This window comes from Bos taurus, chromosome 5 (genome assembly GCF_002263795.3).
Source record: "Bos taurus isolate L1 Dominette 01449 registration number 42190680 breed Hereford chromosome 5, ARS-UCD2.0, whole genome shotgun sequence".
NCBI lineage: Eukaryota > Metazoa > Chordata > Mammalia > Artiodactyla > Bovidae > Bos > Bos taurus.
The window spans coordinates 101,609,118-101,681,206 of NC_037332.1; the positions used below are offsets into that span (position 1 = coordinate 101,609,118).

General features: G+C 38.1%; 2 protein-coding genes and 2 pseudogenes across 6 annotated transcripts; 2 read left to right on the plus strand and 2 right to left on the minus strand.

The window, feature by feature from the left end:
• The first annotated feature begins 7,691 nt into the window (after positions 1-7,691).
• CLEC4A (C-type lectin domain family 4 member A) lies at positions 7,692-20,799 on the plus strand. 3 transcript variants are annotated; one of them, XM_024992216.2, is made up of 7 exons: positions 7,692-7,820; positions 8,040-8,244; positions 12,171-12,284; positions 14,835-14,936; positions 17,403-17,554; positions 18,670-18,794; positions 19,855-20,434. In XM_024992216.2, the coding sequence occupies exons 2-7, from the start codon at positions 8,166-8,168 to the stop codon at positions 19,994-19,996; spliced, it is 714 nt and encodes a 237-aa protein (XP_024847984.1). In that variant the 5' UTR covers positions 7,692-7,820; positions 8,040-8,165; the 3' UTR covers positions 19,997-20,434. The 3 variants fall into 3 exon arrangements, with proteins under 3 accessions (XP_024847984.1, NP_001178439.1, XP_005207140.1); NM_001191510.1 differs by lacking the exon at positions 7,692-7,820 and adding an exon at positions 7,922-7,944 and having other exon boundaries at positions 19,855-20,799; XM_005207083.5 differs by lacking the exons at positions 7,692-7,820; positions 12,171-12,284 and having other exon boundaries at positions 7,951-8,244.
• Positions 20,800-31,700: 10,901 nt separating this feature from the next.
• Positions 31,701-32,955, minus strand: LOC786295 (serine/arginine-rich splicing factor 3 pseudogene; annotated as a pseudogene).
• A 106-nt stretch (positions 32,956-33,061) lies between these two features.
• On the plus strand, positions 33,062-50,284 carry CLEC6A (C-type lectin domain containing 6A). 3 transcript variants are annotated; one of them, XM_005207057.5, is made up of 6 exons: positions 33,062-33,792; positions 34,714-34,806; positions 37,846-37,947; positions 44,432-44,583; positions 47,009-47,124; positions 49,829-50,277. In XM_005207057.5, the coding sequence occupies exons 1-6, from the start codon at positions 33,780-33,782 to the stop codon at positions 49,971-49,973; spliced, it is 621 nt and encodes a 206-aa protein (XP_005207114.1). In that variant the 5' UTR covers positions 33,062-33,779; the 3' UTR covers positions 49,974-50,277.
• Positions 51,983-52,577, minus strand: LOC111082995 (selenoprotein K pseudogene; annotated as a pseudogene).

The window sequence follows — 72,089 nt, forward strand, 5'->3', positions numbered from 1 at the left end:
GCATCCCACTCCAGTGTTCTTGCCTGGAGAATCCCAGGGATGGGGGACCCTGATGGGCTGCCGTCTATGGGGTCACACAGAGTCGGACATGACTGAAGCGACTTAGCAGTGTACAGGCTTACCTCCTTTTATCACACTTGCAGATACTACGTTTTTTATGAATTGAAGATTTGTAGCATCCATTCATCTAGGAAGTCTATCAGTGCCATTTTTCAACAGCACTGTGATGATTTGCTCACTTGGTGTCTCTCTGTCATGTTTTGGTAATATTCACAATATTTTAAACTTTTTTCATCATTACTGTATTTGTTATAGCATCTGTGTGATATTACTACTGTGACTCACTGTAGGCTCAGATGATAGTTAATATATTTTTTAGCAATGAAGTATTCTAAAATTAAGGTGTGTATATTTTTCAAGGTGTTTTTCACTAGAGTACAGTATAGTGTAGACATTGGGCTTCTCTGGTGGCTCATTGGTAAAGAACCTGCCAACCAATGCAGGAAACATAAGAGACACAGTTCGATCCCTGGGTTGGGAAGACCCCTTGGAAGAGGGCATGGTAACCCACTCCAGTATTCTTGCCTGGAGAATCCCATGGACAGAGGAGCCTGGAGGGCTACAATCCATGGAGTTGCAATGAGTCAGACACGACTGAAGTGACTTAGTACACATGAATAATGTACATATAACTTCTATATGTATTGGGAAACCAAAAATTCTTGTAACTTTGTTGCAATATTCGTTTATTCTGGTTATCTGGAACTGAAACTGGTTTCTGAAACTAGAACTGATTTCTCCAAGATATGCCTTTAATGATTGTGTGGGGCATTAGATTTCCAGAACTTAATTTATCTACTGATTGAAAGTTTACACCTTTAAACTGCATCTCCCCAGTTCCTCCACCTGCTAGCTTCTGGTAACCACCAGTCTATTCTCTTTTTCTACAAGTTTGGCTTTTTTAGATTACATGTATAAGTGGTATCATGAAATACAGTATTACTCTTTCTCAAACTTTTCTCACCTAGCATAACAATTTCAAGGTCTGTCCATGTTGTTACAAATGGCAGAATTTCCTTCTTTCTCATGGCCAAATAGTATTCTTTTGCATATGTATACCACATCTTCTTTATCTATTCACCGCAAATGGACTCTATGGTTGTTCCATATCTTGCTATTGTGACTAATGCTGCAATAAACAAGGGAGTGCAAATATCTGTTCAGTATCCTGTTTTCATTTCCTTTGGGTATATACCCAGAAGAGGAATTCCTGACTCATATGGTAGTTCTATTTTTAATCTTTTAAGAAACTTCCATACTGTTTTCCATAGGACTGCACCAATTTGCATTTCCACCAAGAGTGTGCAAGGGATTCCCCTTGATCCACACCTCCCCAACATTTGTTATCTTTTTTCTTTTGAATTTTGGTTATTCTAACAGATGTGCAGTGATATCTCCTTGTGGCTTTAATTTGCATTTCCCTGGTGATTAGTCATGTTGAGCATCATTTCATATATGTCCTAAGCATCACACTTGCAGTCTGGGCCCCAACCCTAGGTATCAGAACAGCATGAAATGGAAGTGGTTTCTTTGTGGTCTTGAGTCATACTGAGTTAGTCAGTTGCTTGTGACTCAAAAAAAAAAAAAAAAATCTGTTGGCCATCTGTATGTCTTCTTTAGAAAAATGTCTATTTAGTGCTTCTGCCCATTAAAAAAATCAAATTGTTTTTAGTTTTTTTGTGTGTTGTTTTGTTATTGAGTTGTATAAATTCTTTAAATATTTTGGATATTAACTTCTTATCAGATATATGGTTTGCAAATATTTTCTCCTCATCTGTAGGTTGTCTTTTCTTTTGTAGATTGTGTCTTTTGCTGTGCAGAAGCTTTTAAATTTGATGTAGTCCCACTTGTTGATTTTTACTTCTGTTGCTTGTGCTTTTGGTGTGATATCTGAAAAACTGTGGTCAAAACCAATGTTAAGAATCTTCCTCCCTGTGGTTTCTTCTAGGAGTTTCATGATATTACGTCTTATGTTTAAGTCTTTAATCTATTTCAAGTTAATTTTGGGAGTGGTGTCAGTGGTCCAATTTAATTTTCTGCATGTGATTATCAGTTTTCCTACTGAAGAGTTTTGTTGAAAAGACTGTCCTTTCCTATTTAGTATTCTTGGCTCCCTTGTTAAATATAGGTTGACTGTAAATGCAGAAGCTTATTTCTGGGATCTCTACTTAGTTCCATTATTCTATGTGTCTCTTTTTATGCCAGTACTATCCTCTTTTAATTATGATAGCTTTGTAATATAATTTGAAACTAGGAAGTGTTACACCACTGGCTTTGTTTTTTTCCTCATGGTTGCTTTGGGTATTACTTTTTTGTGGTATTTTGTGATTTTACACAAATCTTAGGATTCCTTTTTTTCTATTTCTGTGAAGAATGCCATTGGGATTTTGATAGAGGTTGTGTTGAATCTATAATTGGCTTGGGTAGTATGGATGTCTTAACAATATTAATTCTTCAATTAATTAACAATATTAATCCATGAACACTAGATAGCTTTCAATTTTTGTGTGTCTTCAGTTTCTTTAATCAAAGTTGTAGTTTTTGGTATGTAGAAATTTCACCCCCTTAGTTGAATTTATTCCTAAGTATTTTATTGTTTTTGGTGTTATTGTGAATGGGATTTTTAAATTTCTTTTTTGGTTGTTTTATTGTTATATGGAAAGGAAACTGATTTTTATATGTTTATTTTATAACTTGCAACTTTACTGAAATGATTTATTAGTTCTAACAGTTTTTTTGTGTGGAGTTCTTAGGATTTTCTATATATAAGATCATATCATCTGCAGAGAAAATTTTGCTTCTTCTTTTCTGATTTGAATGACCTTTATTTTCTTTTCTTGCCCAATTGCTCTGTCTAGGACTTCTAGTACTCTGTTGAGCAGGAATGGTGAGAGTGGGCCCCCTTGTCTTGTTCCTGATCTTAGAGGAAAAGCTTTCAGCCTTTAATCACTGAGTATGATGTTAGCCTGGTCCTGTCATACATGACCTTCATCATGTTTAGGTGTGTTCCTTCATATCCAATTTGTTGAGAGTTTTTATCCTGAAAGGATGTTGTAATTAGTCAAATGCTTTTCCTGTATCCATTGAGATAATCCTGTGATTTTCACCTTTTATTTGATTAATGCAGTGTGTCACAGATAATAATTTGTATACGTTGAACCATCTTTTACCTTAGGGATGAATCACACTTGATCATGGTGTACAGTCCTTTAAATGTGTTATTAAATTTGGCTTGCTAGTATTTTATTGAGAATTTTGTATCCATATACATCAGTGATCCTGGCATTTTCTTGTAGCATCTTCATCTTCGGTATCAAAGTAATGCTGGCCTTATAAAATGGGTTCTAGAGTGTTGCCTCCTCTTGAAATTTTGAGAAGAGTTTGAGAAGGATTGCTGCTAATTTTTAAAAAAAATGTTGGATGGATATTTGGGAAACCATCTGGTTCGAGCCTTTTCTTTTTGGTAAGTTTATGATTACTGATTCAGTCTACTTATTTGCTATTGGTCTCTTCAGATTTTCTGTTACTTCCTGTTTCAGTCATGGTAGGCTACATGTTTCTAGGAATTTTTCTATTTTTCCAGGTTATCCAGTTTGTTGGTGTGCAGTTGTTTATAGTAGTCTCTTATGATCCTTTGCATTTCTGTATGATCAGTTGTAATGTCCCAAATTTCATTACTGATTTTATTTATTTGAGTCTTCCCTCTTCTTTTCTTAGTTAATTTTGTTTATTTTTTTTTTAATACCAGCTCTTAGTTTTGTTGATCTTTCCTATGGTTTCTCTTTTTCACTCTGACTTTAGATATTTCATTCATTCTACTAACTTTGGGCTTAATTTGTTTTTATTTTTCCAGTTCCTTGAGGTATAAAGTGAGGTTGTTTATTTGAGATATGTCTTTTTCCTTAATGTAGGCTTTTATCTATCACTATAAGCTTCCGTTTTAGAACTGCTTTTGCAGCCTTGCATAGGTTTTGGTATGTTGTATTCCATTTTTTTGCTTGTTTCAAGATATTTTTAAACTTTCCTCTTAATTTCCTTGAGCTATTGGCTGTTCAGGATTGTGTTGTTTAAATTCCATATATTTGTAAACTTTCTAGCGTTCTTTCTGGTCTTAATTTCTAGTTTCACGCTACCGTGGTTGGAGAAGATATTGATACAAGTTTAGTGTTCTTAAGTTTGCTAAGAACACTGAGTTTTGATCTAACATTTGGCCTATTCTGAAGAATATTCTGTGCTTGAGAAGAATGTGTATTCTGCTTTTTTGGAAGAATGTTCTGTAGATGTCTGTTTTAGGTCCATTTGGTCTATAGTATGGTTGAAGTCCAACATATCCTTGTTGATTTTCATCTGGATAATTGATCCATTGTTGAAAATAAGGTATTGAAGTATCCTGCTATTATTTATTGTCTATTTCTTCCTTCTGATCTGTCAGTATTTGCTTAATATATTTAGGTGCTCTGATGTTGAATGCGTATATATTTATGATTGTTATCTTTTTGATCATTATATAATGACCTTCTTTGCTTTTCACTACCATATTTGGCTTAACATCTTATTTTGCTGACATATGTATAGTTATCCCTACTATCTTTTGGCTTCCACTTGTATGGAGTATCTTTTTCCATCCCTTCACTTTTAACCTATGTGTGTTCTTGAAGCTGAGCTGAGTTTCTTGTAGAATATATATAGTTGAGTCTTGCTTTTTTTCCAGCCACTCTGTCTTTTCATTGGAGAATTCAATCCATTTACATTTAAGGTAATTATTGATAGATAAGGACTTACTATGTCATCTTTCTAATTGTTTTTTGTGTTCTGTTGTTCCATTGTTCCTTTCTTGCTGTCTTCCTTTGTGAATTGATGATTTTCTGTAGTGGTATATTTTGATTCCCTTCTCTTAATCTTTTGTGACTGTACTGTAGGTTTATGCTTCAGGATTTTTACCCTGAAGCTTCCATAAAACATCATATCTTTCTTTTTCCTTCCTTCCTTCCTTCCTTCCATCATGGTTCTGTGGGCTGATAACAATTTAACTTTGATTGGATGCAAAAACTTTGCCCTTTTACTCCCCCTGTGTGTTCTTTCATGTCACTATTTACCTCTTTTTTGTGTGCACTGAGCTGCAGGTACCTGTGAAGTGGCTGGGGTCAGTTGCAGACACACATGTAGTGATGGGGACAGTGAACCTTGTGGTCTGAGGCCAGAAGGGCAGCTGGTGAACTGTCCCTGAATCCAGAATCCAGCTTAGATGGTTAAGGTCCAGTACTGCTTATTACGTCTGGAAGTTATTTGCTGGAGAAATTTATAAAAATTAGCTCTTTTTCTTCCCTTACTGTTTTTTGTACCACCTTTCCTGTCTTTACTAAACGATTCAGTCCTAAATGAAGCATTAGGTGGGTAGAGCAAGGAGGGTGTTTGTTGAATAGTGGGATGGGGGAGGAGCAAGTAGTCTGGTGCAGGCAGTCAGAGCTCACGCAGGGTGAGCAGGGTGACTGTGCAGGGGGCTGGCTTGGCAGTGGTGTTGGAGCCCAAGTTGAGTGAAGAGACCATCTCTGTAGGGGTGGGGAAACTGTTCTGGCATCAGGGCCTGTGCAGGCTGAGGAGCATGTCCACCCGTGGCTGTGGCCTGGTATGGGGTGTCATAAGCAGCCTGGTCTGGGTACCAATGCCTGAGAGGTGAACAGGGCCTCTGTGTGGCGGAGTGGGGGTTGGTGCAGGGGGCTCACGCAGTGACCAGGGCATCCTTGCGGGGAGGTGTCTGAGCCCAAGCAGAGGGAGGAAGGCGTCCACGCAGGTGTGGGTTTCAGAGGCTGTCCACATGATGCGGGAGCACAGTGTGGAGACTCAGAGCCCAGGCAGGGTGAGGAGGGATTTCACACAGGAGGGTGACCTTGGACAGGGTGTCAGAGCCTGAGTGGGGTGAGAACAGATTCCACATTAGTCAGGGCACTGGTTTCAGGAATCAGAGTCCAGGCAGAGTAAGGAGGGCTGTGCTGTGGAAGGTGGCAGACCTGGGCAGGGTGAGGAGAAATGGCTGTGGGGATTGGCTGCCTCAGTGCAGGACTCCCATGCAGAACGGAGGTGGTGTCAACAGCAGTAGGGCCTGGATGGAGAAAGGAGCCCAATGGAGGAGAGAAGGGCATCTTAGTTAAGGAGGGAGGGGCAGCCAAGGTAGAAAATGGGTTAAATCTAGGAAATTAATGCCTTTGAACTGTGGTGTTGGAGAAAACTCTAGAGACTCCCTTGGATGGCAAGGAGGTCAAACCAGTCAATCCTAATGGAAATCAACCCTGAATATTCATTGGAAGGACTGATGCTGAAGCTGAAGCTCCAATACTTTGGCCACCTTATACATAGAGCTGACTCATTGGAGAAGACCCCGATGCTGGGAAAAGATTGAAGGCAGGAGGAGAAGGAGGAGACAGAAAATGAAATGGTTGGATGGCATCACCGAATTAATGGACATGAATTTGAGCACACTCCAGGAGATGGTGAAGGACGGGGAAGCCTGGCATGTTGCAGTCCATGGGGTCGCAAAGAGTTGGACACGACTTAGTGACTGAACAACAACATTGATCAAATAAGTAAGGAGAATGGAAGCAGTTTTCTTACTGTCACAGAGGGAGTTAGAGATGCAGAAAGAGAAAAAGATAGAATGAACTCTTTTTGTAGGATTGGGATTAGAGACGTTAGTGTGAACTCATAGTTTTCAATATATTTAGACATAGAAATAAATACAGAGGTAAATGCTTGTGGTGTGTGTGTGTATGTGTGTATGTGTTATGCAGGGGAGAGAGGAATTAGGTGGGGAGACTAAAAGAAGGTGAATCAGTGGAATTCCCTGGCGGTCCAGTGGGTAAGAGTCTGTACCTCACTGCTGGGCTCTGGTGGGGGAACTAAGATCCTGTAAGCTGGGTGGTTCACCAAAAACTGGAAAAAGAAAAAAAATAAAGTGGAGACTCATTTGGGGAGAGCTGAATCTTGGGTGTGAGCTGGGAGCATGTCTGCAAAAAGATTCTGCATGAAGGATTTAATTTTGGGGGTGTTTTCCTCTTGGCTTATATGTAGTGCTTAGTTCCTCCTCTAAACTGTGAATCCATTAGATTATCCTAATTTGTTAAAGGCTCCTGTATACCCATAAGCCTTTTGTTGTGGTGTCCTGGGGATGAAAGAAAGAAGGACACCCTTCTCCTCTAGCATCCAGTAGGGAGCTGCTCTCAGGAGCTGCTGGCGGCACTTAAGCAGAATGCGTGTGGAGGCATGATGGACTTAATCAAGAACAGGGATGAGCAGAAAACACAGGAGAGCAACTTCTGAAGGTACATAATCTACACTTTGACTTCCCACTGCATTAGAGGACTCTGACTTTTGGAAGTGGGGAGTTTGGCAAGAAAGTTGTTCTGTCAGTTGGAATGTAGTCCCCAAAGTTGCCTGATCAACCCCAGAAGATGAGGAGAATGCAAACATGAATGAGTATATACTCAGGTTGGTGGATCTACAAATGATTTTGTGTGCAGGTGAAAGTGAAAGTGAAGTCGCTCAGTCGTGTCTGACTTTGCGACCCCATGGACTATAGCCTATCAGGCTCCTCCGTCCATGGGATTTTCCAGGCAAGAGTGCTGGAGTAGATTGCCATTTCCTTCTCCAGGGGATCTTCCTGACCCAGGAATCGAACCCGGGTCTCCCGCATTGCAGTCAGACACTTTACCATCTGAGCCATTTGCAGGTAGATGCTCACAAATGCTTTAATTTCATCCTTTCTGGTAAGTTCACTGTTAATCAGGGAGAATGTCTCTGCTTTGTTCCCCTTTTCCTTTCCTTCCTATTTCTCTCCCCTACCCTTTGACTTCCTACTTCTATTGCTATTTGCTGGCGTAACGTTTAAAGGTATAATTCACATTGCGCCTGTCTTGGGGTTTGGGCCCCTGAGGTTTTTAATTTTCATGAAATTCCTCTCAAGTTTTTTGTGGTTGTTTGTCTAGGGTCCCTGTTCTCAGCTAGTTGTGTGATAGGAAGTATGAGAAGTTACCACCGTGCTTGCGTTTCATTTTAAGTGGTTTTAAGGAAGAGACGGATAGGATTCTTCGACAAGAACAGAAGATCGCAGCATGACTTCAGAGGTCACTTATGTTGAAGTGAAGTTTAATAAACCCAAGTCCTCAGGCACCGAATCAGAGCTTCCTGCAGGTAAGACTCGCTTTCCAGTGGTCAAAGTGAATGATGGGATGAAGGGTGAAGAGAGAATACTATAAATAAAGCCTAGGGAATGTTGGTTGCTGGTTCTCTGGCCACGGTTGGGAAACACAGGATTCTCAGATCGAATTGCCTGAAAAGCATTAAAGGATGATACAGGTATGCCACGACAAAACTGAGGTGTGAGAAATCCACTATGGACCTGAGTTAAGGAGAATGGTAATGAAGCTAAGTTCTTGTGTGCTTTCTGAGGTGAACTAAGACTGCAGTGTAGAGAGTGGGTTCAGGTCTTGAAACCATCAGTCCAGATACAGGGGCTAATGATGAATTGGTAGGTTTTGTTTCTCAATCAGTCACGGGAGAAGAGTTTGAGTGCAGAGTGTTTGAGTGTATTGGTTAGTATCAGACTAACATGGAACAAACCATTGCAGATGAAAGCCTAGAAAGTCTTATGCAGAAAGTCTCTTATGTTTTGAGAACGGTTGCTCTGCAATCAGAAAATCCATTGCACACTGTATCTGAGATGGATTCAGTGAGGTTTGGAAGTAAATAAAAGGTAATTTGGGTAGCATGTATGATATCTTAGATACAGAACAAAAGAGGAAAAAAACCGTGGAGACTATGAGAAGCTGTGAGAGGGAAGTTATGATTGCTTATGTTTTCCAAAATTCTGTGGAAACATGGAAAATGCTCAGGAAACTGTTTTTTTCCCCTTAGAAAATTCATAGGGACTTCCCTGGTGGTCCAGTAGTTAAGACTCTGTACTCCCAATGCACAAGTTCAATCCCTGGTCAGGGAATTAAGATTCCTCATGCTGCCAGGCACAGCCAAAATAAATAAATAAATAAATACTTGATAACCTTTAAAAAAATACAAATTAAAAAAATTATATAACTTTGTTATTATATGCTGCAATGTTCATAGAAAAAAATAAAAAACCAGAGATACACACAAATTTATTTATTTTTAAAATTTTTATTAGTTCAGTTGTTTTACAGTGTTGTGTTTCTGCTGTACAGCAAAGTGAATCAGTTACACATGTACATATATCCACTCTTTTAGATTCTTTTCCCATAGAGGTCATTACAGAGTATTGAGGAGAGTTCCCTGTGCTGCATAATATGTTCTAATAGTAGAGTGTATATGTCAATTCCAATCTCCGAATTCATCCCACCTCCCTTTTTCCCTGCCTTGGTGTCTGTACATTTGTTCTCTACATCAGTGTCTCTATTTCTGCTTTGCAAATAGATTCATCTGTACCATTTTTCTAGATTTCACATATATGCATTAATATATGATACTCGTTTTTCTCTTTCTGACTTATTTTACTCTCTTTGACAGTCTCTCGGTCCACACACAAATTTAAATTGCTGTATTTATTCTTACTATCTAGAAATAACTAATTTACATTTTGTGTACATCCTTCAAAATATAAAATACATCAATGTGTGTATGTGTTTTTCTAAAAATGAGATCATAGTATACATTATTGCAGGTTTTACCCCCACTTAGCAATATATTATAACTTTGAGAAAATAATTTTTTTTTCAATTGAGATATGACTGACAAAATTATATTAGTTTCAGATGTATAAGCATAATGGTTTGATTTTTACGTATATTGCAAAATGATCATCACAATGTCTAATTAACATCTGTCACCATACATAGTTTCACAGTTTTTTTTCTTGTGATGAAGGCTTTTAAGATGTACTCTTCAGTTCAGTTCAGTTCAGTCGCTCAGTTGTGTCTGACTCTTAGCGACCCCATGAATCGCAGCACGTCAGGCCTCCCTGTCCATCACCAACTCCCGGAGTTTACTCAAACTCATGTCCATCGAGTCGGTGATGCCATCCAGCCATCTCATCCTCTGTCGTCCCCTTCTCCTCTGCCCCCAGTCCCTCCCAGCATCAGAGTCTTTTCCAATGAGTCAACTCTTCGCATGAGGTGGCCAAAGTCCTGGAGTTTCAGCTTTAGCATCAGTCCTTCCAATGAACACCCAGGACTGATCTCCTTTAGGATGGACTAGTTGGATCTCCTTGCAGTCCAAGGGACTCTCAAGAGTCTTCTCCAACACCACAGCTCAAAGGCATCAATTATTCGGCGCTCAGCTTTCTTCACAGTCCAACTCTCACATCCATACATGACCACTGGAAAAACCATAACCTTGACTAGACAGACCTTTGTTGGCAAAGTAATGTCTCTGCTTTTGAATACGCTATCTAGGTTGGTCATAACTTTCCTTCCAAGGAGTAAGCATCTTTTAATTTCACGGCTGCAATCACCATCTGCAGTGATTTTGGAGCCCCCCAAAATAAAGTCTGACACTGTTTCCACTGTTTCCCCATCTATTTGCCATGAAGTGATGGGACTGGATGCCATGATATTTGTTTTCTGAATGTTGAGCTTTAAGCCAATTTTTTCACTTAGCTATCTTCAAATAAGCAGTATTTTATATATGTATATTATAGCCTATAGTATTATTAATTGTAGTCATTATACTGTACCTTATATCCCAGGACTTACTTATTTTGTAACTGGACGTTTGTACCTCTTGACCCCCTTCACCCATTTTGCTGACCTCATCACCCCTCACCTCTGGCAACCACCATTCTGTTCTCTGTGTCTATGAGTTATTATTATCTTTTAAAGATTACACAGATAAGTGAGATCATATGGTATTTGTCTTTCTCTTTCTTGCTTATTTCACTTAGCATAATGCCCTCAAGGTCCATCCTGAAGGCAAGATTTCCTTATTTTTTATAAGTGAATAATATCCATTCCATACAGTTGTCACATTTTCTTTATCCATTCACCCATCAATGGACACTTGATAAAATAATTCTCAACCATGAAATGGTGACTGAAAATGTCTGATTTTTTAACACTACATTGTAACTCAACTATACCTCCATAAAAAATAAACTTAAAAAGCAGTCTGGCTGAGTAATATTCCACTGTATATATGTACCACAACTTCTTCATCCATTCATCTCTCAATAGACATCTGGATTGCTTCCATGTCCTAGCTATTGTAAATAGTGCTGTGATGAACAATGTGGTGTTTATATGGCAGAAGCCAACACAGTGTTGTAAAGCAATCATTCTACAATTAAAAATAAATTAATAAATTTAAAAAAACAGTCTGATTTTATTTTAAGGATGTGATGAGAGACAATTATAAAGAGTTATCTGCTATGGCATTATGTAAAGTAGTTAAAGTTAGAAATAATCTGGAAGATTATTTAAATATATAATGAAATACTATGCAACCACAATACAGTGGGTAAAAGAAGAAAATATGGTGATATAGAATACAATAAAATAGTGGGTCCGATCCCAATATATATGGTATATCAGTCATGTGGCAAAATGTGCATGCATGTATATACACTTAAAAATTGCTGGAAGAATGTATACCAAAATATTAACAGTTATCCCCAATGGGAAGAATGTATACCAAAATATTAACAGTTATCCCCAATGGGTTTCTCTACTGCCCCAGGCAGTAAAGAATCTGCCTGCAGTGCAGGAGACCCAGGTTTTTTCCTGGGTCAGGAAGATCCCTTGGAGAAGGGAATGGCTACCCACTCCAGTATTTTTGCCTGGAGAATTCCATGGACAGAGAAGCCTGGCAGGATACAGCCCATGGGGTTGCAAAGAGTTGGACATGAATGAGCGACTAACACTTTTACTTTCATCTTCAATGGTAGGAATTTGTGCATTTATGTATTTTCTAGCATTTCTACAATGAACATTACTATTTCCTTTGTAGCTTCATATTTGAAATAATGTCATGTAATAGTAATAGTGTATTATACAAGAAAAGGGAGAGGAGGAAGAGAAGGAGCAAGAGGAAGTCAAGGTCAGAATTTATTATTCATGATAATAATAATTTGATTAATTTGATTCTTTCTTCAGCTCCCAAAGAGACCAAACTTCACCAAAGTGGCCATAGTTTTTCCAAGCTACTTCTTACCTCATTGCTGATACTTCTGCTACTATTAGCAATCTCATTTTTGATCGCTTTTATCTGTAAGTATCCAGATGGATCTATAAGAAATGTCTGCCTGACTTGAAGAGATGGCATCAAATAAACAGATAAACTATGAGTTTATTCAGAAATCTGGGAAAGAAGTCTTCTCTGGGGGAAGACATAGATAGTGGGAATTCATTGTGAGCTTGGTTCTTTATTTGCATTTAGTCACTCTTATAGAAATAATGGCATTCCTTCTCTTCAGAGAAATTGAGAGTATATGTGTGTACATGTTTCTGTTTTGCAGAATGAAATCTATAGGGCACCACTTCTACACTAGACAATTGTTTATGTGAGACCAAATCTGTGTTTTCTTAGTAGTGTTTATAAGGCTATGCCTGTTGAGGACATAGACATATTTTGGGACTAGCAGATGGACAAGAAGTAAATGGGAAGAAATCTCCCAGGAGAATAGTCTACTGAATTTTCATCTTAATTATTTTTGTCTTTCTCAAGACTGCATGAGCTCTTAAAATCCATTTGGCAAATAGGTAGATTTCTGCCTATCAAGAACTCATCAAGTTTTTTAAAATCATAAAACTAGTATAAGTTTGGGTAGATACTTTATTCATTCATTTGGTCATTCAATAAGCAACAGTGGCCATCTAGTCTATGTCAGACACTGTGCCAGATAGAGACAGCAGAGTTGTGGCCCTTGGTTTTGAGAAGTCCGCAGGATGATGGCAACTGGTTGAATGAAGCAGTGTTTATAACAACGTCTGGTAAATGTTCTGTGAGTAAGAAGCACAGGAAGCTGAGATAGGCTTCCTGGAGGAGGTGACATCTATACCTGTGTGGACCAAGCATGACAGATGTGGGAGAGCTTGAAAAAATTTGGAAAAATACGTTAAGTGACTGTGACATATGGTTCTAAGTGAACTGTGAGGTTGCAGATGGGAGAAACAAGCAGGGTTCAGATCATGAAAAGTGTCCTGTACAATTCTAAAGAGCGGATTTCCTCCTGCCCCCCTGCAGATTATTTTATCAATTATCTTCTGTTATTTAATAAACCAGTCTAAAACTTGGTGGATTAAAACAAACTGTTTTTAGCTCATGATTCTGTGGTTTGTCGATTTGAACTGGGCTCAGCTAAGCCATTTCATTGGTCCTGGCTAAAGTCATTCATGCATACATAGTCAAGTACCAGCTGCAGGTAACCCAGTTTCTGAGGAAGAGGATGTAAACTGGGATGATGTGGACAAATTGGTTCCACTTCTTTAGAATTCATCAGGTGAGCTTGAGCTTGTTGATATGGCAACATGTAGGCTTGCAGAGTGAGAGCAGCTGTGAACAAAGCCTCTTGAAGCCTTAGCTTGAAACAATCCTAAAGGAAATCAACCCTGAATATTCACTGGAAGGACTCATGCTGAAGGTGAAGCTCCAATACTTTGGCCATGATGCGAAGAACCGACTCATTGAAAAAGACTCTGATGCTGGGAAAGATTGAAGGCAAAAGGAGAAGATGGCAGAGGATGATATGGTTAGATAGAATCACTGACTCAATGGACATAAATTTGAGCAAACTCCAGGAGATAGTGAAGGACAGGGGAGTCTGGCGTGCTGCAGTCCATGGGGTCGCAAAGGGTCAGACATGACTTAGCAACTAAACAACAACAGAAAGAGTTGCTTTTGTACATTTTGTTGGCTGAAGGAAGTCTTAGAGTCAGTCCATTTTCAAGTGGTGAATAAATAGACCCCACTTGTTGACTGGAAAAACTAAGAAGTTATATTACAAAGGGGTATGGGTACAGGGAGAGTTGAAAATTGTGGCCATTTCTGCAATGTGTCACAGTCATGGAGAACCATTATGGAATTTTAAGCAAGGAAGTGATATCACTCAATTTGATTTATAGGAATACGCTTTTGGTGGAGATGTGTAAAATGGATATATGAGGAGAGAACTGAAAGCAAAGAGAATAACCAGAAAGACAGTTCATTGCCCAATTGAGAAATAGTGAGAATCTGGTTTAAGGTAGTGAAGGAGAAGGGGAATACCTTTGAATGATAATGAGGAGGTAGAATCAAGGAGGTGGGGGCTTGATGAATATTTAGATCTGTGTGTTGGCCTGCTGAGGAATAAGAACCAATTGGGAAGTTATTCTGTATTTAACATGGATAACCAACAGGGACAGTACTGTAGAGGACAGGGAACTCTGCTCAATACTCTGTAATAAACTAAGTGAGAAAAGAATTTGAAAAAGAATAGATACGTGTCTGTATAACTGAGTCACTGCTGTATCTCTGAAACTAACATAACATTGTTAATCAACTCTACACCAATATAAAATAAAAATCTAAAAAAAAATATTGCATTTTATCTAGACATCTGTTTTATCTGACGTTAGTGTAGCCACTCTAGCCTTCTTTACTTTCATTCGGTGTTTAAGTTTGAAGTTAATTTCCTATAAGCATAGAATTGAGCACATATTTGAGTCTTGTTTCTCTATTCAGACAACTTCTTTCTTTTAATTAAAATGTTTATACGATTAGAAAAAAGAATGAAGTTATAATGCTACCAGGAAAACGAATGATTTTATTCTCTTTTTCAGTTTTTTTTCAAAAATGTTCTTATGTTCATAAAGAAGAAAAGGCTACAAGAGAACTCATTCACACAGAATTGGAATGTGTGAAAGAAAATTCGACCCTAGAAGGTAAAAATTAATGTGCCTATGATTCAGTTATTGATAGTACTGTGTCCTAGGTCAATATTTCCAATACTAAGAAATTGAGTCTTATGAACATTTTAAGTTTTAAGTATACAACTATTTAGGGCCTACAATTTTTATAATATGCATATCTTTAATTCATTTGTGCAAAGAAATAGTCTTAATTATGAAAAAGATTACATTGCTTTTCGGTTTCTTCAGTCTTTGCTTCTTTCTGAACTTTCTGTGCATACTTGCTCTTTTACTCACATACCGGTTAAAACTTATTTGGTCAAGAGAGATTTAATTCATATATGTTTTAAGAAATCATATTTTATGTACATAAAACATTTTTGGGAGAATACATAAAATACTCTGCTTTAAAAATTTCCATTTTTTTTTATCCCAAACCTAAACTCTGTTAGCAGCTCTATGGTTTTGCTTCACTTCTTAATGGTCTGTTGTTAGATACGTATGGTTTAAGGATGATTATGGTTTCTTGGGGGAAACCCAAGGAATCTATTTTATACATAGTGTCAATAGTGTCGGGGCTTCCCTGCTAGCTCAGTGGTACAGAATTTGCCTGCCAATACAAGAGATTTGGGCTTGATCCCTGGTTCAGGAAGATCCCCTGGAGAGGGAAATGGCAATCCATTCCAGTATTCTCGCCCGGAGAACCCCATGGATGGGGGAGCCTGGCGTGCTACAGTCCATGCTGCTTCAAAGAGCCATGACTTCATCACTGAACAACAACAACAACAGCAATAACATGGCTTCTTGGAGAACTGAACAAGAAAAAATTCCCTTTATCCTTATTCTATGTCCACCTTAACTCTGAAATCTTTCCTTGCTCTGAAGTATATATACTGATATATACTATATATATATATATCTATTGATATATATATATATAGCTACTTCCTGCTTTGTGTGGTCTAGTGTTAGTATGGTACACTTTTATTCATTTTTTTAAAGATGAAATACTAGTATGTTTCACAGTCTTTTTTTTCCATTTGAGATATCTTTCCACTTATCAAATTATTTCTAATTGAAAAACTGGTTCTGCCTAGTGATGGGGAGGGGATGGATCTGGCTGCTCTCCTGATACAACCCAGAGATACAGCCCATCTCAAGTTTGTGTTCATAACAAGCTCCTGGCAGATGGCACTGCTCTCTGGAAATTACGAATGGAAACAACAAATCATGATAGCGTGTGTCTCACCAACAGAAATCACAGTCATTTACAGATTACATTGCAGTTGCAGGCATCTTGAAATATTTTTTTCTCTTTTAAACTAATTTTTATTGCATTATAGTTGCTTTAAAATGTTGTGTTAGCTTCTACTACTTAGCAAAATGAATCAGCCGTACATACATAAATACTCCACCCTCTTGGGTTTCTCTCTCATTTATAACACCAGAGTGCATTAAAGTAGAGTTCCCTGTGCTGTATAGTAGGTTCTTATTAGTTATCTATTTTATACATAGTGTCAATAGTGTCGGGGCTTCCCTGGTGGCTCAGTGGTAAAGCATCTGCCTGCCAGTGCAGGAGACTGTACAACAGCAGTTTAATCAATGACAACAACCTTGTGGAATTCCAGGATGTAAAACTCAAGGAAGTGTTGGTGCCTCTACATTGTCTGGGTCACCCTGGACTTTTGATCTCTTAGAGTTGTCCACGCTGTGCTTCCAGCAATTCCACAATTACAATTCTGGTTTCTCTACCCTGAGACTGGCTCCCAAAGAGGTTTCTGCTCCAATATATTGCCTTTGTGTCTCTCCAGATCTGGGAGCGATAGTTTGCTCGGTGTATGAAAAGTTGCTGGTTTTCAGTTTGTTCAGCTTTTCACTTGTTAGAATTACTTGCTCAGTTGAGTAATTTCTATTATTCTTATAATTCATTGATATTTCTGTCTACTTTATTCTGCTGTTGAACCCATCTACTGTGCTTTTAATTTGGTTATTATGTTTTCCAACTATTCCACTTGATTCTCTTTTTTATCTTTAAAGTGTTTGCTGAATTATCTATTTCTTTGCTGAGGCTTCCTATTTTTTCATATGGTTCAAACATTTGTACTTACTTGTTGAAGCATCTTTCCATGGCTTTTTAAAAATCTTTGCCAGATAACTTCAGTATTTCTCTTATCTTGGTATTGGCATATATATATATATGTATGTATTTTTTAAGCTAATTTTGTGGTTCTTGGTATGATAAGTAATTTTCCATCGAAACCTGAGTATTTCTGTGTTATGTTCTGAGGATCTTTTTTAAATTTCTGTTTTAGCTGATTTTTCTGGATACGACACAGGCAAAAGAAAGGGGGTCTGATGTAGGCAGACTTGACCTCCTTGACACCTGACAAGAGTCCTGTTTTCCATGTAGTCTCCTCTGGTCCTTAATTTTTTATAATTTATACACTTTAAAAATTACTTTTAATATATTGCACTAATATAGCCTTCTTCTCAATACAGGGAAAGACTGGAGCTGCTGCCCAAAGAATTGGGGGCCATTTAGTTCTAACTGCTACTTTATTTCTAATGGAGCTAAATCTTGGAATGATAGTGAGAAAGAATGCTTGAGAATGAATGCTCACCTGTTGGTGATCAACACCAAAGCCGAGCAGGTATTACTAGTTTCTAATTGATAATAGAGTCAGGAGTGTTGCCTAGTTTTTAACATCTCTCTTAGTTAAGAAGGAGACTTTTATTGTCTTAGAATATTGATACTGTGTCTGAAGGCTTAAGAAAATAAATAGAAAAGGCTACCTAAGATTTTACATTCCATGCCTTTTTTCTTCTTTTATAAAACTAACCTCTGCCCCAAATAAATTGTGGCATTGAAAATATACTATATAGGGGTTAAGTGGAAGGCTGAAAATATTTCAGCCTGAAATATGATTTCTTTTATTTCAAATAATAAATAGTATTAATTATCATTGTTGACATATAAAACACATAAATGTTTTATAAATTATTAACTATATAACAGGGAAGGGGAATTAAGTCCAACTGGGAAATGAAGTTCAATCATGAAGAGTCACAATCAATGATCAGAAATGACCGCTAACCATCTGATGTTGTTAAAAGGAAAATTGTTTAATTTGCAAAATTTTTCTCATGTACAACTTTGAAGAATATCCTCTCTTAGGGAAGAAATGAAGGGAAGTGAGTCTGAGATGAGAGTTCATTATGATTGTGAATAGAAATTGCCTCCATATGTATTGAACATGACTATGTTCTGAATGTTTGTGTCCTGTCGCCCCAATCCATGTGTTGAAATTCTAACCTCCAAAGATGATCGTATTAGGAAGTATGGATTTGGGGAGCTGCATAGGTCATGAGGGTGAAGCCTCTGTGGATGGGATTAATGTTTTTAAAAAAGAGATTCTACAGAGCAACTTCTCCTCCTACATGCGTGAATGCACACAATGAGAAAACAGGAATCACCATCTTTACCACGTGGTACCCTGACCTGGGATTTTTAGCCTTCAGAACTGTGAGAAACAAATTTCTGTCACTTATAAGCAATCCATCCTGAACAGACTAAGACCAACCTCAGGCTCAAAAGAGATGTCTTTGATTCTATTCTGCTCTGCCAGAAAAAAACCAAGGCTCCTCTGCAGGGCCCCCATGTGGTTCATTATGAATTTTCTTTTTCCTCTCTTCTCTGTAAAGCCTATGGAACTCAATTCAATCTGACTATTCTAAAGGCTATAACTCCTTTCTTTTATTCATTTAGGATTTCATCACCCAGAAACTGAAAACTGACTCTGCTTATTATGTGGGCCTGTCAGACAGGACGTTGACAACGGGAAAAAGACACTGGCAATGGGTTGATGAGATACCATACAACGAAAGTGCCACGTGAGTACAGAATTCAATAAAGAAACCCAGGTTCTCCATTCTACAGGGATTTTAGGGTGTTCCATTGATCAGCTATTAAAATATAAAATAGCTCATGCTGTAAACTTGAAACTAACACAACATTGTAAATCAACTATACTTCGAAAAAAGAAAATACTCACATTCTTTTAATTCTTGGGCATTAGGTTAAATAATTTTCCTTATTATCTCACTCATCAAATAATGCTATGAGGCACACATTATTATTATTCTCACTATAGAGATGAAGAAACTGAGTTTAAAGAATTTAGATAATTCAGTGGTTATCTAGCAGCTGTTACAATGGTCCTCAAACCCAGGTCAGTTTGACATCAAAACTTATGCTTTCAACCATGACTATTTACCTCTAAATATAACAGAAATGTATGTCAATTAAGATCGTGACCAATTATCAAGAATTTAATATCTCTCATACAGAAAATAAGTTAAATTCTGATAGTCTTACATTTATGCAGTTCTTTTGAAACTCTTAAGTATTTTAGTGCATTTTAGTACCTTACCACCTTTGATCCTCATATCACTGTGTGAAACATACAGAGATATTAATCTAGTCCCTATGAATCTGTGAAATTAAATTCCTTGTCCAAGGTAACAGGGATAGGAGCAGATTCAGAGATTTTAGCTAGCTCATCAGACTCCAAAAGCAGTGCATAAGAAAATGAAGCATACTACATTGATACCTGAGACCGGTATGAAGTCTTTTACATCTTTTAAGAGAGTCTGTGGACTAACAATTTCCTGGTAACAGGACGTAAAATAGACAAACTGAAGACAGCCTCTGGAATGTCTGCTGGGAGGGTGCTTAATGCAATAAGATGACACAGTGCTGGGTGATGTAAGAACAATTTTCAAGGGAAATATCAGAGATACAGAGGAGGAAAAACTCTGTGAGAAGTGGGAAAGAATGATTTGGGCATATCTGACTTTGACTTCCATGCCTAGCCATCTCCCTTACTGTCTCTTTTCAAAGCACTGCTTAAAGAAACGTTCTCATCCTTTTTCCCCCCTTTCTGGTGCTCAGATTCTGGCATGAAGGTGAACCCAACAATCCTAAAGAGCGTTGTGTTATGCTAAATGCTCCTTCAAGAAAATGGGGCTGGAATGATTGTTCTTGTAATGAGTTTCACAAGTTTATTTGCAAGATGATGAAGATCTACTTATAAAATGGAACATTCTCCATGACCATGAGGTTGAATCGGTATCCTACATCATAGAGATAGCTAATATATTCTTGTTATTCATATGTCTTGTTTGAGGATCTTAATAGAATTTTCCAGAAGGTTGTGCACACATTCATTCATTTATTCATTCACGAAATTTAAGGGGAGCAAAATTTGCCACTCCCAAATGTTTTTTTGGCATGTGCATTATTTCAAGCTGAAAATATTAGTCAGTGCTAGAACTATTCTTTTCATCTTTTTGTAAATGTCATTCATAGCCTATTTTCTTTCATCTTCCTTTGAGTACCAGCAATTATTTGTATGTTATATATTTTATGTAAGATTTGTGTCTAAAGAGTGAGATTAAAATGAAGAAGTATCCAGCTGTGTACCAATTAACAGACAGAATTGTGAAAATAATAAAACAGCTGTTATAAACCACTAAGTTTTGGGGTGGCTTATTCTTCAGCAATATGTAACTTAAACACTTTCAAAACAGTTTTGAGCTAAGATTTGCAAAATAATGTAACATATCATAGCACACTGTTTTCTCTAAAAATAGTAGTAGTAATTGAAAAGTGAGAGTAGATTAATTTTACTATTAGTGAATAAAATGCAAAATTAAAATGTTTATTTTTTATATCATTTTAAACCCTTATTCTTATATAGTAGGCATATTGTATGATATCATAGGTATGTAATTCTTATATAAATAAATGTTCAATATGAAGTGTTTATATACTAAATTTTGTTCAGGATGTATAATAAAAATTGCTCTGAGGTCACTATTCTAGAAAATCAATCTGAAAATTCTGTTTTAAAAAAGTGATTTATTTATCTTTGGCTGCACCGAGTCTTTGTTACTGTGTGTGGGCGTTCTCTAGTTGAGACCAGCAGGGGCTACTCTGTGTTATCCTGCACAGGCTCCTCATTGTGCTGCTTCCTCTCGTTGCAGAGCATGAGTTCTAGGGTGCTTGGGCTTCATAGTTGCAGCATGTGGGCTCAGAAGTTGTGGTGCGTGGGATTATTTGCCCTGTGGCATGTGGGATCTTCCCAGACCAGGGATCAAATCTGTGTTCCCTGCATTGGCAGATGGATTCTTATCCACTGCACCACCAGGGAAGTCCTTAAAATTCTTGATTAAAATTTAGGTAAATATTCTCTGAGGTTAAAAAAAAAGATAGGTTACAAATGAACTTATTTATGAAAGAAATAAAGTCACAGATGTAGAAAACAAAAGTATGGACATTTAGAGGGAAAAGGACAGTGGGACGAATTGGGAGATTGGGATTGACATATGCATACTACTAAATATAAAATAGATAATAAGGACCTAGCATACAATACAAAGTACTCTACTCAATACACTGTAATGACCTATATGGGAAAATAATCCAAAAAAGAGTGGATATGTGTATATATATAACTGATTCACTTTGCTGTATACCAGAAATTAACACAATGTTCTAATTCAGCTACTCCAATAAAAACTAATTTAAAAAAGAGATAGACTACATCCAGAACTATTTGAACACTGTGTTTATGTGTTGGTTTATCTGGCAGATATATTTAAGTCTGTAAGTGAAATATGTCTTAGAATTTTAGTCTCTATATTCATCTTTCTAGTTACTTTAAAAACAACACATAAACAAAAAAAAGTCTACCAACACTTTAAGCTTTTTTGTCACTTATAAATGGAAGAGGATGTAGAAACTCTGAAATGTCCAGTACTGGGAAAAATACTTTTGTCCTTTGGAATTAAAATGATCAACTTGTATGTCTTCTCTGAAGGTGGAAATCTGCTGACACTTGATGACCATTTATGGTCTGTTAAGTGTTAATTTTGCTTAGATGATCTCGAGACTGCAACATCAATTAATCAATCTGTCTTTACCAATATAGAAATCATCAATGTTTAATTTATATTCAGTAAAAAGCTAACATTTTCAGAGTACAGTAGAATAATTTTGACAAAGGCCTGCAAACCTGTAGCCACCATATCAAACAATATAAAGAACCTTTCCATCAGTGTGGACTATTTCCTTGTGTCTCTACACCAGTAAAACAGTGATCTGATTTCTATCAATGGTGGATCAGACGGTAAAGAATTTGTCTGTGATGCGAGAGATTCAGGCTCCTCTGTCCATGAAATTCTCCAGGCAAGAATACTAGAGTGGGTAGTCATTCCCTTCTCCAGGGGATCTTCCTGACTCAGGGATTGAACCTGGGTCTCCGACATCGCAGACACGGGGTCACAATCAGACACAACTGAGTGACTAACACTTTCATTTTCACACATATTTGTTTTGCCAGCTCTAAAATTTCATAAAGGAGCAATAATAAAATATGCTGTTTTGTTTCTACCTCCCTTTGCTCAGTGTTAGTGATATTCATTCACGTTTTGTATTTTTTCAGTTCTACATTCAATTTTACTGTTGAGTCGTATTCCATTGTATATAATATATCATAATGTTATCCTTTCTTCTTTTAGTGACAATTGAGTCCTTTCTAGGTTTTAGACATTATGAATAAAGCTGCTATAAACATTCATTTATATGACTTTTGTGGTCATGTGTTTTTATTTGTCTTCGATATGTAACTAGGAATGTAATATATTAACCATTCAGTTCAGTTCAGTCACTCAGTCGTATCTGACTCTTTGCGACCCCATGAACTGCAGCATGCCAGGCCTCCCTGTCCATCACCAACTCTCAGAGTTCATTCAAACTCATGTCCATTGAGTCGGTGATGCCATCCAGCCATCTCATCCTCTGTCATCCTCTTCTCCTCCTGCCCCCAATCCCTCCCAGCATCAGAGTCTTTTCCAATGAGTCAACTCTTCGCATGAGGTGGCCAAAGTATTGGAGTTTCAGCTTTAGCATCAGTCCTTCCAAAGAGTACCCAGGATTGGTCTCCTTTAGAATGGACTGGTTGGATCTCCTTGCAGTCCAAGGGATTCTCAAGAGTCTTCTCCAACACCACAGCTCAAAAGCATCCATTCTTCGGCACTCAGCTTTCTTCACAGTCCAACTCTCACATCCATACCTGACCACTGGAAAAACCATAACCTTGACTAGACGGACCTTTGTTGGCAAAGTAATGTCTCTGCTTTTCAATATGCTATCTAGGTTCGTCATAACTTTCCTTCCAAGGAGTAAATGTCTTTTAATTTCATGGCTGCAATCACCATCTGCAGTGATTTTGGAGCCCCCCAAAATAAAGTCTGACACTGTTTCCACTGTCTCCCCATCTATTTCCCATGAAGTGATGGGATCAGATGCCGTGATCTTAGTTTTCTGAATGTTGAGCTTTAAGCCAACTTTTTCACTCTCCTCTTTCACTTTCATCAAGAGGCTTTTTAGTTCCTCTTCACTTTCTGCCATAAGGGTGGTGTCATTTGTATGTCTGAGGTTATTGATATTTCTCCCGGCAATCTTGATTCCAGCTTGTGCTTCTTCCAGCCCAGTGTTTCTCATGATGTACTCTACATATAAGTTAAATAAGCAGTATTAACCATTACAGTATCATAAAGAGTAGTTGAAATGCCCTAAAAATCCTGTGCCTCACCTATTCATTCCTTTTTCACTTTTGCATGACCCTTGGACACCACTGACCTTTTTATGTTTCTATAGTTTTGCCTTATTTAGATTGTCATATAGTTGGAATCATACATTATGTAGCATTTTAGACTGGCTTATTTCACTTAGCAATATGTAGTTAAGATTCTTCCACATCATTTTGTGGCTTGATAGCTCCTTTCTTTTTATCATGGAAAATTTTCATCATGTGGCTGTGCCACAGTTTATCTCAGTTCAGTTTAGTTGCTCAGTTGTGTCCAACTCTTTGCGACCCCATAGACTGCAGCACCCCAGGCTTCTCTGTCCATCACCAACTCCCAGAGTTTATTCAAACTCATGTCCATCAAGTTGGTGATACCATCCAACCAGCTCATCCTCTGTTGTCCCTTTCTCCTTTCACCTTCAATCTTTCCCAGCATCAGGGTCTTTTCCACTGAGTCAGTTCTTTGAATCGGTGGCTAAAGTATTGGAGCTTCAGCTTCAGCATCAGTCCTTCCAATGAATATTCAGGTCTGATTTCCTTTAGGATGGACTGGTTGGATCTCCTTGCAGTCCAAGGCACTCTCAAGAGTCTTCTCCAACACAACAATTCAAAACCATAAATTCTTCAGTGCTCAGTTTTCTTTATCGTCCATCTCTCTCATCCATGCATGACTACTGAAAAAACCATAGCTTTGACTAGACGGACCTTTTTTGGCAAAGTAACGTCTCTGCTTTTTAATATGCTGTCTAGGTTTGTCATAACTTTTCTTCCAAGGAGCAGGCATCTTTTATTTATTTATTTATTTTTTTATCCATTCATCTGTTTTTTTTTTTAAATTTTATTTTATTTTTAAACTTTACAATATTGTATTAGTTTTGCCAAATATCAAAATGAATCTGCCACAGGTATACATGTGTTCCCCATCCTGAGCTCTCCTCCCTCCTCCCTCCCCATACCCTCCCTCTGGGTCGTCCCAGTGCACCAGCCCCAAGCATCCAGTATCGTGCATTGAACCTGGACTGGCGACTCATTTCATACATGATATTATACATGTTTCAATGCCATTCTCCCAAATCTTCCCACCCTCTCCCTCTCCCACAGAGTCCATAAGACTGTTCTATACATCAGTGTCTCTTTTGCTGTCTTGTACACAGAGTTATTGTTACCATCTTTCTAAATTCCATATATATGCGTTAGTATACTGTATTGGCGTTTTTCTTTCTGGCTTACTTCACTCTGTATAATAGGCTTCAGTTTCATCCACCTCATTAGAACTGATTCAAATGTATTATTTTTAATGGCTGAGTAATACTCCATTGTGTATATGTACCACAGCTTTCTTATCCATTCATCTGCTGATGGACATCTAGGTTGCTTCCATGTCCTGGCTATTATAAACAGTGCTGTGATGAACATTGGGGTACGCATGTCTCTTTCCCTTCTGGTTTCCTCAGTGTGTATGCCCAGCAGTGGGATTGCTGGATCATAAGGCAGTTTTATTTCCAGTTTTTTAAGGAATCTCCACACTGTTCTCCATAGTGGCTGTACTAGTTTGCATTCCCACCAACAGGGTAAGAGGGTTCCTTTTTCTCCACACCCTCTCCAGCATTTATTGCTTGTAGACTTTTGGATTGCAGCCATTCTGACTGGCGTGAAATGGTACCTCGTCGTGGTTTTGATTTGCATTTCTCTGATAATGAGTGATGTTGAGCATATTTTCATGTGTTTGTTAGCCATCTGTATGTGTTCTTTGGAGAAATGTCTATTTAGTTCTTTGGCCCATTTTTTGATTGGGTCATTTATTTTTCTGGAGTTGAGCTGTAGGAGTTGCTTGTATATTTCTGAGATTAGTTGTTTGTCAGTTGCTTCATTTGCTATTATTTTCTCCCATTCTGAAGGCTGTCTTTTCACCTTGCTAATAGTTTCCTTTGTTGTGCAGAAGCTTTTAAGTTTGATTAAGTCCCATTTGTTTATTTTTGCTTTTATTTCCAATATTCTGGGAGGTGGGTCATAGAGGATCCTGCTGTGGTGTATGTTGGAGAGTGTTTTGCCTATGTTCTCCTCTAGGAGTTTTATAGTTTCTGGTCTTATGTTTAGATCTTTAATCCATTTTGAGTTTATTTTTGTGTATGGTGTTAGGAAGTGTTCTAGTTTCATTCTTTTACAAGTGGTTGACCAGATTTCCCAGCACCACTTGTTAAAGAGATTGTCTTTAATCCATTGTATACTCTTGCCTCCTTTGTCAAAGATAAGGTGTCCATATGTGTGTGGATTTATCTCTGGGCTTTCTATTTTGTTCCATTGATCTATATTTCTGTCTTTGTGCCAGTACCATACTGTCTTGATAACTGTGGCTTTGTAGTAGAGCCTGAAGTCAGGCAGGTTGACTCCTCCAGTTCCATTCTTCTTTCTCAAGATAGCTTTGGCTATTCAAGGTTTTTTGTATTTCCATACAAATTGTGAAATTATTTGTTCTAGCTCTGTGAAGAATACTGTTGGTAGCTTGATAGGGATTGCATTGAATCTATAGATTGCTTTGGGTAGTATACTCATTTTCACTATATTGATTCTTTCAATCCATGAACATGGTATATTTCTCCATCTATTAGTGTCCTCTTTGATTTCTTTCATCAGTGTTTTATAGATTTCTATATATAGGTCTTTAGTTTCTTTAGGTAGATATATTCCTAAGTATTTTATTCTTTCTGTTGCAGTGGTGAATGGAATTGTTTCCTTAATTTCTCTTTCTGTTTTCTCATTATTAGTGTATAGGAATGCAAGGGATTTCTGTGTGTTGATTTTATATCCTGCAACTTTACTATAATCATTGATTAGTTCTAGTAATTTTCTGGTGGAGTCTTTAGGGCTTTCTATGTAGAGGATCATGTCATCTGCAAATAGTGAGAGGTTTACTTCTTCTTTTCCAATTTGGATTCCTTTTATTTCTTTTTCTGCTCTGATTGCTGTGGCCAAAACTTCCAAAACTATGTTGAATAGTAATGGTGAAAGTGGGCACCCTTGTCTTGTTCCTGACTTTAGAGGAAATGCTTTCAATTTTTCACCATTGAGGATAATGTTTGCTGTGGGTTTGTCATATATAGCTTTTATTATGTTGAGGTATGTTCCTTCTATTCCTGCTTTCTGGAGAGTTTTTATCATAAATGGATGTTGAATTTTGTCAAAGGCTTTCTCTGCATCTATTGAGATAATCATATGGTTTTTGTTTTTCAATTTGTTAATGTGGTGTATGACATTGATTGATTTGCGGATATTGAAGAATCCTTGCATCCCTGGGACAAAGCCCACTTGGTCATGGTAGATGATCTTTTTAATGTGTTGTTGGATTCTGATTGCTAGAATTTTGTTAAAGATTTTTGCATCTATGTTCATCAGTGATATTGGCCTGTAGTTTTCTTTTTTTGTGGGATCTTTGTCAGGTTTTGGTATTAGGGTGATGGTGGCCTCATAGAATGAGTTTGGAAGTTTACCTTCCTCTGCAATTTTCTGGAAGAGTTTGAGCAGGATAGGTGTTAGCTCTTCTCTAAATTTTTCATAGAATTCAACTGTGAAGCTGTCTGGACCTGGGCTTTTGCTTGCTGGAAGATTTTTGATTACAGTTTCAATTTCCGTGCTTGTGATGGCCCTGTTAAGATTTTCTATTTCTTCCTGGTCGAGTTTTGGAAAGTTGTACTTTTCTAAGAGTTTGTCCATTTCTTCCACGTTGTCCATTTTATTGGCATATAATTGTTGATAGTAGTCTCTTATGATCCTTTGTATTTCTGTGTTGTCTATTGTGATATCTCCATTTTCATTTCCAATTTTATTGATTTGATTTTTCTCCCTTTGTTTCTTGATGAGTCTGGCTAATGGTTTGCCAATTTTATTTATCCTTTCAAAGAACCAGCTTTTGGCTTTGTTGATTTTTGCTATGGTCTCTTTTGTTTCTTTTGCATTTATTTCTGCCCTAATTTTTAAGATTTCTTTCCTTCTACTAACCCTGGTGTTCTTCATTTCTTCCTTTTCTAGTTGCTTTAGGTGTAGAGTTAGGTTATTTATTTGACTTTTTTCTTGTTTCTTGAGGTATGCCTGTATTGCTATGAACTTTCCCCTTAGGACTGCTTTTACAGTGTCCCACAGGTTTTGGGTTGTTGTGTTTTCATTTTCATTCGTTTCTATGCAAATTTTGATTTCTTTTTTGATTTCATCTGAAGCAGGCATCTTTTAGTTTTATGGCTGCAGTCACCATCTGCAGTAATTTTGAAGCCCCCCCCCCAAATAAAGTCTGTCACTCTTTCCATTATTTCCCCATCTATTTGCCATGAAGTGATGGGACCAGATGCTGTGATCTTAATTTTCTGAATGTTGAGCTTTAAGCCAACTTGTTTATTCTCCTCTTTCACTTTCATCAAGAGGATCTTTAATTCCTTTTTGCTTTCTGCCCTAGGGGTGGTGTCATCTGTGTATCTGAGGTTATTGATATTTCTCCTGGCAATCTTGCTTCCAGCTTGTGCTTCATCCAGCCTGGCATTTCGCATGATGTACTCTGCCTATAAGTTAAATAAGCAGGGTGACAATATACAGCCTTAATGTACTCCTTTCCCAATTTGCAACCAGTCTGTTCCATGTCTGCTTCTAACCATTGCTTCTTGACCTGCATACATATTTCTCAGGTGCAGGTCAGGTGATCTGGTATTCCCATCTCTTTCAGAATTTTCCACAGTTTGTTGTGATCCACACAGTCAAAGGCTTTGGCATAGTCAATAAAGCAGAAGTAGGTGTTTTTCTGGAACTCTCTTACTTTTTCGATGATCCAACAGATATTAGATCCAACAGTTTATCTACTTACCTATCAAAGGACATCATGGTTGTTTCCAGTTTTTGACAACTGTGAATAAAGCTGCTGTAAACATTCACACAGACTTGGATTTGATCCCTGGGTTGGGAAGATCCTCTGGAGAAGGAAATGGCAACCCACTCCAGTATTCTTGCCTAGGAAATTTCATGGACAGAGGAACCTGGCGGGCTACAGTCCAAGGGGTCCCAAAAGAGTCGAGTATGGCTCAGGGACTAAACAACAATAACAAAACATTCATGTGCAGATTTTTTTTTGTGAACATGCTTTTAGCTCATTTAGGTAAATATCTAAGAGCAGAGCACAGTTGCTGTATTTTATGTTAAGATTATGCATGGCTTTGTAAGAAACTGCCAGACTGTCTTCCAAAGAGACTATCTAATTTTGCAGACAGTAAAGAATCTGCCTGCATTACAGGCAGATTGACCTGGGTTTGATTCCTGGATCAGGAAGATCCCCTGTAGAAGGGAATGGCAACCTGCTCCAATATTCTTGCCCAGAGAATTTCATGGACAGAGGAGCCTGGTGGTCTACAGTCCATGGGATCTCAAAAGAGTCAGACGTGACTTAATGACTAAACAGCAACAACCAAAATGCAATTTGCAAGTTGAGTTCAGACCACTGTTATGTCAGTGAGTAGACATGACCACTATCCTGAAATGCGTGCAGGGGAGTGTTAAGGTGCATGTCTAACAAAGATGTTTATAAGAATGCTAATTGTAAGCTGCTTTGAGAACAGTGTTATAGCAATGAATAGAAGTGATCCACATTCTGTAATGCATGTAGTTATGTGGGCTTTCCCCATAATATTTCTTAGTTATTCTTTTAACGTCTGTGTGGGTCATTCATGATAACTCCTTTTATAACTTCTTTTTCACTTCTAATTTTGGTAATTTATGTCATCTCTCATTCTTTTCTTCATTAACTGGCTAGGAGATTATCAATTTTGTTGATTTTTAAAATAATTTTGTTGATATTTTTAAAGAACAAACTTTTGGTTTCCTTATCTTTATCGTTTTGCTGTTTTCAATTTCATTAATTTCTACTCTCACTTTTATTATTTATTTTTCTTCTACTTACTTTGGATTTAATTTTCTGTTTTTATAGTTGTCTGGGAAACAGATGGGGAAACAGTGGAAACAGTGTCAGACTTTATTTTTCTGGGCTCCAAAATCACTACAAATGGTGATTGCAGCCATGAAATTAAAAGACGCTTACTCCTGGGAAGGAAAGTTATGACCAACCTAGATAGCATATTGAAAAGCAGAGACATTACTTTGCCAACAAAGGTTCGTCTAGTCAAGGCTATGGTTTTTCCTGTGGTCAGGTATGGATGTGAGAGTTGGATTGTGAAGAAGGCTGAGCACCGAAGAATTGATGCTTTTGAACTGTGGTGTTGGAGAAGACTCTTGAGAGTCCCTTGGACTGCAAGGAGATCCAACCAGTCCATTATGAAGGAGATCAGCCCTGGGATTTCTTTGGAAGGACTGATGCTAAAGCTGAAACTCCAGTACTTTGGCCACCTCATGCGAAGAGTTGACTCATTGGAAAAGACTCTGATGCTAGGAGGGATTGGGGGCAGGAGGAGAAGGGGACGACAGAGGATGAGATGGCTGGATGGCATCACTGACTCGATGGACGTGAGTCTCAGTGAACTCCGGGAGTTGGTGATGGACAGGGAGGCCTGGCGTGCTGCAATTCATGGGGACACAAAGAGTTGGACACGACTGAGCAACTGATCTGATCTGATCTGATCTGAAGGTGGAAGCTTAAGTTACTGATTTTAGGTCTTTCGTCTTTTCTGATATAGGGCTTCAATGATATAAAACTTTCCTCTAGGCATTTCTTTTGCTGTAGCCCATAAATTTTGATACATTTCATTTCATTTAATTAAAATTTAAAAAACTGGGGGGAATTCCCTGGTGATTCAGTGGTTAGGACTCGACTCTTTCACTGCTGTAGGCCTGGTTTGATCCCTGGTGGGGGAATTAAAACCCTGCAAGCCCTGTGGCATGGCTAAAAAAAAAAAATTCTTCTCTGACTCTTGTGTCTTTTAAAAGTGTGTTGTTTAATCTCCAAGTATTTTGGGATTTTCCAGCTGTTCTTCTATTACTGACTTTTAGTTTAATACCACTGTGGACGGACAGCAGACATTGTATAATTCCCATTATTTTAAATTTGTTAAAGTGTATTTTATGGACCAGAATGTGGCCTATCTTGGTAGTATTCTATGTGAGTTGGGGACAAGTGTGTATTTTGGATAAAATATTCTATGAATGTCAATCAGATCCAATGCTGATTGATAGTGCGTCTTTTAAAATTAGAGTTTTTATTTTTGCTGGATATATACCCAGGAGTGGAAATACTGGATCATATGGTTCTACTCTTAGTTTTTTAGAGAATCTCCATACTGTTTTCCATAGTGGCTATACCAATTTACATTTTCACCAACTGTGTATGGAGTTCCCTTTTCTCCACGTTTGAGGAGAATATTCTTTTTCTGGACCATGAAATGGTTTCATCCTTGGGTTTATGTTTCTTCATCTCTAAGGGGAACTGAAAACAGATGATGACATTTTATAATCACTTCTTCTCCCATTATGACTTGTTGCATCCCAAACTAATTGGTGGGGGGAGACTTCTGTGGGTTTTTAATCCTAGTCTCAATGTCTATTTTCATTATTATTGATAACTATCCTATTACTTAAAAAGTCGTGCTGAGTTGGGACTTCCCTGGTGGTCCAGTGGTTAAGACTCTGAGCTCCCAATGTAGGAGGTATGGCTTTGATTCCTGGTCCGGGAGTAAAGATCCCACATGCTGCATGGCACAGCCAGAAAAACAAACAAGCAAATCCTGCTGAGTTCAATAGTCATACATCCATGGTAGTTTTGATTTTTGTTTCTTGTATTTGTGGTTGCTCAATTGAGATTGTGGAGATATATGTAATATTAACAGAAAACTCTACATTCTGGAAACTGTATGTGAGGAAGGATCCCTAAGCCCTTGAGTAATAACAAGAAATTAATAAAGCTCACCCTTGATGTTATACCACTTCAAGCTCCTTGTTACTTAATCAAGGAGATTGTAATATATTACTAAATGTTCTTCAGTCTTGGTCTTGATGTAATAAGAATTTTTTTTTTTTTTTTGTAATCAAAACTTTAATCCCAAGGATTCTCACAAAACATATTACAAATGACAGCATGAAAAAAGAATCTTGCACAGTAACTCAGTTCAGCTCTACAATGTACCCTTAAACTGGCAGGACATTTGTTATCTTGAGTAGTCTCATATTTCCAAATAAAGAACGTTACAAAGAGCTATGTATTCATATATAGCAATCACAGAATGAACTTACAACCTAAAGCAAAGGTAAACTAACTTCCTTGAAACTTCTTAGATTCTACACCAACTGGACAACCTTTTGTCCAGTGTAAAGACTAGTGGGATTTTTAAACCTCTAATCTAGTTTAAGGGTGCAGCTTTAATTTTTCCAGCTGGCTTTTGAGTTCACAGCAGCTTTTTAAAACTGCTTACTACAGCTGCATACCATATCCCAGGTATGTTGAAAAAAAAATCTTCCAATTTTTGCCAGTTTTTATTTCCATAATGTTAAACATCGTCTGGGCAGGAGTTAAGAGGTTTATTATCAGCCTATGCAAGACTAAAATTCAAAGCAAATTAAATTTTGCTTAAGGGAACATTGTAAAATAACAATTCTTGATATTACATGCCTCATATGATCCATTTCAAACCATAGAGAATTACACCTTTGTGTCACTGTTCCAACAGACAAACAAATGTGAACAGCTAAAACATTTTAAAAATGCACCAAGCTTATGAAGTCTCAAACAAAACTTGAATTTTCTGTACATACTCCTGTCAAATGAAGTTATTTCCTGTACACCACTCCTCTTGCAAACTGATCTTCTATTTCCTTTCATTTGACCTAGATCGGCTACGAGACCTAGAGAAAGATCGGGACGGCTTGTGATTTCTCTCCCGGGACAGTGATCTCTCTCTTCTCCTATCGCTAGAAAGGGACCTGCTCCGGCTGCGGGAGAAGCTTCTCCGTCTTGGAGATCTGCGTCGAGGTGGAGGACTCCTCCTCCGATAATCATCTCGAGGGCGACGACCCCAAGAAGGAGGTGGGCCACGATTACGACTTCTCTTTTCACCATTCGATAGTTCCACTCTTACTCGGCAGCCACAGAGTGTTCTCCCATCTAGCTCTCGGACAGCATCAGCTGCGTCTCGGGGATCTTCAAATTCAACAAAAGCAAAGCCGGGAGGGTTTCTAGCAACCCACACACTTCGGAGTGGTCCATAATAGCCAAAAGCTCGTTCCAATTCAGTCTTGTTACCATTGTTTCCAAGATTACCTACATAAACTTTACAGTCCAATGGACAGGAATCACGATGCATTTCGAGATCTTGGGTTAGAAATGCGGAGGTTCAAATCCACAGAACCTAGGTTAGGTCTTCCCGGTCCACCTCCCGCCCGGCGTTCCCGGATGCTCTCGCACACCCGGCGTCCACGAAATGGCCAATAAGAATGTTTTATCACTTTTACAGATAGATTCCAGTCTCTTTCACTTTGCAATTATATTCCTAAACAATGTCCATGGTTCTTTATGTAATTTATTATATTAACCCTTACTATCTAAGTCATATCTATTCAATCAGACTTTTGCTCACTTCCTAGGACACTATTAAACACATGGGTTAAGTCTTACATAAAACTCAATGTAAAAACTGGCTTGTTGTTTAGTTGCTAAATGATGTCTGACTCTTTTGTGACCCCATGAACTATAGCCTACCAGGCTCCTCTGCCCATGGGATTTCCCAGGCAAGAATACTGGAGTGGGTTGCCATTTCCTTTTCAAGGGATCTGCCTTACCCAGGGATTATACCCAAGTCTTCTACATTGGCAGGCAGATTCTTTACCACTCGGCCACAAGGAAAGCCCCCCCAAATTGGCTAAGGACCACTGAATTAATTACATCTTACAAATAATTTTTTAAAAGATTCCTCCTCTATTCTGAGTAGGAATCAGAGAGAGAGACTTTGTGTCAGAAAGTGAACAAATGAGATTCTTGTTGAAGTTCTCATGAACAGTTTAGGCTAGGTTTCTCAGTTTCTCTTTCATTTTACCCACTATTTAAAATCACTGGAATCTATAGTCCCAACCGCGACTTCTTCTTTCAAGGTCCCCTTTATATTGGATGTCTCTTAGTCACATCAGAGTGTTCAGCAGTTCATCTCTGAGCTCTGACTTCTTTGAATGAAGCCAGAGCTCTGGGTAACATCTTCAGAGAGATAGAGAAAGAGAAAGAGGCTCTTGGACCTTCTGAACACAGGGAGCCCACAGAATGGTGCGGGAAGGTAAGTATTCCTTTTCTCCATTCAAGAAAGAAAGGTATAAGTGTGTGATGAAATGATGAGTCATCTGGAGAGAAGAGGTAGACAACAGACAAATGGATGGGAAAGAGGTTGGACCACATTGTGGAGTCATGGAAGACTGAAAGAAAGAATAATTCCTCAGAGGCCAGGCTCACTTGAAAGTATAAGAAACCACATACCACAGAGATTTATGAGAAGTAAGAGGCAGAAATGATATTTTGAGAAAGATGGGGAAGTCAACAGATGATTATAATATTAAGAAGAGAGAAGAAGGAAATGGAAATTACCTTTGACTGAGGATGAGTTTTACCTGGATTGTTTAAGACCTGAGAGCTGCTGCTAAGTTGCTTCAGTCATGTCCGACTCTTTGTGACCCCATGGATGGTAGTCCACCAGACTCCTCTGTCCATGGAGTTTTCCAGGCAAGAATACTCAAGTGGGTTGCCATTTTTTTCTCCAGGGGATCTTCGTGACCCAAGGATTGGACCCGTGTCTCATATCTCCTGCATTGGCAGGCGGGTTCTTCACCACTAGGTCCACCTTTGAGAGCCACTACCTGGTTATTTAATCTTGAAGGCATTTCTAAGCTCTCTCTCTATTTTTAAAAAAGATACTTATTTACTTACTTGATTGTGTTAGGTCTTAGTTGAGGCATGTGGGTTCAGTTGCCCCACAGCATGTGGGATCTTATCTCTGTGGCCAGGGGTGGAACCTGTGTCTCCTGCATTGCAAGGCAGATTCTTAACCACTGGATTGCCAGGGGAGTCCCCTAAATTCTCTTCTTATTTAAGTCTTTTAATTACTCTGAGATTCTTCATCTGATGTCTTCATTGCTCTAAGCTTCTTAGGGTCTCTTGCTTCCTGGAACTCCTGGTAACTACATCTGTCTTGCTGACTTGACAGGGAATGCAGAATCCTGCTTCCGGATGAGGCTCTGGTGTATTGCAGTACTTGGCTTAGCCCTCCTCAGTGCATGTTTCATTGTGAGCTGTGTGGGTAAGTTCATCATTGAGGGGCTATGTCCCTTGATCCCTTCCCCATCAAGTTCTATGTAGACCCTCTAGGCAGTGATCCTCAAACTTTTTGGCACCAGACACCCACTTTGTGAAAGACAATTTTCCCACAAACTAGGGGTTAAGGTGGGCAATGGTTTTAGGATGATTCAAGCACATTACACTTATTGTGAGCTTTATTTCTGTTATTATTATTACATCAGCTCCACCTCAGATCATCAGGCATTAGATCCCAGAGATTGGGGACCCCTTCCCTAGAATATGTTCTCCTTCATGAATTAATATGTTATCTCTTACTCGGAATGTCATGCTTTTTCTTCATTTTCCTCTCCCCTGCTCCTCCCTTTTCTCTGCTTCCTCCATGTTTTGATAACTGGTTCTTCTTCCAGATTTATTTTGCCTGGTTTTACTAGCATTTACCCAATCATGACCTCACCTAGATTGTATGTTGCTTGTCACCATCCTTGAGGACGCCATCCTCGAGGACTCCATCTTCACTCCTGGGTTCACTGTGATCATGTGTCATAAAGCCCTCTAGTGAGAGGACGGCCATAACTGCCTTTATGATCATAATACTTTACATTAGGGTCTTTGGCTTTCATGTGGGAGTCTTTCCCACTAGGAAAGGAAAAAGTTTTCAAGTGGAATATTGGAACTAGAAGAGAATAAAGTATTTCTTTCCTGTTCCCTTTGCTTCCAGTTAAATAGTTCAAGTTCATTTTGTGAGAAGTCTTAGAGGCCTTTTTGCTCTCTAACCCACAATTTAGTTCTCTATTCACTGACAAGGTGGTTAAAAATAGTTATTGAATAATCTGAGGGGGTGAAACTGTCTTCCTATGTCAAACGGGCCATATTTGAAGCTCCTTCTGACATGTAAATCAATCTTATAGTCTTCATTAAAGCACAAAGAATTATCACCAGGATTAGAATTTGCTTTACTTTACAGAGTCAAGTGCAAGAGAGAAAGGGGTTTAATGGTAGTTATTTCAGTAATCAAGAGGAAGCAGGTATTCATAACTCCAAGACATAGGCTAAGAGAGAGGTAGTAACGTTTGATAGTACAGGGTTTCAATAACAGAAGGACGAGAAGAATATGAGTGAAGAATCAAGTCAGGATCTGAAAGAGAACAGGTCTTACTCAATGTGCACACCCTGAACATAAAAGTTTATGTTCATTTGAGACATTTAAAATGACTCTAAAGGTTTAAAGGCTCCCCTTGGTTGTTATTTATCCTCTGTGTTTAAGTGTAGCTACCAGCAGTCAGAAATTTTAAAAAATACTGGAATAAACTGAAAACTCACTTCAGGATTATTAACATTAAGGAGAGCTACCATAAGACCCTGCAACCCCACTTCTGGGTATATATCTGGAGCAAAACATGATCCAAAGGATACATGTGCCCCAATGTTCATTGCAGCATTGTTTACAATAGCTAAGACATGGAACAATCTAGATGTCCATCAACAGGTGAATGGATAAAAAAGATGTGGTGTATGTATACAATGGAATATTACTCAGCCATTAAAAAATGAAATAATGCCACTTGCAGGAAGATGGATAGACCTAGATATTGTCATACTGAGTGAAGTAAATCAGACAGAAAAGGAGAAATATCATATGACATCCCTTATATGTGGAATCTAAAAAAAAAAAAGGATACAAATGAACTTACTTGCAAAACAGAAAAAGACTCACAGACTTAGAGAATGAACTTATAGTTGCTGGATCAGGGGGTGGGGAAAGTATGGAGGAAAGAGATAGTTAGGGGGTTATGGATGGACATGTACATACTTCTATATTTAAAATGGATAACCAACAAGGAACCTACTGTATAGAACATGGAACTCTGCTCAATGTTATGTGGCAACCTCGATGGGAGGGGAGTTTGGGGGAGAATGGATATGTGTATATGTACGGCTGAGTCCCTTTACTGTCCACATGAAACTATCACAACATTGTTAATTGGCTATACACCAATACAAAATAAAGAGTTAAAAAAATTTGAAGAGAAGCAGATAGCCAGTGAATGAACAGTGTCTATTGATTATTGTGATCGTCACAGCTCTAGGTGATTAACTGGTATAGAAAACAGAATCTCAACTAATGAGAACATACTGTATAATAGCACAAGGAACCCTATTTAATGCTCAGGGGTGACTTGAATGGGAAGAAGGTCCAAAAGGGAGAGGATATATGTAGATGTATGGCTCATTCACTTTGCTGGACAGTAGAAATTAATACAATATTGTAAAGCAACCATACTCTTATAAAAACTAATGGCAAAAAAAAAAAAAAAAAGAAAACAGAATCTCTGCCCTAGAACATAGAGCTTAAATTTTAATGGGGGAAGAGTAAAAAATAAATGTGTAGGCATAAAAACAAACATGATAATGCATACAAGCAAGCAGTAAACATTTTTTTTTTAAATTGGAGTATAAATGGCAACCTACTCCAGTATTCTTGCCTGAAGAATTCCATGGACAGAGGAGCCTGATGGGCTATAGTTCAGGGCATCTCAAAGAGTCGGACACGACTGAGTGACTAACACACAACACACAATTGCATTAGTTTCTGCTGTGCAACAGTGTGAATCAGCCATATGGATACATATATCCTCTCCCTCTTATGCCTCTCTTCCACGCCCCCATCCCACCCCTCTAGGTCATCACAGAGCACCCAGCTGAGCTCCCTGTGCTATATGGCAGCTTCTCACTAGCTATCCATTTTACACATGGTAGTGTAGATAAGTCAATGCTACTTTCTCAATTCGTCCTGCCCTCCCCTTCTCACCCTGTGTCCGCAAGTCGTTCTCTATGTGCAGGTCTCTATTCCTGCCCTGCAAATAGGTTCATCAGTACATTTCCCCTAGATTCCATATACAATCAGCATGGTCTTTATTGAGCTGGCTTAGAAAGAAGAGAGTGGTGGCAGTTGCAGGTAAGCCAGCGTGGCACAGATTTAGAGCATAAGGCTCAATAGTGAAAAAACGGAAGGATACTAATCCTTCTTCTCCTTTTACAGTGACTTATTATTTTACACATGGCAACATTGGCAAGAGGCTGTCTGAACTGCACACACACCATTCAAATCTAACCTGCTTCAGTGAAGGGACAAGGGTGACAGGTAAGGTGTTGCAATGTTTAACTAGACTTCCCTTTTTCTTAGAGAGAGGTAAGGGTTGAGTTCAAGATTGGTTTATTCTATTAAAAAAAAATAAAGTTGCTGCAGGCTTCCCTAGTTGATCAGATGGTAAAGAATCTGGTGAAATGTTGGAGATCTGGGTTCGATCCCTGGGTTGGGAAAGATTCCCTGGAAGAGAACATGGCAACCCACTCCAGTATTCTTGCCTGGAGAATCCCCATGGACAGAGGCTTCTGGTGGGCTACAGTCCATGGGGTTGCAAGGAGTCGGCCATGACTGAGTGATAAAGCACAGCACAGGTCGCAAAGTTGCTGCATGGATATAATTAATGTATCTCTAAATTTCATTGTTCACATCAGGTTCTAGACTTGCCTTCAAAAAATGCCTCCTCCAGCCATGTTGACCTCAATATGTGCTACCAACATACCCTCGTAATTTGCTGAAGCCCACCCTAGAAATTATTCCTAACGGTTCTTGTTTCACATTACCCTCACCCTCTACCAAATGGATAAAATCTTTTTGATATCTAAGATGCCCAATTAATAATGCCCATATCAAGGCTCAGGGGAGTTCAGTGGTTAAAAAGTCCACCTGCCAAGTAGTAGATGTGGATTTGATCCCTGATCCAGGAAGATCTCACATGCTGTGAAGCAACTAAGCTCCCGCACTACGACTACTGAGCCTGTGCTCTAGAGCTCAGGAGTGGCAACTACTGAGCCCACACGCCACAACTACTGAAGCCTGTGTGCCCTAGAGCCTGCGCTTGGCAACAAGAGAAGCCACTGTAATGAGAAGCATATGCACTGCAACTAGAGAGTAGCCTCCGCTCGTCACAACTAGAGAAAAGCCCACACACAGCAAAAAAAGACCCAGCACAGCCAAAACTAACTAAATAAAAATAGTGCCCATATCCATTCCAAGAATCAGTTTTATTACGGTTAACTTGGATCTCAGAACATGGCTCAGGATGGCGTTACCACGTCCTTTTCAGATCCTTGGACAGTGATACCATAGAAATGAATATTGATTCCACAAGAGTTTTAGGCAGGCAAAGCTTTTATTAAAGTAGGCAGCTTGTACACAAGAGAGAAGGCAGGGAGAAAAATGCCAGTTTCCCAAGTAGTAGGGGGTGAGTTGCTTTTATAACAATAAGGAGAGTTTGTCGCATGATCACTGATAATTTCCAACAATTGTCAAACATTAAAAAAAATATTTAGCATTTTGGCTGTGCTGAGTATTCATTGAGGCACACAGGCTCTAAACAGCACAGGCTCTGTTGTTTCAGCAGCAAGTAGTTACCAAGAATCTGCCTGTAATGCAGGAGACACTGGAGACATGGGTTTGATCCCTGGGTGGGGAAGATCCTCTGGAGGAGGAAATGGCAACCTACTCGAATATTCTTGCCTGAAAAATCCCAAGGACAGAGGAATATGGGGTCTACACCTCCATGGGGTAGCGAGAGTTAGACACAACTGAGCGGCTAAGCACAGCACATGTGGGATCTTAGTTTCCTAATGAGGGGTTAAACCCAAGTCCCCTGCATTGGAAGGAGAATTCTTAACCACTGGCCCACCAGGAAAGTCCATCAAACTTTTAAAATCAGTGGCAGATGGGTCCATGGTGGCTGTCAGGAACAGAAAGAGCTTGTGTGACGGAAAAGGAATGCATGAAGATTTTCTGCAAGAAAGCACAGAAACAGATAAGGTTAAAATATTTAGTTGAGCTTCTTGTGGCGACTAGGTATACTCATTAGCGTAGCAGAGATAAAGTCAATCTTTTATTCCTGCAAGTGTGTTTTTGTTTTGTTGCTTTTTTTCACCCCTGTCTCTGGGACTCAAGCTCCTATTTAGCTTCCAAGGTCTGTTTTGTGCAAGGCTGTTCCCCGGTCCTTTCAAAATGGCTGTATTGCTGTCTTCCTGTCTCAATGAGACTGCCCCTACATAACCCTGGTAACTTAGCGTATGGAGAATTGAAAGTAAAGTGAAAGTGTTAGTTGCTGAGTCATGTACTGTAGCCCACCAGGCTTCTCTGTCCATGGGATTCTCCAGGCAAGAATACTGGAGTGGGTAGCCATTCCTTTCTCCAGGGGATCTTCTGGACCCAGGGGTCAAACCCAGGTCTCCCAATCACATTGCAGGTGTATTCTTTACCAGCTGAAAATCTTTACCATCTGAGCCACAGAGAGAATTGGTTGAGCTCAATTCAGAATGAACACTGGCCTGACTCACAAAAGCCCAAGAAAGGCAAAATGCATGTTTGCAGTGGTCATTATGACTTGACTCCTTCCAAGTAATGAGACCCAAATAGACATTAGACTCCTGCTATTTCAGGAACTAAATATTTCCTCCTCTGCTTTTATGAAGAAACTCATGAAAGGTAATGAGAGGGCAGAGGTTTCTTTGTATTTATATGAGATGTTGAAAATTCCCTCATTTTTTTGGTATTTGGCAAGAATGTAGTGCATGGGTGTGTTGAGGAGTAATTTTCCTTATTCTCCCTGACCTATGGTTTTGTTGTCACATTGGAGTTTTATTTTTTGTCAAACAGCTGTAGAGTGGCCCTTCCGGGGAGGAAAACATAAGTCTATCAGGATTGTCTTCCTCCTGACTTCTGGAGACACTCCAACCATAACTACTGAAATTTTAAAGAATACTTTTCTGGAAGCCTTTGCCTTCAGAATACTCTGAATTGAACAAAACAGATGGATATTAATTAAATTAACTCTACATTCATCTGACATAAGAGACTTCAAATTCACTCTCTAAATCTATCCAACTTAATGTTATGGCCACTCAGGGTGTTCAACACAACCAATTTAAGTTACAGATAAGCTTATGGAATGAAATTATGTTGTGTAATACCATATCATCAAATATAAATGCCCAGCTTTTAAACAATAACTTTTCAAATTGTTATGACAATGAAAAATGAAAGTTCAAACACAAAATTCCCATTTGATTGAAGTTAAAACCTAATTGAAATCCATATTGTATCTTTCCCGTTTTTTCCCCTACCAAGTCCTGGTGTTGAAATGTTCAGAGGCATGGGTAAAGTCAGAGTTTTTTCAGTGGACCTGTGCTCTGCCAAGGCCTGTCCTCTTTTTTAAAAAGATTTATTTATTTTATTTTTCGACTGTGGTGGGTCTTGGTTGCCGCACGCGGGCTTTCTCTGGTTGCAGTGCGTGGGCTCCTCACTGCGGTGGCTTCCTTTGCTGTGCAGCGCAGTCTCTTGGCGTGCAGGCTTCCGTATTAACAGTTGCAGCACACAGGCTCAGTAGTTGTGGCACGTAAACTTCGAGGCTCCATGGAACGTGCAGCCTTCCTGGACCAGGGATCAGGCAGGTGTCCTTTCCATTGCAAGGCAGTCCTAACGACTGGACCACCAGGGAAGCCCAACCTGTCACATTCAAACTGTTCTGCTTGCCAAGCCCCTAAAAGGATTTCGAAAAGCAGTTATTATATCTAGAGGAGTAGAAAGGGTCTTGTGATTAAGATGGGGCACATATACGCCCATCTGGGGTAGCTGGTAAAATTCCATATCTTAACCTAAGTGGCAGTTATAAGGATGTTCAACTTTCAATAATTTGTTAATGTATATATCAATTTTATACAGTTTTCTGTCTGTAATATGTTGGGCAAAATTTTTTTTTTAAATAAAAAATAAATTTGTAAATGTAAACAAAACAGATTATGTTCTCACTTACATAATTTAATTCAATGTCTATATTTTTGCATCATGTTATAGAAGCAAAAAATGGTGACCCACTCCAGTATTCTTGCCTGGATAATCTCATGGACAGAGGAGCCTGGTGGGCTACAGTCCTTGGTGTTGCGGAGTCGAACACAATTTAGCGACTGAGCACACATAGAAGCAAAGGCTTCAATTTCTGGAGCATTGTTAATATTAACATTTAAAAAACCTGCTACGTCTTTTAAAAATGTATCTACCAGTGTCTTAATGGCATTACAGAGTGTTACCTCCACTCTCATCATGCATTGAAAAAAAAGGAGTAACCAAGACTTCCCTGGTGGTCCAGTGGTTAAGACCCCATCTTCCAGTGCAGGGGGTGCAAGTCTGATTGGGAGTCAAAACACAAAACAGAAGCAAAAAACATAAAACAAGAGCAATATTGTAATAAAATCAGTAAAAACTTTTAAAAAGGTCCACATTAAGGAAAAGAATAACATATATTATTTAACGGTTAGATATTTTACATGATTCTTTTTCCCCCTTGGACTAATATTTACATCACACTTCCCCCATTTGCCAAAATATATAGATAAGTGTACATTAATATTTTTATTTTTTCCTTTGTTAAGAAGTTTATTCAACATTATTATTTCAGAATATCACATCACCAATGGCAATTGTTTGTGGTAGCAGTCTGCATATTAGTTGTCACATTCATGGTGATCCATGTATAGGCCCAAACATTTTGACTGCTTCTAGCCGTTACGCTCCAATTTTATTAATGTATTTATATTCTGTGGAACACTGAGCTTTAAGTGTAATGAAATTTCTTGTGTTCAAAACATCTCAAATGTACTTTAAATATTGATAAGTTACTACTAATAAAACAAAATCCTATTGGAAGTCCATCTCTTAGTTAGATGAATGGGACTTGAAAAATGCAATCAGACAGTATCTACTTGGTTAACATTATTACTAGAATGAGAGAGAATTCAACGTCAATTCTGTTCCTGTTTTTCACTTTAGCAACACAAACTTTAGATAAGCCTTACTTACCTAAATAAGTAGATAGATAGGCATAGAATGTGCTTTGTTAGGATGTCAGTCAATTTTTTGAAAATTTTCCAGAAATCATACAGTGTTCTAGTACCAAAATTATTTGTGATGGTCTGCTGAGAATTTGATTAGGTTATTTTTCAATGCTGTTGGATGTTAAGAATAATAAATGGAATAATTTACAAAGTCTTGCTATTTTTCAGTCAATAGTCATTTGCTTTCTCAATTTCTGGAAAGTACACCAAAAATGTTTAGGAAGTCTTATCAAATGACTATTAATTACATCTATTTTTCAATACTTACAAAGCATTTTAATCAGTCCATTATTCTCAGTTAGGAAATTGAAATATATTAAAATCAATATGCCTTTTTGACAAATTCTTCTACTCATCACATTTTTCAGTATTTTTGTCAACCTTGGAACTGGAGATTTGTATTTAACATGTGAAAAATGTTTGCAATGTATAATTAATTGGCAAAACCAATCCCTACTATCAAAACAGTCAGTCAAATTAGACTTTTAAAATTAAAATAATCTGCTAAGGCACATTTTGAGAAGTCTTGTTAAAAGACAATTTTTAATAGTGATCAGAATATAGAATTAAGATAGATTTCTAAAGGGGGCCAATATTAAAATGATATTCATGTAGTCTATTTTATTCATTTTATAATATTATAAAATGAATTATAAGCCTTTAAATGTTTCCTCATTACTTAATATGTAATAATTTGACCATAATTAAAAAAACACAAATAGAATAGAGCTACATATAACAATATGGATGAATTTTAGCATTATGGAATGAGAAATTAACCCAAGAAGACTACATATAATACCTTTAAGAAAGTTCAAAACCCAACAAAGTTATATTATTTAGATATACATATACATGTGCTAAAATTATATATATGTACATATAAAAGACATCAGTGGATATTTTTACAGTTAGTTGCAGATATTTTAATCTAAGGAGAGTGACAAACTGGTGCTTTGAAGGAGAAAGGGGAGAACTATTTGTTTATAGTCTTAAGTGCTTGATACTGTGTAAAAATTAGTACTAGGTAATATTTATGAATAATTATTACATCTTAAGCATTCTTTAAAGTGCTTTGTATATATTATGTGATTAACTCTCACCTTGAGTTTGGTATTGTTATTTCCATTTTAAGGATTAAAAAAATGGGTGCAAGGAGGTTATGGAATTTGTTCAAGGACATATATAATAAATGGTAGAGACAGAATTCTAATGATAAATAATTATAATTCCCACAATCATCCTGAGAATAATTATAATTATTAAAATGTTAAAAATTTGAGGCTCTGTGGGTTGCCCAAGATTATTAAGCAGAACTGGAATTCCAGACTAACTTATGTTGATAATTTGAAACTGAAAGAATTTGGTGCTTCTAACATATAAAGAATATGAAGAATAGGAAAAATATATTGATAGTGACTTTTTTTGGCAAAAAAAAAAAATCCAGAAAAATTATATGGGCTAACCTTAGTAAATATTGAGGGATTAATGTTGAATAATATTTATTTACAAGCAATTCTATGGCATCAAATTATATAATTAAGGGAACTGAAAGAAAATACATGAATTAAGAAACCTATCTTTGAAAAACGACTGCAGATCATCAGAATTTTATATGTATAGAACATGCCCTTTAAGCTTATTATTCTCATCTTAGACTCACCGTTTCCTTTCACACAATGCAGAAAAGATTTGGGGATGTTGCCCAGGTACCTGGAAGCCGTTTGGTTCCAGCTGCTACTTTATTTCTTCTGAAGAGAATTTCTGGGCTAAGAGTGAGCAGAACTGCATTGGGATGGGAGCTCACTTGGTGGTGATCAACACAGAAACAGAGCAGGTACTTTGGTTTTCTTTATTTTTCATTAAAATTTTTTAAAAACTGAGGATAACAAAACTTACCACCTTAACTCTTTTTAAGTGTACAGTTTAGTAGTGCTAACTATATTCACATTTGTATTTGTAATGTCTTATTGTTGGTTAGTCGCTCAGTCATGTCTCACTTTTTGCGACCCCATGGACTGCAGCATGCCAGGCTTCCCTGTCTTTCACCATCTCCTGGAGTTTGCTCAAACTCATGTCCATTGAGTCAGTGATGCCATCCAACCATCTCATCCTCTGTCATCCCCTTCTCTTCCAGCCTTCGATCTTTCCCAGCATCAGAGTCCTTTCTTAGAAGAGTCAGCTCTTTGTATCAGGTGACCAAAGTATTAGAGCTAATGTCTTATGGAAAAACCCAAATGAACTTTTTGACCAACTCAATAACAAGATTTAACAACTTTTTCATCTTGCCAAACCGAACTCTATACCCAGTGGACAGTGACAACCCATTTCCCCCTCCCTCCAGTCCCTGGAAACCACCCTTTTAATTTCCTTATTTATGAGTTTGACTATTAATACTTATAGATACCTCATACAAGTGGCATCATATAGTATTTTGTATTTTTGTGACTGCCTTATTTCACTTAGTGTAATATCTTCAAACTTTATCCATTTTGTAGCATGTGACAGGATTTTCCTCCTTTGTAAGCCTGAATAATATTCCACTCTATGTATAAAACATGTATCACTTATCCATTCACATGTTTATGGACGTTTGGGATGCTCCATCACCTGGCTCTCCTGAACAACGCTGAGATAAACACAGATGATCTTTGAAATTTTGCTTTCAATTATTCTGCATATATATTCAGAAGTGGGATTGCTGGATCATATAGTAATCCTAATTTGAATTTTTTGAGGAACCACTATACTGTTTTACACAGTGGCTACACTATTTTATAGTCCCACAAAGAGCACACAAAGGTTCCAATTTCTCCATTTTACTGACAACACATTATTTTCTTTGTCTTTATTCCAGTAGTGGCCATCCTAATGGGTGTGAAATTATATTTTATTGTGACTTGATTTCCTTTTCTTTAATGATTAGCAGTATCAAGCATCTTTTCATATATTTGTTGATCATTTGCATGCCTTCTTTGGAGAAATGTGTATTCAAGTATTCTCCCTATTCTAAAAGTTGAGATATCTGTGGGGTTTTTTGTTGAGCTATAGGAGTTTTATATATTCTAGATATCAATTCCTTATCAGGTATATGATTTTCAAATATTTTCCCACATTTCACAGGTTCCCTTTACACCCTGTTGATTATCTCCTTTGATGCTCAGAAATTTTAGAATTTGATTAAGTTAGTTTATTTTTTCTTTGTTGCCTGTGATTTTGGTGTCATAGCTAAAAAATTGGCAAATCCAGTGTCTTAGAACATTTCTGTTGTGTTTTCTTTCACAATTTTTATAGTTATGGGTCTTATATTTAGGTCTTTCTTCCATTTTGAATTCTTCTTTTTTTAATGCAGTGTAAGGTAATGGTCCAAATTCATTTTTTGCTACCCCTGCTCCATTTTAGCTTCATTTGTGTGGAATATCTTTTTCCATTTGTTCACTTTCAATCTGTGTGTGTCCTTAAGACTGAAGTGAGTCTCACTGGAGTTTGCTTTTTTTTATCCAGTTAACTACTCTATGGTCTATTGCTTCTTGTAGATAATCTCTGTAATTTTAATTATTATCTCATCTATGGGTTACCTATCTGGGCGTATGGATCTTGATTCCTCTGTATCTCTGGCCCATCTGCCAGTCACTTTGTTGTTAAGTTGTAGAAGATCTTTTGACTAGCCTGCAGGTCATTCTCATTGCCAGTTGCTCTAGAAATAGTTGTAATCCTGGTGTGCTGTGAAAGGAGGGAACTCGGGGTCTTTCTACTCTCTATCTTGGCTCCTCTTGGTCAAAACTAATAATAATTTCAGAAATTAATCACACACTACAGTTAAAACTTAGTTAGAACTCCTTTATGTTTAACTTCTGCAAGTATTGAAATCTATTTCTTAGAGAAGTACTGCTTAGGAAAGTAGACAAACAAATTTGAATTTTGATGACCCAAATGTAATTTTACTGATAAACAATGATAAATAAGATGACAAACACACATTTGTAAAATTTATTAAACATTTAAAGCACAGAAACTGGTCTGTACATTGAAAAAGAATTGTCTCTTGGTGAAAAAGAGAATAAATTGTCTGAAATGGGAATTCATAGAACAGCACTTTCTTCCTTCTGGGATAATGTTGGTGTTTTCAGCCATCACTCTTGTTCAGTGTGCTGTCATGACACTGTTCCTCATACCTGCATTTTCTTTTCTCCAGAGCTAGAGATAACCCTTACTTGATCCAACCTGGAAATTTCAGACTGTGACTCTTTTTCTTCACATAGGATTTCATTATCCAGCAGCTGAATAAAACATTTTCTTATTTTCTGGGACTCTCAGACCCACAAGGGAATGGCAACTGGCAATGGATTGATCAGACACCTTACAAGGAAAATGTCAGGTGAGTGCAGACTCAGATTAATGAACCCTAGTGCCTTGTTTACACAAAAAAATTAGATAAATTTTGTTAGCAGCAACTATCAGTGCTAATACTAATGGCCATAATTATGAAAACAAGAGTCTAACAATCATTTAGTTCTTACTAAGTGCATGCATTATCTTACCTAAATTTCATAAAAACTTCTTTTTCAGAACTCATTTTACTGATAAGAAATAGAATAAATTGCCCAAGTTCAATAAATTAGTAAGATGAGAAAGTAGTTTCAATTCTATTTAAGTCCAAAGATGGTGCTCTTAACTGTTACTTTTGCTGCTCCTAAACAATTCAGTTAAGTATTTCTCCAACTAATAAGATTTAAATGTCTGAAGCAGTATTATGTTCAAATTCTAATAGGATAATTATATAATAATACTCTTTGTTTGTGGCTTTAAAAAACCCTGAATTTAATTATACATTATTACACAACCTTGTGAGCTATTTGGGGAACTTATGGTGATTCCTATCTTTGTAGATGAAGAATTTAATTACTTCCTTAAAGTCAAATGAGTCAGCAGCAGTACCAGGTCTTTTAATTTAAAAAATAATGTCCTGTCCCTTCCGTCCCACCCTACCACAGATTGTATCCCAGACTCAAGCATTCGGATACTCACTTTGTGTAGCTCCATGAGAACAGAGAGATTTAGGAATATGATAAGAGTGCATAAGTGAGAGAAGTCAGGATAAGTGGTCTGTATAGGAGAGGAAGTGAAGATCAGATTTTAAAACATTAAATCTTGCCTTGTTTCATAAAAACTTATTTTCCAGGAGAATTTTAGATTAGCAAGAGTAAAAGTATGTGTCTGCACATGTGTTTTTTTTTTTTTAATTTAAATCCACTTTTTATTCTTTCATAGATTTTAACAATTATACACAACTTTTAACATAAAGATAGTGAAACCTTAAGGATAAGGAGGCAATACACATGACCTCTTCGATTCACTCTTCAGGATGGAAAGTTCCAAAGGGTACAATGTGTGAGATTTAACACTGGAAAAATACATATGAAACTTGTTAACTGGCTCCACTTAGGACCAGACACAGCACAATAAATATAGAACTGAATCATTTTTTTAAAAGATTACTGTAATTTTGACACATTCTTACTAAAGAAACTGATCAGTGACCAATGTGAAATTCTACAACATACAGGTGGAGGGACACTTACAATGAGGCTCTAGTAGCTTCACAGGCACACCCCAACATTCTTAAAAAGGAGTAAGAATGTATATAGCAAATTCAGAACAACAAAAGACAAACTTGGTCAAACTTTCTTTGCCATATCATTCATTACTATCACAATCCTAGTTTGCTGATAGATTTAAGGTAGGAACTGAAAGATTTTTATAATTCTTTTAATTTCCACTGGTCTTAGGGCCTCTAGGTAGGAGGCCACACTGGAAGCAAACCGATTAAGCAGCACCATTATGTCCACATCTCAACAAATCATTGCATAATTTTTATCTTCCAATACTCCGAAAAGTTAAAGAAGGATACTTATCCTGAATAGCAGGACATTGTAAGAAAATGCAATCTGTAAGGATTTAAACAAACAAAGCTGAATTCTCTATTGACTGCATCTTTCCTTAATAGACCAAAAGAAATACATTACTTAAAAATTTAAATAACAACATATGGAGGCGTAACATAAATAAATGCTATTACATTTCCGTTTGAGACTGTTGGACTTGTTCACATTCCCTTTCCTCTTCCCAAAGAGGAAGCAATGGTGCCAGCGTGATTGGTCAGAAAGACTTCATGGGAAACTGATGTTTTTAGAGCCGTTCTGCAGTGTGCCTTATCATACAAATGCAGAAACTATTATTTTAAAACATATACTTAAAAGATAGGAAGAAATAATCTTTTTTTTTTTTTTTCACATATCCCAAATTCTATTATCTTGCATCTGCTGATTTTAGAATTAACTTCATTCCTATGAAAGAGAATTGGAACTGTTATGCTGCTACAGCTACAGATATTCTGGGAAATCTTTCGAGCCAGTGAATCATAAATCACATGAAAGAACAGTGTTTTCTACAATCAGGAACCTGGTTGTTCAAAAGCAAACAAACATGCAAACATGTGACACATGTTATTATCTTGTAAAAACATAATGCCACTCTGGCCCCAAGAATCACCAAAGCCCAACTGGTCCTTAGAGGTGCAAACAGCCTTTAACCACTACAAAACATATTATCTGTGGCATTTTTCTCCCCATCACACTGCCACATGATTCTCAGAAGCTTAGCCTTCTAAGATGTTTGAGGAAAAACTTTTTTTTATTAAAAGGTTTATTTTAAACCTTAAAAGGTTTTATTTTTAAGACTTTTTTTTTTTTTTTGATGTGGACCATTTTTAAAGTCTTTATTGAATTTGTTACAATACTGCTTATGTTTTGGTTTTTTGGTCTCAAGGCATGTGGGATTTTAGCTCCCTGACCAGGGATGGAACCTGTGCCCTCTACATTGGGAGGCAAAATATTAACCACTGAACCATCAGGGAAATCACCTGCATGTGAGCTTTTTGAGGATGGCTATATAAAGAAAAGGAGTCATCATTGGGATATTCTTTCATCCTGAACCCCAATTTTTTCAACCCTAATCCTAAGTACTTTCTAACCAATCACTCAGCATTCACTGAAGTATTTTTACCCTTTGTTTTTCCTTAGATTTTGGCACCAAAATGAACCCAACTTTTCTGCAGAGGAATGTGCTTCAGTTGTTTTCTGGGATGGGAGAGGATGGGGCTGGAATGATGTTTTCTGTGATTCTAAAAGGAAATCAATATGTGAGATGAAGAAGATTTACCTATGAGTGGAACTTTATTCACTAATATCTTTAAAATTTAGAGCCACTGTAAAATTATAATTTCCTTTTGTAACTTACGGTAATCCTTATCATATCAGGTCATGGGGATATTCCAATGCCTTTCTCTCTTCAGTTCGTCCTCTTCTATTAACCTCTTTTCCACTAATCTTAGGATGAGCTTTCCTTAATTTTTTTAATTTTGTTTAGTTTGTTATTCATTCTTTTCTTCTCTTTTTTCATACTTCTTTTCAACATTCCTTGTTCCAGATATTGTACTATTTTGTCTATTAAAAGGCTTTGTTGTTGTTTAGTTGCTAAATTGTGTCTGGCTCTTTTGCGACCCCATGGACTGTAGCCTGCCAGGCTCCTTTATCCATGGGATTTCCCAGGCAAGAATACAGAGTGGGTTGCCATTTCCTTCTCCAGGAGATCTTCAATACTAGGATTGAACCCGTATCTTTTGCACTGGCAGGCAGATTCTTTATGAACTTGTGTTTATCAAAACCCTTTATAGTGTTTTTAAATTTAAAATTTTTGAAAACTGAGCTGGGAGAAGATATTTCAATTACTTTTAATGAGCACAGTATTAATACCAAGAACCTTAAACAACTGTCATGAAATAATTAGAAAGACAAAAATTGGGAAAAATAATTGAAAATCACTTCATGGAAGAGGAAGTACATAACCTAAAAAGCTGTATTTTTAGAGATGCTCAGCTTCACTCATAACTTGAGAACTGCAAGTCAACATCATAGTAATATAATATTTCATACCCATTTTAATGGCAAAAACTAATAAATAAGTAATACCAAGTATTGGAGATGTAGATAAATGAGATCTCTTACACTTTACTGATCTGAATTTATATTGGTACAACCACATTGGGAAGTACATATATCTACATTTTTCATTTATAAACATCATCCAACAAATGCTGTATTAAGAGAAATCTAGGGTCTATGAAATGTGGTTATTAAAATGAAGAGTTGTTTCGTGGGGATAACTTTAATCAGTGTGTGCCTGCTGCTGCTGCTGCTAAGTCACTTCAGTCGTGTCCGACTCTGTGTGACCCCATAGAAGGCAGCCCACTAGGCTCCCCCATCCCTGGGATTCTCCAGGCAAGAACACTGGAGTGGGTCGCCATTTCCTTCTCCAAGTGTGTGCCTGCTTAGTCACAAAGTCATGTCTGACGTGTGACTCCATGGACTGTAGCCTGCCAGGTTCCTCTGTCCAGGGGATTTTCCAGGCAAGAATACTGGATTGAGTTGCCATTGCTTTCTCTAGGGGATCTTCTGACCTAGGGATCAAACCCACTTCTCTTACATTGGCAGACAAGTTCTTTACCTCTGAGCCACCAACTTTAATCAGTATGCTTGCATTGTTTAGGCACATATATGGTAAAAGTGAAAACAAATTGAGGGTTTGATAATCAAAGCTCAATATAGTGGTGACATTTGTATGGTAGGCAGGAGGCAGGATTGGCAGAAGCACATAGACATGTTATAAAGTTCTAGCTTTTATATTGGGTAATGATATTCATATAAAAAAACATCAAACACAACAAAAGAAAACAAGAATGTCAAGAGGCTAGTATACTAGAAATCTCAAATTATAATGAAAATTTTTTTGTGCACCCAAAGTTTAAATATGAAAAATGATTGGAGACTCAATCAATGAGAGTTGGGGATTCTTTCTTTCTTTTTTTTTTTAGTACATACAGTGTGATATATTTATAAATGAGAATAACAACAATAAAAACCACGAACAGTATTTCAGAAGTTGAAAACAGTGACACTAGCAGCACTCAATACACAGCATTTTACTTTTCTTCACATTTGGAACGTTTTTTTTTTTAATTTTATAAAGGTGAGAATATAGTATATAGTATATTAATACTAGTATATAGTATGTTAATATATAGTATATTAATACTTTAATTAATAGTATACCAATTAATTAGTATTTTATTAATTAATAGTATGTCAATTAATTAGTATTTTAATTAATATAGTGTGTTAATACTTTAATAAATGACAAAAAAGATGAGACAAACCTGTGCATTTAGAGAGCTGCTTTCAGTCCTGCCAGATCCCTGCAGAGTGAATTCCCAGCACAACCTCATTCGAGTGCGAGGACACAGAGCAGTCCTTGGTTAGACGCACATGTTCATCTGGCTTGTCCAGCGTGGTCAGCATTCTGTTTCTTGCTGGTTTCCTTCTGCCATGAAAGTTCATGTCCACTTGTCTGCTTCTTAATGCAGACATGCACCTTCCTCATCCACTGGCCACTGAAGGAGGATTAGGGCCAAGCAGGTGGCTAAGTGATAAATTCAACCCATTCTTCTGGGGACAGGGGGTACTTTCCTGATGGCCCTCTTCCTTCATCATATCTGGAATTGGATGAGCTTCCATAACCTCATCTCTTTTTCACATCTTGCTGAAGTAGAGTTCTGAAAAACAAAACCACAAACTCAGCTATTCCACAGAAGAAACCTGTGATAAAAGATAATGTTCATTGGGATTGACTCTTGCTGTCCAACACTTGTCAATCTAAGATGTCCATTGCCCCTCCAGAGCAATGGTGGTGCCTGGGCCCTTTCAGCTTCTATATCTCTCCGAGTTGGTGATTCTTGAATGATGCTCTTGAGGTCAAGGTCATACTGCAGTAACGGTGATCCCAGGGTCTGCAGCATCCAGAGAGTTTTGCCTCCATGCCACCCTCATCACGATTTTCTCTTCTTTTTAAAGACTTTATTGAATTTGTAATAATATTGTTGTCTTATGTTTTGACTTTTTGGCCATGGGAACTTTGCATCCTGAACTGGGATCAAACCTGCACCTCCTGCATTGGAAGGCAAAACCTTTATTATCAATAGAAAGTTAGCTCCTGCTTCATTTTTACTCCCAAGTCTCACACACCATTGAATTTAATTGGTGTTTACAAATTTGCATCAAGAAAATAAGGGAGAGTCTGGAAAATGTCATTCATAGCTTTCCATTCTCCATAGCAATGGTAGGTACGATGAAGGAGGTGGGAGTGGATGCTGAGGGCTGAGGGACTAGATCTAACATAGTTGGAATACAGCATTCTTTAAATACATTGTAAGGTTTGCTCTAAGCATTTCTATCTGTAAGTGAGAAGACCCACAGTTTTTATGTGTGTGTGTGCTCTGCAAGTTTGAAATCAGTTTAAGTCTACTTTGTAGAATGAGTCAGAATGCTCTTCTTCTTTTCTATTTTCTGAACCATTTGATTAAATTTATCTGCATTATAGCGTCTTTGCATGTTTGGAATGCTGTAACAAAACATTGGACACTGGGTAGCTTATAAACAACAGAAAATGTATTTCTCAAAGTAATGGAGCTGGGAAGTCCAAGTCAAGGCATCAGCATGATCATGTGTTGGTGACAACCCTCATCCTGTCTCTTCTCAGGATGGAAGGGAAAGTCTAGGGGTTTCCTGGCACGAGTCCCATTCTTTTTTTTTTTTATGAGTCCCATTCTCGATGGCCCCGTCCTCATGACCTAAGCACCCCCCAAAGGCCCCACCACCTAATAGCACCATCTTCTGGCATTAGGATTTCAACACGTAAATTTTTGAGGGACACAAACATTCAGACCGTAGCATATAGGTGTATATATACTTCTTAGAAATTTGGTTAAATTTGCCCATGAAGTTCTCAGAACTCCTGTCTATTTAAGAGGATTTCTTTGACCACATTTTCCCTTTTCTCTATGATTTTGAGGCTTAGGATTTCTAATTCTTCTTAGTCATTTCCAATAATTTTTATCTTTTAGAAAACCATCTATTTTGTATTAATTTTTAATTTGTCAGTTTGTTTAACTTGCTAGCACAGCTCACAGAACTCAGGAAAGCAGTTTACTTACTAGTGTGTGCATGCGTGCTTAGACACTTAGTGGTATCCGACTCTGCGACCCCATGGACTGTAGCCCACCAGACTTCTCTGCCCATGAGATTCTCCAGACAAGAATACTGGAGTGGGTTGCCATTTCTTCCTCCGGAGGGCCTTCCTGGAATCCAACTCAAGTCTCCTGCGTCTCCTGGATTGGCAGGCAGATTCTTTACCACCGAGCCACCTGGGAAGCCTCTTACTTTCTAGATTCCTAGTTTATTACAAAGGTTAAGGAGAAGAATTAGCAGACAGATGAAGACATACATGAAATGAGGTCTGGAAGTTTCCTGAGCACAGGAACTTCTGCTGCCATGAAGTTTGGGATGATGCCTTACTGTCCTGGCACATGGAGGTATTCTTCTTCACTGACCTGGAAGCTCTCTGAACCCTGTCCTTTTGGGGTTTTCTGGGGCTTCATCATGTATCAATAGAATGACTGATTATCAGTCATTGGTGATTAATTCAACCTCCAATCCTTTCCCTTCCCTGGAGGATGGTGAGTGGGGCTGTAAGTTTCAGCACTCTAATTATATGGTTGGTCCCCTTGTTAATCAGCCTCTATCCATAGGTTATATAGGGACATTCCAAAAGTTATCTCATTAGCATAAACTCAGGTGTGCTTGAAAGGTTTAAAAAAATTTTTTTTAATTTTCTTTTATAAACTTTTTATTTTGTATTGAGGTATGGCTGATTAACAGTGATGTGATAATTTCAGGTGAATTGTTAAGGGACTCGACGACACATATACCTTAAAAAAATAATAAAAGACACCCATTTTACCTTTATTGCTCTGAGCTATATTAGAAACCAAGGACAAAAAACAAGTGTAACAAAAGATGTTTCTATTGCTCTAATCACTCAGGAAATTACAAGTACTTTGGGTGTGTGAGTCACGAACGAAGGTTGAAGACCAAATATATGAATATATCTTATTATGTACATCTTGTTATAAATTATTATATCATATCCCACAAAGAAGTTTTGCATGTATATAAGGTTCTTTAAAAAATTATCTAATTATTTAATAGTGTATTAAACTTTTTAATGGGCATGTTCATACACAAATGTTGCAGAATAAGAATTATTTTACTTTTCTTCTTTGTGATGAAAATGCTGTAATGTGAGAAAAAGCAGCCTGTGTAAATTGAGCCTGGATTGACTTAGACTCAAGGTCTCTGGCAAAAAGAGGCAAGAGCCTACAGAGGGCTGAACAACCAGGGAAAGGACTGTGAAGTTAGAGCATACATTTCATCTGGATTTTAAATAAATTTGAATAATTAAAAAAATATTTATTTATTTGGCTGTGCTGAGTCTTTGTTGTGGCATGCGGGATCTTTGATCTTTGTTGCATCTTGTAGCTCTTTAGTTGCAGCGTGCAGGGTCAAATTCTCTGACCAGGGAATGAATCTAGGCCCTCTACACTGGGAGCTCAGAGTCTGAGCCAATGGACCACAAAGGAAGTCCCAAATTTGAGTAATTTTTGTTATGACACATGCAGATTCTAGAATTTTTTTCTCCCCTTGAATAAAAATTAGCCTTTAACGATACTACATCTTTTGAGATTAATTTCACATCTAAAGTTTCCTAATCTTTCAGAGTAAAATGACTAAGGTCTAGCTTCTCTGAATAAATCCAGATTTCCTGGGTAAAAGCTTCACGGAAACAGACCTAAGAGATTCCACATGCCTCACTACAAGTGTACATACTAGTGTTTCTAGAAGAATAACTTCAAAGTGGAAGTGAGATTGTATTTTCTTTTTATAATAGTTCCAGATAGGAGAGTTGAAGTAAAACCGAGAATGGGAATTTAGGAATTGATGTTGATTTCAAGAGTGATGTTCTATAAAGTAAGCGCCCAAGAAAGTGAAAGAATTGTGAAGCTAGATGATTTTAGAACTAAAATAGAAGTCATACATGATAATAGGCTAAGGAAGCATGAAATTAGAAAAATAACTCAGATTTATGAGCAATTGGGAAGATAAGAGAAACATGCAGCATGATTCAAGATGATATCTAAGATTTTCTACTTTGAGAGACATTAAAGATTTCTCGTCACTTTGCTTTGTTATTTCTCAGATGATTTAAAATATCTGTTTTCTGATGTGATGATAAAAAATCAGATAAGAGTGAGAGAGAGCAAACCAAGTTGCCTCCTTATGTGAATTTGGAACATGTTGGTTTATATAACCTGAAATTTTCTTGAATGGTAAAAAAAAAGAACAAACCCAGCATCATCACAAAAGTTAGCTCCATTTTAGGTTTTCAAGGTCAAGTGATAGAGAAAGAAGGATTTAAGAATATGTATAACATTGATCAAGGGGAAGTGGATTAGAAAATCCATATTTGACTAAGGAATACAGGAAAATCAGACTGAGTTGAGTGCCCACACATCAAAAAAAAAAAAAAAAAAGAATGAACAGAGGGATGAAATGAAGTGAGGAATTGAAAGATCTCTGCCTGTGTTTTCCAAAAAAACAAAGAGAGAGTTTTTATTGTAAGAAATTTAGGATATCTCAAAGCATTAAAAATTTCCCTTGTCTGTTATATTATCTCTTACGATTCTTGGTAGTTAGTAGTAGTCAGGAAAGTTCAGAAACTCTCAAAAGGAGGAAGTTAGTATTAAATGGCTGAAATCATGATGGCAAATTGTATCTTAAGGCACATGAATGAGAGTGCATGTGGGAGAACAGGGGTAAAATGATCTTTGAGGGGGTGGTTGTGTTCTGGTGGTTTGTAAGAACATGACACTCCGTAGTCTAACAAAGACATAACGTACCATAAAGGAACAAACCCCCTTCCTCTTTCCCAGTGACTCTTCAAAAGTCTGCCTAATGGAAAAATTTTATATGCCTTGCTTGTGAAGTGTAATCCTACTGAAATACATAATTTTGCTAGGACTAATCAAACTTTCTGTTCTAATGTTTAAATTTCTGTTCAACTGAATCTTTCTTCTGAGTTCCAAATGAGTAGGTCTTGCTGTCTCATTTGGAGATATTTTTTTAAAAATTTATTTTAAACTTAATTTTTGTTTATATTGTGGCAGCTTCCCTGATAGCTCAGTTGGTAAAGAATCTACCTGTGATGCAGGAGACCCTGGTTTGATTCCTGGGTCAGGAAGATCCACTGGAGAAGGGATAGGCTACCCATTCCAGTTTTGTAGTATAGTTGACTTACCCAGGGATTGAACTTGTGCCTTCTACAGGTCTCCTGCATTGCAGGCTGATTCTTTACCACTGAGCCACTGGGGAATGGCTGGAGATACTCTGGGGTAGGAAATGGAAACCTAGTCCAGTATACTTGCCTGGAAATCCCATGGACAGAGGAGACTGGCAGGCTACAGTCCATGAAGATCACAAGAATCAGATATTATAAGAGTCAGTGACTAAACAACATAGTTGGTGTATAATATTTTGTTATAACATTTTAAGTGTACTGCAAAGCAATTTAGTTATACATATACATATAGTCATTCTTTTTAGATTCTGTTCCCATGTAGATTATTACAGAATATTGAGTAAAGTTCCCTTATTTGAAGATCTTAAAGAAGCATTTCAAGCTTAACATGTTGAATGCCCTAGATTTTACTAAAAACCGCTTTTTCTAGTGCTTCCATTTCAGTAAATGGCTTCAGTCAACATGTAAACAGGTGCTCAACTCATAAAGAATCATTCTCAACAAATTTCCTTGCTTTACTTCCTGTTTTCTGCTGGTCTTTGACTATTGATAGCAATGTTATTGGCTAGAAATGCTTAGGGACATTCACCTGGGAACCTGGCAAGTTTTATAGTCTATAAACTTTTATAGACTATAAACTATAGACTTCTCCCCTTTCAGAACTAATGCTGTGGCTGGACTGACCCTTGGGATCCTTATAATTGTAAGATACCTTTCCCTGGTGGCTCAGATGGTAAAGAATCTGCCTGCAATGCAGGAGACCTGAGTTTGATCCCTTGGTTGATCCCTGGGTTGGGAAGCTTCCCTGAAAAAGGGAATGGCTACCCACTCCAGTATTCTTGCCTGGAGAATTCCATGAACAGAAGAGTTCCATGAACAGGCAGGCTACAGTCCACAGGAATAAATCTAACCAAAGAGGTAAAAGACCTGTGCTCAGAAAACTGTAAGATACCGTGGAAAGAAATTGAAGGTGACACAAGCAGATGGAAAGATATGCTGAGATCATGAATTGGAAGAATAGCCATTGTTAAAATAACCATTATACCCAGGGCAACCTACAGATTGAATACAATCCCTATCGAAATGCCAATGATATTTTTCATAAAACTAGAACAAATAGTTCAAAAATTGGTATGGAAGCACAAAAGACTCTGAATATCCAAAACAATCTTGAGAAAGAAGGGTGGTATAAATCTTCCTGATTTCAAACTATATTAAAAAACTATAGTAATCAAAACAGTAGGATATTGGCATAAAAACAGACACAGAAATCAGTGGAAAAGGACAGAAAGCCCAGAAATGAACCCATGCTTATATGGTCAGTTAATCTAAACAAAAGAGGCAATAGCATCTAATGGGAAAAGACAGTCTCTTTAGTAAATGTTGGGAAAACTGGATCACTATATGCAAAAGAATCAAACTGAACTACTTTCTCACATCATGTTCAGTTCAGTTCAGTTGCTCAGTCGTGTCTGACTCTTTGTGACCCCATGGACTGCAGCATGCCAGGCCTCCCTGTTCATCACCAACTCACAGAGTTTACTCAAACTCATGTCCACTGAGTTCGTGATGCCATCCAACCATCTCATCCTTTGTTGTTTGCTTCTCCTCCCACCTTCATTCTTTCCCAACATTAGGTCTTTTCAAATGAGTCAGTTCTTCGAATCAGGTGGCCAAAGTATTGGAGTTTCAGCTTCAGCATCAGTCCTTCCAATGAACACCCAGGACTGATTTCCTTTAGGATGGACAGATTGGATCTCCTTGCTGTCCAAGGGACTCTCAAGAGTCTTCTCCAATACCACAGTTCAAAAGCATCAATTCTTTGGCACTCAGCTTTCTTTATAGTCCAACTCTCATATCCATACATGACTACTGGAAAAACTGTAGCCTTGACTAGACAGACCTCTGTTGGCAAAGTAATGTCTCTGCTTTATAATAAGCTGTCCAGGTTGGTCATAACTTTTCTTCCAAAGAGCAAGCACCTTTTAATTTCATGACTGCAGTTACCATCTGAAGTGATTTTGGAACCCTCCAAAATTAAATCTGTCACTGTTTCCATTCTTTCCCCATCTATTTGCAATGAAGTGATGGGACTAGATGCCATGATCTTAGTTTTCTGAATGTTGAGCTTTAAGCCAACTTTTTCACTCTTCTCTTTCACTTTCATCAAGAGGCTCTTTAGTTATTCTTCACTTTCTGCCATAAGGGTGGTGTCATCTGCATAGCTGAGGTTATTGATATTTCTTCTGGCAATCTTGATTCTAGCTTGTGCTTCCTCCAGCCCAGCGTGTCTCATGATATACTCTGCATATAAGTTAAATAAGCAGGGTGACAATATACAGCCTTGATGTACTCCTTTCTCTATTTGGAACCAGTCTGTTGTTCCATGTCCAGTTCTAACTGTATCCTGACCTGCATACAGATTTCTCAGTAGGCAGGCAGGTGGTCTGGTATTCCCATCTCTTGAAGAATTTTCCACAGTTTTTCACAGACTGTGATCCACACAGTCAAAGGCTATGGCATAGTCAATAAAGCAGTATTATATGTTTCTCTGGAACTCTCTTGCTTTTTTGATGATCCAACGGATGTTGGCGGTTTGATGTCTGTTTTTTCTGAATTTTCTAAATCTATTTTGAACATCTGGAAGTTCACGGTTCATGTACTGTTGAAGCCTGGCTTGGAGAATTTTGACCATTCCTTTGCTAGCGTGTGAGACGATTGTAATTGTGCACTAGTTTGAGCATTTTTATGGCAGAAGGCAAAGAAGAACTAAAGAGCCTCTTGATGAAAGTGGAAGAAGAGAGTGAAAAAGCTGGCGTAAAGCTCAACATTCAGAAAACTAAGATCATGGCATCCCATCACCTCATGGCAAATAGATGGGGAAACAGTGGAAACTGTGGCAGACTTAACTTTTTTTGGGCTCCAAAATCACTGCAGATGATGACTGCAGCCATGAAATTAAAAGACACTTGCTCCTTGGAAGGAAAGTTATGACCAACCTAGACAGCATGTGAAAAAGCAGAGACATTGCTTTGCCAACAAAGGTCAATCTAGTCAAGGCTATAGTTTTTCCAGGAGTCATGTATGGATATGAGAGTTGGACTATAAAGAAAGCTGAGCACTGAAGAATTTGTGGTTTTGAACTGTGGTATTGGAGAAGACTCTTGAGAGTCCCTTGGACTACAAGGAGATCCAACCAGTCCATCCTAAAGGAAATCAGTCCTGGGTGTTCATTGGAAGGACTGATGTTGAAGGTGAAACTCCAATACTTTGGCCACCTGATTTGAAGAACTGACTCATTTGAAAAGACCCTGATGCTGGGAAAGATTGAAGGTGGGAGGAGAAGGGAATGACAGAGGATGAGATGGTTGGATGGCATCACTGACTCAATGGACATGACTTTGAGTAGACTCTGTGAGTTGGTGATGAACAGGGAGGCCTGGTGTGCTGCAGTCCATGGGGTCACAAAGAGTTGGACACAACTGAGCGATTGAACTGAACTTGAGCATCCTTTGGCATTGCCTTTCTTTGAGATTGGAATGAAAACTGACCTTTTCCAACCCTGTGGCCACTGCTGAGTTTTCCAAATTTGCTAGCATATTGAGTGCACCAGTATGTACAAAACACCATGTACAAAAAATAAACTCAAAATGTGGACCAAAGGCTTAAATGTAAGACCCGATACCATAAAAACTCCTCGAGGAAAACATAGGCAATATGCTCTTTGATATTGGTTGACACTATATTTTTGATATGTCTTTTTAAGCAAGGGAAACGAAAATAGACAATGAGAATATATGAAACAAAAAAGCTTTTGTAGGGTGAAGGAAACTATCAACAAGACAAAAAGGTGGAAATTTGGAAAATTTTTATCTGATAAAGGATTAATATGCAAAATATGCGCATAACTCATGAAACTCAACATTGAAGAAACCAACTCAAAAAAATAAGCAGAAGACCTAATTGGATATTTTTAAAAGAAGATATACAGATGGCTAATAGACACATGATCAATCAACATCACTAATCATCATGGAGATGTAAACAACCTGGAGGGATGGGATGGGGAGGGGGGTGGGATGGGGAGGGAGGTGGGAGGGAAGTTCAAGTGGGAGGGGACATAGGTAAACCTATGGCTGATTCATGTTGATGTTTGGTAGAAACCAACACAATACTGTAAAGCAATTATCCGTTAATCAGAAAGATACAATTACAAAAAAAAAAAACACAACAACACAAGATATCACCTCTAGTTTACTCTGGACCCTTTGACTCTGAGAAACCTATTGCCATATATCAGTGTGTTCTTTACTTGCTCCCTCAAAAGAGGAAGCTGTCGGTCCCCACCGAATCACTGGATTGCGGCTGTGGTTTTCATTCCGTTTGTCCATTCTGGTTTCATCACCTCTGTAGTGGGTATGCATTGTTTCTTTTCCTTCCTCTTGCCAACTCTTTTTTGAGTGTGGTCCAGTCATGATTTCCATACTAGATACAGTCTTACTCCCTGTTAGGCTATTTTTTAAAATTTTCTGTCAGTTGCTATTAATCAGTGGCTTTTTACATGATGAAATGTCCTTCTTTTCTCAGAGGGCTATAATTTGGTAGGTAACAGTGTGGGCTACGTGCTGTATCACCTAGATCTGAATGCTAGCATACTCTCTGTGGGAGCTCTGGCAAGTTTTTAACTTTTCAAAGGTGTGGGTATGTTATTTGTAATGGTGGGAAGATAATAGTACATACTTTGTTTTGTGAAAATCATGGAAGTTAATTTCTGTTCAGTACTTAGGATAATCCCTGGTCTAATCAATTAATGTGAACTATCACCACTTTAGAGGCATTTTGAAATAATGTTTCAAGATTATTACAGCTGGCATGAACTGGTTCATATTCTCCCAGGTGCATTGCTTAGGTTACTTATATTAACTTTTTTTTTTTTTTTTGACCAAAGGACTTTTAAAAAATCTTTCTCCACAAACTCTCTGTAGCAGTCTAAATCTTTGTGTGTGTGTTTTTAAATAAAGCATTTTGTTATTTGATGAATCCCTGAAGTATTTTCAACTTTAGAAACTGTTGATATAGTCTAGTTTCTTCATTAATGTGGAGGGCACATTTTTTAAATTTATTTTTTTAATTGAAGGATAATTGCTTTACAGAATTTTGTTGTTTTCTGTCAAACCTCAACATGAATCAGCCATAGGTATACATATATCCCCTCCCTTTTAAACCTCCCTCCCATCTTCCTCCCCATCCCATCCCTCTAGGTTGATATGGAGCCCCTGTTTTATTTCTGAGCCATACAGCAAATTCCCATTGGCTATCTACTTCACATATGGTAATGTAAGTTTCCATGTTACTCTCTCCATACATCTCCCCCTCTCCTCCCTTCTCCCCATGTCCATAAGTCTGTTCTCTATGTCTGTTTCTCCAGTGCTGCCCTGCAGATAAATTCTTCAGAAACATTTTTCTAGATTCTGTATATATGTGTTAGTATACAATATTTATCTTTCTCTTTCTGACTTATTTCACTCTGTATATTAGGCTCTAGGTTCATCCACCTCATTAGCACTGACTCAAATGCATTCCCTTTTATGGCTGAGTAATATTCCATTGTGTATATGTACCTCTACTTTTTTATCCATTCATCTGTTGATGGACATCTAGGTACTTCCATGTTCTAGCTATTGTAAATAGTGCTTCAGTGAACAATGGGATACATGTGTCTTTTTCAATTTTGGTTTCTTCAGGGTATATGCCTAGGATTGGGATTGCTGGGTCATATGCTGGTTTTATTCCTAGTTTTTTAAGGAATCTCCATACTGTCTTCCATAGTGGCTGTACCAATTCACATTCCCACCAACAGGGACACATGGTTTTGAGCTGCTATAACTAGTCTGTAAGACAAGCCAAATTTGCTTCATTCTCTTGTTTATAATGGCTATCTTCTTCAAAACAGAGTCTTGAGTAAGATGCCTTTGTTTAAAATTTCCAAACCAATATGAATCCTTCTTGGAAGCTAATTTTAAAATACCTTATACTTGCTTTGCTTAATTGACCATCATTGAAATGGAGTTTGTTAGTCTGTTATGAATACTTGTTGTCCTCCTTTAAATAATATGCATTTATACCTCTTTTTCAATCTTTGAGAAGTCTAATTCTTGTTTCCTGAAGATGTGCAGAGCTGTCCAGTGACTTGAGCATGCCATCAACCTGCTAATTTGAAATTTTCTAGCATTGATTCAATTCATGAATTTTAAACATTAGTCTTGGTTGGCTTTTTACTTCCAAATTGCTTGAGTGATCCTGCATTTTGGTCTCATTTGCATGATTTCAGTTTAGGAACATTTGTGCAATATTTAACTTATATGCAGAGTACATCATGAGAAACGCTGGGCTGGAAGAAGCACAAGCTGGAATCAAGATTGCTGGGAGAAATATCAATAACCTCAGATATGCAGATGACATCACCCTTATGGCAGAAAGTGAAGAGGAACTAAAAAGCCTCTTGATGAAAGTGAAAGAAGAGAGTGAAAAAGTTGGCTTAAAGCTCAACATTCAGAAAACGAAGATCATGGCATCTGGTCCCATCACTTCATGGGAAATAGATGGGGAAACAGTGGAAACAGTGTCAGACTTTATTTTTGGGGGCTCCAAAATCACTGCAGATGGTGACTGCAGCCATGAAATTAAAAGACACTTACTCCTTGGAAGAAAAGTTATGACCAACCTAGATAGCATATTCAAAAGCAGAGACATTACTTTGCCAACAAAGGTCCGTCTAATCAAGGCTATGGTTTTTCCAGTGGTCATGTATGGATGTAAGAGATGGACTGTGAAGAAAGCTGAGTGCCGAAGAATTGATGCTTTTGAACTGTGGTGTTGGAGAAGACTCCTGAGAGTCCCTTGGACTGCAAGGAGATCCAACAAGTCCATTCTGAAGGAGATCAGCCCTGGGTGTTCTTTGAAGGGAATGATGCTAAAGCTGAAGCTCCAGTACTTTGGCCACCTCATGTGAAGACTTGACTCATTGGAAAAGACTCTGATGCTGGGAGGGATTGGGGGCAGGAGGAAAAGGGGATGACAGATGATGAGATGGCTGGATGGCATCACCAACTCGATGGACATGAGTTTGAGTGAACTCCGGGAGTTGGTGACGGACTGGGAGGCCTGGCGTGCTGCAATTCATGGGGTCACAAAGAGTTGGACACGACTGAGCGACTGAACTGAACTGAACTCAACTGTGCAAAAGAAACTGTTTTCCTGCACAGTAATAACAACAAAGATGGTGACCACTCATACAACACAACTTACACTGGCATGGCCCATGATAGTTTTCAAAGTTCCTTGAAATAACTTGGTTAATTTTATTTTCATGGTCCCTCATTGAGGAAGGGGAAAAGAAAGACAAGAATTGTCCTTAGGGATAAAGTCCAAGTTTTGACATACACTGTCAGGACTGTCGGTGTGTCAGACACACTAAACAAAAGATTTGGATAATGAATCAGAGAAAACCTTTAAAACCGTCTTAGGAATTAGTCTACGGGGCACCCATACTTGTCAGCCACTCCTCTCTTCAGCCTTTTCCAGTTTTTATTTGCCAACGTAAACGTCCTACAGACTCAGTATTTCTCAGCTTCTGAGATGACTTGAGAAATCATAAAGGACACCAGCTTCTCTGATTTGTAGGGTTGAAATCAATTTTGCTGAAAAAAAGCCTGATATCTACAGTATAAGTTAACTTGCAATGTCTATGACTTTTTAAAATCTTTATCTTATGATCATAAGACCCTTTCCAATACACTCATTTTTCATCCATTTAATATGATTAGGTTTCTGACTCAGGCTTTGTGCCCATGAGTCTGGCTCTGGTTTCTTGCTGAATTTTGGACCCTGTGCTGAAAACTATTCAATTGACCCACAATCCTATCCTTTCTAGGGCTTCCCAGGTAGTACTAATGGTAAAGAACCCATCTGCCAGTGGAGGAGATGCAGGAGACATGGGTTTGATCATGCATGGGTCAGGAAGATCCCTTGGAGGAACACATGGCAACCCACTCCAGTATTCATGCCTGGAGAATCTCATGAACAGAGGAGTGGCAGGCTACGGTCCATAGGGTTGCAGAGTTAGACACAACTGAAGTGATCTTTACTTGTACCTATCCTTTTTTCAAGCCATTACTTTGGCAGTTCTCTGTACCTACACACAAGCGTTATCAAGGCTCTCAGTGCTATTACTTGTCTGATTTCAAGTCTGACCAAGGTGTGAACATTCTCCTGCTGAATCATGACTCCAGATTTTGTTTTCCTTAGAGACTGACAATATGTCAACCATGGTCCTACCCATTTTGATGTTTTTTTTTTTTTTAATGTTTGCTTGATATGCAGGAGTCACTCAGCTTGTTTCTAGATTTCTTTCAGAGGGAGTTATTGCATGTGTAGCTGTAGATTTGGTGTGTCCATGGAAGGAAGTGTGTTAAGGAACCTCTTATAACACTGTCTTGAACCAGAATCTGATAGCTGTTTTATTCTTAAATTTCACTCATGACATCAGTCTATTTTGATCTTGTACTTTTCACATTTTTTCTTTTTGTTTTTTTTTTGTAACCAGACATTTCTTCCAAAAATATCATACATATACTACGATCTTACTGGCTAAATGCTACATAACTCATTGACTTCATCTGTCAGCATTATTCCAAAGCCATGCATTTCTTATATTTTCAAAGTCTGTCATTTGATGTTAGGGTATTATTTTCTAGAGTATAAGGGAGTCTTTCTTGTTAGCTCTTTTTCTTAGCATGTTTGACTAATTTGTAACTTTGTAGCACATTACGAGTTATCTTTCTATTTTTTATTTTTGGACCTACCCCACGGGGATGTGGGATCTTAGTTCTCATACCAAGGGTTGAACTTGTGCCCCCTGCAATGGAAGCCTGGAGTCCTAACCAGGCTTGCTTGCTGCTGCTGCTGTTGCTAAGTTGCTTCAGTCGTGTCCGACTCTGTGCGACCCCATAGACGGCAGCCCACCAGGCTCCCCTGTCCCTGGGATTCTCCAGGCAAGAACACTGGAGTGGGTTGCCATTTCCTTTTCCAATGCATGAAAGTGAAAAGTGAAAGTGAAGTCGCTCAGTCATGTCCGACTCCTAGCGACCCCATGGACTGCAGCCCACCAGGCCTCTCCATCCATGGGATTTTCTAGGCAAGAGTACTGGAGTGGGTTGTCATTGCCTTCTCCGAACCAGGCTTACTTACTGCCATGGAAATCCCCTATTCAGTTACTTTGTATGAACTCCTGGCTTCTCTTTCTGCTTGGTTTTTCAGATGTAGCAACTATTGCACATTAGTCATTCCTGTTTTTGCTCCAGAAATTTTCCTCCAGAATTACTTGTCTTACCATTTCTGTATCAATTATTTAGTTCTACAAAACAGAATAAGGAAATACCTATGCTTGGAAATGCATATACTCTTACTGAAAGAAGAAAAGACAAATATTAATGTACATATCATAATAATACATTTGTTTTCCAAAGTCAGTTAAAAATAAACAAGGCTTGAGGGGAAGGGATAGTTAGGGAGTTTGGGATGGACATGTATACACTGTTGTATTTAAAGTGCACAACCACCAAGTATCTACTCTACAGTACAGGAAACCCTGCTCAATGTTATATGGCAGCCTGGTTGGGAGGGGAGAGTTCGGGGGAGAGTGGATACGTGTATATATGTGGCTGAGTTCCTTTGGTGTTCACTTGAAACTATTACAACATGTTTGTTAACTGGCTATAACCCAGTACAAAATAAAAAGTTTTTAAAAAAATAAGCAAGTCTTATATATTCACATTTTATATTGGAAATATAAATTGCTTCCTTTTGTATCATTATAAATTAATAAATTTTTATACATTCAAATATTTCTAATTTATCATCATAATATAAGTACATTATGTATATATATAACTATTTTAATATCTATTTATCTATCCTTGTTATTAATTAACTTAAGGATAATAAATCCTTATTACCAAATTCAGACTTAAATGAAGAAAGTAGGGAAAACCACTAGGCCAGTCAGGTATGACCTAAATCAAATCCCTTATGATTATACAGTGAAAGTGAGAAATAGATTCAAAGGATTAGATATGATAGAGTGCCTGAAGAACTGTGTGGATGGAGGTTCGTAACATTGTACAGGAGGCAGTGATCAAGACCATCCCCAAGAAAAAAAAATGCAAAAAGGTAAATGGTTGTTTGAGGACACCTTGCAAGTAGCTGAGAAAAGAAGAGAAGCGAAAGGCAAAGGAGAAAAGGAAAGATATAAGCATCTGAATGCAGAGTTCCAAAGAATAGCAAGGAGAGATAAGAAAGCCTTCCTCAGTGAACAATACAAAGAAACAGGAAAACAATAGAAGGGGAAAGCCTAGAGATCTCTTCAAGAAAATTAGAGACACCAAGGGACAATTCATGCAAAGATGGGTACAATAAAGGACAGAAATGGTAGGGACCTAACAGAAGCAGAAGATATCAAGAAGAGGTGGCAAGAATACACAGAAGAACTGTACAAAAAAGATCTTCATGACCCAGATAACCACGATGGTGTGGCCACTCACCTATAATCAGACATCTTGGAGTGCGAAGTCAAGTGGGCTTTAGTAAGCATCACTACGAAAAAGCTAGTGGAGGTGATGGAATTTCAGCTGAGCTATTTCAAATCCTAAAAGATGATGCTGTTAAAGTGTTAGGCTCTTGGATCACAGCCATTCTGACTGGCGTGAAATGGTACCTCATAGTGGTTTTGATTTGCATTTCTCTGATAATGAGTGATGTTGAGCATCTTTTCATCCAAAAGTCTACAAGCAATAAATGCTGGAGAGGGTGTGGAGAAAAGGGAACCCTCTTACACTGTTGGTGGGAATGAAAACTAGTACAGCCATTATGGAGAACAGTGTGGAGATTCCTTAAAAAACTGGAAATGGAACTGCCATATGACCCAGCAATCCCACTGCTGGGCATACACACTGAGGAAACCAGAAGGGAAAGAGACACGTGTACCCCAATGTTCATAGCAGCACTGTTTATAATAGCCAGGACATGGAAGCAACCTAGATGTCTATCAGCAGATGAATGGATAAGAAAGCTGTGGTACATATACACAATGGAGTATTACTCAGCCATTAAAAAGAATACATTTGAATCAGTTCTAATGAGGTGGATGAAACTGGAGCCTATTATACAGAGTGAAGTAAGCCAGAAAGAAAAACACCAATACAGTATACTAACGCATATATATGGAATTTAGAAAGATGGTAACAATAACCCTGTATACGAGACAGCAAAAGAGACACTGATGTATAGAACAGTCTTTTGGACTCTGTGGGAGAGGGAGAGGTGGGATGATTTGGGAGAATGGCATTGAAATATGTATAATATCATATATGAAACGAGTTTCCAGTCCAGGTTTGATGCACGATACTGGATGCTTGGGCTGGTGCACTGGGACGAGGGATGGTATGGGGAGGGAGGAGGGAGGAGGGTTCAGGATGGGGAACACATGTATACCTGTGGCAGATTCATTTTGATATATGGCAAAACCAATACAATATTGTAAAGTTAAATAAAATTAAAAAAAAAAGTGTTAGGCTCAATATGCCAACAAATTTGGAAAACTCAGCGGTGGCCAGAAGACCGGAAAAGGTCAATTTTCTTTCCAATACCAAAGAATGTTCAAACTACTGTGCAATTGCACTCATCTCACACGCTAGCAAAATAATGCTCAAAATTCTCCAAGCGAGGCTTCAACAGCATGTGAACCAAGAGCTTCCAAATGTTCAAGTTGGATTTAGAAAAGGCAGAGGAATCAGAGATCAAATTGCCAACCTTCAATGGATCATAGAAAAAGCAAGAGAATTCCAGAAAAACATTTGCTTCTGCTTCTTGACTATGCTAAAGCTTTTGATTGTGTGTATCACAACAAACTGGAAAATTCTTCAAGAGATGGGAATATCAGACCACCTTGCCTGCCTCCTGAGAAACCTGTATGCAGATCAAGAAGCAATAGTCAGAACTGGACATGAAACAACAGACTGGTTCCAAATAGGGAAAGGAGTATGTCAAGGTGTATATTGTTACCCTGCTTATTTAACTTATATGCAGAGGACATCATGTAAAATGCCAGGCTGGATGAAGCACAAGCTGGAATCAAGATTGCCAGGAGAAATATCAGTAACCTCAGGTATGCAGGTGACACCACCCTTATGGCAAAAAGTGAAGAAAAACTAAAAAAAAAAAAAAAAAAAGAAAGAAAGACTAAAGAGCCCCTTGATGAAATTGAAAGAGGAGAGTGAAAAAGTTGACTTAAAGCTCAACATTCAGAAAACTAAGATCATGGCATCTGGTCCCATCACTTCATGGGAAATAGGGAAACAATGGAAACAGTGAGAGACTTTATTTTGGGGGACTCCAAAATCACTGCAGATGGTGACTGCAGCCATGAAATTAAGATGCTTGCTCCTTGGAAGAAAAGCTGTGACCGACCTATTTCAGTTCAGTTGCTCAGTCATGTTTGACTCTTTGCAACCGCATGAACCACAGCACGCCAGGCCTCCCTGTCCATCACCAACTCCTGGAGTTTACCCAAACTCATGTCCACTGAGTCGGTGATGCCATCTAACCATCTCATCCTCTGTCGTCCCCTTCTCCTCCTGCCTTCAATCTTTCCCAACATCAGGGTCTTTTCAAATGAGTCAGCTCTTCGCATCATGTGGCCAAAATACTGGAGTTTCAACTTCAACACCAGTCCCTCCAATGAACACCCGGGACTGATCTTGTGTAACATGAACTGGCTGGATCTCCTTGCAGTCCAAGGGACTCTTAGGAGTCTTCTCCCACACCACAGTTCAAAGCATCAGTTCTTCTGCACTCAGGTTTCTTTATGGTCCAACTCTCACATCTATACATGACTACTGGAAAAACCATAGCCTTGACTAGACAGATGTTTGTTGACAAAGTAATGTCTCTGCTTTTTAATATGCTGTCTAGGTTGGTCATAACTTTCCTTCCAAGGAGTAAGCGTCTTTTAATTTCATGTCTGCAATCACCATCTGCAGTGATTTTGGAGCCCCCCAAAATAAAGTCAGCCACTGTTTATACTGTTTCCCCATCTATTTGCCAGGAAGTGATTTCCTTGAACTGCAAGGAGATCCAATGAGTACATCCTAAGGGAAATTGGTCCTGGGTGTTCATTGGAAGGACTGATGTTAAAGCTGAAACTCCAGTATTTCGGCCACGTGATGCAAAGAGGTGACTCATTGGAAAAGACTCTGATGTTGGGAAAGATTGAAGGCAGGAGGAGAAGGAGACAACAGAGGATGAGATGATTAGATGGCATCACCAACTCCAATGACATGAGTTTGGGTAAACTCTGGGAGTTGGTGATGGACAGGGAGGCCTGGCATGCTGTGGTTCATAGGGTTGCAAAGAGTCGGACATGACTGAGCAACTGAACTGAACTGAACTGATGAGACCAGATACCATGACCTTAGTTTTCTGAATGTTGAGCTTTAAGCCAACTTGTTCACTTTCATCAAGAGGCTTTTTAGTTCTTCTTCACTTTCTGCCATAAGGGTGGTGTCACCTGCATATCTGAGGTTATTTATATTTCTCCTGGCAATCTTGACTCCAGCTTGTGCTTCACCTGGCCCAGTGTTTCTCATGATATACTCTGCATATAAGTTAAATAAGCAGGCTGACAATATACAGCCTTGACGTACTCCTTTCCCTATTTGGAACCAGTCTGTTGTTCCATGTCCAGTTCTAACTGTTGTCCTGACCTGCACACAGGTTTCTCAAGAGGCAAGTCAGGTGGTCTGGTATTCCCATCATTTTCAGAATTTTCCACAGTTTATTGTGATCCACACAGTCAAAGGCTTTGGCATAGTCAATAAAGCAGAAATAGATGTTTTTCTGGAACTCTCTTGCTTTTTCCATGATCCAGCGGATGTTGGCAATTTGATCTCTGGTTCCTCTGCCTTTTCTAAAACCAGCTTGAACATCTGGAATTTCACAGTTCACGTATTGCTGAAGCCTGCCATGGAGAATTTTGAGCATTACTTTACTAGAGTGTGAGATGAGTGCAATTGTGCCGTAGTTTGAGCATTCTTTGGCATTGCCTTTCTTTGGGATTGGAATGAAAACTGCCCTTTTCCAGTCCTGTGGCCACTGCTGAGTTTTCCAAATTTGCTGGCATATTGAGTGGAGCACTTTCACAGCGTCATCTTTCAGGATTTGAAATAGCTCAACTGGAATTCCATCACCTCCACTATCTGTGTTCATAGTGATGCTTCCTAAGGCCCACTTGACTTCACATTCCAGGATGTCTGGCTCTAGGTGAGTGATCACACCATCGTGATTATCTGGGTCGTGAAGATCTTTTTTGTATAGTTCTTCTGTGTATTCTTGCCACCTCTTCTTAATATCTTCTGCTTCTGTTAGGTCCATACTGTTTCTGTCCTTTATCGAGCTCATCTTTGCATCAAATGTTCCCTTGGTAGCTCTAATTTTCTTGAAGAAATCTCTAGTTTTTCCCCTTCTATTGTTTTCCTCTATTTCTTTGCATTGATCGCTGAGGAAGTCTTCTTGCTATTCTTTGGAACTGTGCATTCAAATGGGTATATCTTTCCTTTTCTCCTTTCCTTTTTGATTCTCTTCTTTTCACAGCTATTTGTAAGGTCTCCTCAGACAGCCATTTTGCTTTTTTGCATTTCTTTTTCTTGGGCATGGTCTCGACCCCTGTCTCCTGTACAGTGTCACGAACCTCCATCCATAGTTCATCAGGCACTCTATCAGATCTAGTCCTTTAAATCTATTTCTCACTTCCACTGTATAATCATAAGGAATTTGATTTAGGTCATACCTGAATGGTGTAGTGGTTTTCCCCACTTTTTTCAGTTTAAGTCTGAATTTGGCAATGAGGAGTTCATGATCTGAGCCACAGTCAGCTCCCGGTCTTGTTTTTGCTGACTGTATAGAGCTTCTCCATCTTTGGTT

What these genes read in the sequence shown, in the direction of transcription:
- CLEC4A (XM_024992216.2), top strand. Translation starts at nt 8,166, where the DNA reads ATGACTTCAGAGGTCACTTATGTTGAAGTGAAGTTTAATAAACCCAAG. An exon ending in CGAATCAGAGCTTCCTGCAG is followed by an intron (nt 8,245 to 12,170) that starts GTAAGACTCGCT and finishes TTCTTTCTTCAG; the next exon opens with CTCCCAAAGAGACCAAACTT. An exon ending in ATTTTTGATCGCTTTTATCT is followed by an intron (nt 12,285 to 14,834) that starts GTAAGTATCCAG and finishes TCTCTTTTTCAG; the next exon opens with TTTTTTTTCAAAAATGTTCT.
- CLEC6A (XM_005207057.5), top strand. An exon ending in TTTCATTGTGAGCTGTGTGG is followed by an intron (nt 34,807 to 37,845) that starts GTAAGTTCATCA and finishes CTCCTTTTACAG; the next exon opens with TGACTTATTATTTTACACAT. An exon ending in TGAAGGGACAAGGGTGACAG is followed by an intron (nt 37,948 to 44,431) that starts GTAAGGTGTTGC and finishes CACACAATGCAG; the next exon opens with AAAAGATTTGGGGATGTTGC.